Source organism: Nicotiana sylvestris, chromosome 11 (assembly GCF_000393655.2).
Source record: "Nicotiana sylvestris chromosome 11, ASM39365v2, whole genome shotgun sequence".
Taxonomy (NCBI): Eukaryota; Viridiplantae; Streptophyta; class Magnoliopsida; order Solanales; family Solanaceae; genus Nicotiana; species Nicotiana sylvestris.
The window spans coordinates 55869051-55941139 of NC_091067.1; positions in this window are offsets into that span (position 1 = coordinate 55869051).

The window sequence follows — 72089 nt, forward strand, 5'->3', positions numbered from 1 at the left end:
ATTTTTGTTTTGACCAGCCCCCTTCTTTACTACTATTTAAAGGGGTGCCTTGTTCCTTCATTGTAACAAATATTGAAGATTAATATTGATATTAGTAGTCTTTGGATTGGTAGAGACCTTGTAAGGTTCTTTTTGGGGTTTGCCCTTTTTGTTCTACCTTTAATTGTAAGCTTCCATGTTTGAGTTTTCTCCCTATTGTTCTTCTTCAATTGTCTAATGACCCGACCAGTCGTTTTGAGCTTTAGCATTTTGTTTGGTGATATAAGGTCTTGAGAAGCTTCATATTATGTATTAGACTTTCTTGTATGGCCAGTTTTGGTTTTTGGGTGATTCAGGATTTATTTGGAAGGATGATTCTTGTTTTAGAAGCTTAAGTGGTAAAAGTTGACCGAAGTTTGGCTTTTGTATAGGCAACTCCAGAATGGATTTTGATGATTCCAATAGCTTCGTATGGTAATTTGGACTTAGGCATATGCACGGATTCAGATTTGGAGGTTCGTAGGTTGATTTTATGATGTTTGGTGAAAGTTGGAACATTGAAGGTTTAGAAGTTTGAAAGGTTTGACCGAGAGTTAACTTTGTTGGTAATAGATTCGATTGTGATTCTGGGAGTTGGTATCGCTCCATTGTGTCATTTCATACTTGCATGAAAAAGTTGAGGTCATTCCGAGTTGAATTGATATATTTCGACGTGAGTTTTGGATGTTGAAAGTTCAATAGTTCGTTAGTCTTGAATTGAGGTGCGATTCATGGTTTTGATGTTTTTTGGTATGATTGGATGCCTAGAGTAGGTTCACGTTATGTTTTGGGACTGGTTGGTGTGACTGGACGGGGTCTCAGGGGCCTTCGGTGTGTTTCGGATGAGTCTCAGATCATTTCCATGTTTTTGGGCAAGCCCGGTTCTGGTGTTTCGCATCTGTGCAAGTGTGAGCGCAGGTGCGGATCTGCATCTGCGATATTTTGGAAGCTTCTGTGACATTTTGGCATGTTCAGGTGTTCTGCTTCTACGGGTGAAGGACTGCAGGTGCGGGTGCGCATCTGCGGAAAAGGATCGAAGGTGCGAGATTGGGGATCCAGGTAGTCATTCACTTCTGCAGACATGTTCGAGCTTCTACATGGTCGCAGATGCGATTGCCTTTGTGCAAGTGTGGTTCCTGGTCTGGTAAGTCGAGTCGTAGATGCCGAATTTTTACTAGAAAATGCGGGAGCACAGATGCACTATTTTTTCCCCAAATGCAGAAATCCCTGAGCAGAATTCATATATATATCGATGGTTTGATTATTTTATCACATTTTAAGTTGTAGAGCTCGGTTTTGGGTGATTTGGAATTGGGGTAAGTATTTTTTACTCGGATTTGGTTATATTTCATGATTTCATCCTTGTTTTTATCATTTAATTAGTGATTTAAATTGGAGAAATTGGAGGATTTTGTGAAAACGTTTCTAAAACATAATGGGTGTTCGGATTTTGTGAGTTTTATTAGGTTTCGAGGTGCGGTCCTGGGGTTGAGTTTTTAGTTTTATTAAATATTGAAGCTTTATTATCTGTAATTGTTTCCCATGGATTTTATTTATGATATGAAGTTATTTTGGCTAAATTCGAGCCAGTCAGAGGTTTTCTCATATGATAAATGCTTCTTAGTGTATTGATTTATCTTCTTTAAGGTAAGTATCTTGCCTAACTTTGTGTGGGGGAACTACCCCTTAGGATTTGGGTTGGTTGTATTACTTGAATTATGTGGAAGACGTGTACGCGAGGTGACGAGTGTGTCTTATATGTGGTATTTGACCGGTTAGACTCCTAGGATTCTTTCATGCATTAATAGAAGTTGTCATATAATGTTATATCCTCCATGTTAAGTTTACTTGTACATGCTTTATTTGAAGTTGTTAGCACATGTTTTATATTATATTTGTCAAGCTTACTCTTATATGCTAAGTTGAAGTTGTTATCTCTCTTTTTTTAGCAAATATACCGCTAGGTAGGCTGCCTAGTGACTAATATATAAATAAAATCCCAAAATAGGTACAAAGCTTACAAGATGTCCAAACCAAAATAGAAGTTGCATCAGGCTACTAGCTACTAAAAAGATAGAAAAGCTATAGTCTAATGAACTAGCTATTACAACATTGTCTGCTGAATGCTTCCTTCTCCTGTCAGTGTATGTGAATTCAATTGCCAGTGGCAAATACCAAGAAGCACCTATCAAGCTCTCACCAGGTGCAAGGGTATGTAGTTCATAGGTTAGAATGAATTCCAAGCATCTCCACCACATAATTGAAGCCAACATAGTCTTCCAATCATTAGTGTTGCTACAATATGATCTCCATAGGTAGTGTACTGACTCTATCCAAGTATAAATCATATGGTCGATCATCAATATTATCATGTAAAAGAGCCTGGCTACACCTGTCTTGAAGTTGGCTTTAGGCAGGCTTTGAAAGGCAAAAGCCAGGCTGATGCTGGCTTTACGCAGGCTTTGCAATGCAAAAGCCAAGCTGGGGCTGGCTTTAGGCAAGCTTTGCAAGGCAAAAGCCAGGCTGGGGCTGGCTTTAGGCTGGCTTTGCAAGTCAAAAGCTAGGCCAGGACTGGCTTTAAGTTGGTGACACCAGGGTATCATCAGGCTTTGGAGCTGGGTGATTTTATGATCTTGTTAGCTCAGATCCTTCTCTTCCCAAACCTTTAATGTAGAATCATTCTAAACATTGCTAAACCATCCTCATATTGAGCATGAAGACATGCTAATACCACTGAGAAATGATTCAACAATCTCCAGAAATTCCACATAATAGATTCAACCTTTTCCTTAACATTTGACCATATCAGAAGTATAATTAATTACACTATCCAATACCTGTTTATCACATTAGTCCTATACACTATCAAAGCACCCCAGAATGAGCATATGACCATGCTAATACCACTGGAAAGTACCTTAATAACATACTAAATGAGACATAAATGAAACACGCAGGTATGTATAGATTCCAATCCTGTGAAGCCATCAGTCTGGGGCTCTTCTCTTTGCTTTTCTAACCCTAAGGTTAGGAGTTTGAGACTTGTCTAAATTAATCAACCTCCTCCCTGCACTAGGAAGTTTAAAGAATGAGTGAAATTTAAATGTACCTGCAAAAGAAAACACAATGTTAGCTATAAAATCCGTCACTGAGTTGCCTTCTCTAAACACATGTTGAAAGATCGCATTGAAGTTGCCCTTCATCTCTATAATTTTCTTCACATCATTTGCAATTACCTAAGGAGGATCCCATTCCCCTTCTATCACTTTCTTCATCACTAGTGAATCAATCTCCAATATGAGAGGGTGAAGATCATGCTCCACGCAGTATTCCAATCCTTGAAGAATAGCCTTAGCTTCAGCCACCACATTAGTTGTCACCCCCAGGTCTACTGCCCTTGCATATACCACATCACCTTCATCATTCCTCACACAAAAACCTAATGATCTAAGACCAGGATTTCCTTTTGAGGCTCCATCAGTATTGCATTTGTACCAACCATGAAAAGAAAGCTACCATGTTACTCTTGCAGTGATCAATATAGGTTTATATCCTTCAAAATATTGAATTATGTCTGGCCATAACAATGGAATATTAGGCATCCGAGCATACCTCACCCTTGCCAGTTGATGTAATGTCCTATTGATCTCATGAATCACCCTATTTGTGGATACTGAACCCCCATGTTTACCTGCATTTCTTCTCTTCCAAAGTTCCCAAGTGATGATAGCTAGTACTGCTTGAAATAATGGCTTTAGCTTTGGACAACATTGAGCATATCACCAATGCCTTATAACCTGCTTCAATTGAATCAATGGCACTGTAATTCCAGCAGCCCCCATGAACAAGTTCCATACTTTAGAGGTAGTAGGATTTGTGATAAATATATGCTCAATAGATTCCTCTTGGGGCTGCTAACAACACCAACACCTAGACATCACCATTTGCCCTTGCCTCCTCCACATGTCATCAGTGGCTATTTTCCACCTCTATAATATCCACAAGAAGAAGGATATCTTGAATGGTAAGACTCTAATCCACATTAACTTGAATTCCTGATTAGGATCAGCCCTATGCCTTAATATTTGCAAGCACTGCTAACACTGAACTTTCCTGAAGGAGTTGTCATCTAGTATGGCCTATCCCAGTATCCCTCACCACCTTCATAATGCAAATTTATCCTTATATGTTTTGCAATTTCCTCATTGAAGGTTTGATCTAGCAGCTGATCATCCCATGTTTCACCTTACCGTAATTCTGCCACATCCTGAAGATCTTTATTCATTGGAAAGTCTTCAGGTAATACATGATAAAGTGCACCCAATCCAGTCCAGTTTTCATGCCAAATATTAGTTGTTCCACTCTTCAATTCTCATAGGATCTCATGTTCTACTTCTTCCCTAGCATTCAGCATTTGTCTCCAAACATGAGACTCCCTTCTAAATTGCACCACCGTTGGTATCTCCTTCTTGCAATACTTATTCCACATGAAATTAGACCACAAAGATTTTGTGGTCCTAAACCTCCACCATAGTTTAGCAAACAATGCCCTCGACACATCATGTAAGGACCTAAAACCTAGGCCCCCTTCCTCTTTAGGAAGACAAAGATTTTGCCATGAGGCCCAATGTCTGCTTCTCCCTTATTCTATGTGCTCCAAAATTACCTAGCAAAACTCTTATGAAGATGCTCCAGGACATTTTTGGTGGATGAAGGACTGATAACATGTGGACTCTGGCATACTTTGCAATACACTAGTAATGAGTGTTGCCTTTCCTCCAAATGACAACAAGTTTCCTTTTCATGAATGAAATTTAGCCTTTACTTTCTTGATAAGATCCTTATAATATTCCTTCCTCCTTCTAGTGTAGAAAATAGGACACTCTAGATATGTGCAGGGGAATTTACCTCTTGCAAATCCTGTAATATCTCCAACCGCATGATACAATCCATTAGGAATCTTTGAATACATATAGTATTATTACACCCAATATTTTCGTACATGAAAACACACCATAAATAAATTAATGAGAACCCAGAAGTGAGATGTCATGTCCCGCAGTACTACATTACGACGATGTTGCACCCTGTAGTGTTGTACGTTGAATTTGTCATAAGGTAACTGAAATCAGTCCAAGGAAAATATTATTTGGAGATTATAAGTATTATGCTATTTCAAACAAGTAATAAATAAATTCGTAAAGTTAATAGGGGAAGCAAGTCAAAGAAAATAAATTTTCGTCCAAGTTTGGCATGTTGGGATAAATTACGGCTCAAGCTAAAATACTCGGTATTTATGGACTAGTACCATACAACGTACCACATCACTTTAATAGTAAGGTGTATAAGGTATGTGAAAAGTGAGTAATATTTTACGTGGGTATATTTTTCAATTTTACGGGTAATTGATTAATTAACGGGTAATGGGACATTACCTAATTAATTGGGGATATATTTGGATAAGATTAACCCCCCCCCCATAACGTGTAAGCCGCACAAGGATCAATTAAGTGACTCATAATGTCACATTCCAAGGTGGCATACTAAGAAGAAGCTTGGGGCTTAGTCATTAGTTAAGGGTAGTAACATGACATTCCATAAGCAATGTGAATTGCATCAGAAAGTCCATCCAAGTATTTGAAGCATTGCTTCAACAAATTCATCCAATCTTGAATAGCAGTACATGAATCTCTTAGAGAAATAATTCATACGAGGCTACGTAGTATTATAGCAACGGGATTTTGCAATTTTTAAAGAGTACGGTGCAATCTTTCGCAAGAATATCATATGAATTTTCCCTACTTCGATCCACCATTACATTTTTGTTGAAATTGACGTATCTTAGAGGGGTTGTCAAGAGAATCGGCTCAGGAATGTTAAGGCAATCCCTTCTTTATTTTGGCATGATCCATACGATACGAACGAAACGTGCAAATGCACAAATTCCATAAATGACTCTATTCATAGAAGTATTAGAGATATCTATATTCTTGAGTTTCCATGTGTCATAATATTTTATCATCTGTTCATGGGTCTCAGAAAAATATAAAAGTTGAAAAGAGTTTACTTTTTGATATTATTCAAAGGCAAAATGGTCTTATGACATTCCGAAAGATTTTATTAACGTACTTTTCATGTGTTGCATTCATATACATTGACCCATGACCAGATGGCGTTATATATACGTATATATGTATGTATATATATGTATATGGGATATAAAAAAGGTTATGGTGTTATATACGCACCACCACCTGATCAGTTGGTATACATTGATGATTTTTCCCACAATGGCCAAGATGATATGATGGGATGCCCTTAGAGGCTGATGATGTTATGAAACATGTACCTATGCACGACATGACATTCATATGCATGATATTATAATTATTTCGTGATTTACAAAGTTATTCAGACATACATGTTGAGTCATGTACTCTATATTTCTTCCATGTCTCTTATGTATTTATTTATGTGCCTTACATATTTGGTACATTATTCGTGTTGACGTCCCTTTTGCCTGGGGACGCTGCATTTCCTGCCTGTAGGTCCTGATAGGCAGGTCGAGAGCCCTCTAAGTAGGCTATCAGCTCAGCGAAAGATGTTGGTGTGCTCCATTTGCTTCGGAGTTGCTCGTTTGGTTGGTATGATTTAGACATGTATTGTTTGGTATGGCGGGACTCTATCCCGACCTTTATGACATTTATGTACTTTTAGAGGCTTGTAGACATATGTTGTGTACGTGAAAGATTGTACGGCCTTGTCGGCCTATGTTTTGAGTTTATAAATAATCATGTTGGCCTATTAGGCCTGTATGTCATGTATATATGATGATATAGTAAGAAAGATACGTTACGTTAGTACTCGGTTAAGTAAGGTACCGAGTACCCATCGCGGCCCATCATTTTGGATTGTGACAAGTATGAACTCATATCTTTATTGATCATCTGGCCTGATATTTTCTCATAGTTCACCAACACTGCCATAATCTTGCTCAAGGATGAAGGATGAGCAGAAGCAAAGATTATAGTATCATCAGCATATGCCAAGTGGTTTAAAGGACCACGTAGGCGTTCCAAATCCCACAAATGACCTGTCTTCAAATAGCTTATTAAAGACCTGGAAAGTACCTCAGCTAATAGAATGAACAATGCTGGTGATAGAGGATCCCCTTGCTTCACACCCCTTGTGGACTTAAAGAACCCTGAGGACTTCCCATTCACCAATACCGAGTACCAGTTATTTGACACCAAGTTCCACACCATGTTGATGAAGTGCTCAGAAAATCCCATCTTCCTTAGTACATACAATAAATACTTCCATGCCACCCTATCATAGGCCTTAGCCATATCAAGCTTGATCACCAAATTAGCTGACTTTCCCCTTAACCGTATGTAGTGACAATTTTCTGAGTCAATAAGATGTTTTAAAATATGCTTCTTCCCTTCACAAATCCGGATTGATTAGGAGATATTAGAGAAGGAAAAAAAAATTCAATCTATCATGTAACATCCTAGACAAGACCTTGTTAATGAAGTTGCTCATGCTAATAGGTCTTAAGTCAGAAAAGGTCTCAACTCTAGGTTTCTTAGGAAGCAACACTAGGTTGGTGTGAGTGATCGATTTAGTCAGTGCAACTCCTCCATAGAAGTGTAGCACCATGTTGTTTATATCAGTACCAATAACATCCTAGCATGTTCGATAAAACAGGCCAGTGAATCCATCTGGACCACTAGCACTTTCCCCACTAAGATCATAAAATGATGTCCTTACCTTTTCAATTTTTGGCAATCTGCTAAGTTCCAAATTCTGTTCCATAGTGACCATCGAAGGTACATTATTGAGCAAGGAAAAGTCAGATGTCATGTTATCTCTTTTGTTGTTGAAGTATTCTTATTTGAAGTTGCTATAACATGATATCCCTTTGTTGTTTGAGTTATTCTCATTCATTTAGACACAGTTGTTATTTCATGCCATCTCTTTCATTGTTAACTTATGCTAAACACTAGAATTTGAAGTTGCCATTTCATGCAAATATTTTCATTATTGAGTTTATTCTTAAGCGATTAATTGAAGTTGAAGTATTTGAGAGCCATTAACCTGTTTAGTTGAAGTTGTTATTTAATGGAGTATCTTTCATTGTTGAGTTATTTTCCCATTTCACTTTTTTTGCTATTGATATTCTTGTACACATCGTGGTTGAGTCGTGAGCTATGTGTTGCGGTGATATCGGTATTGTTGTTTTGGAAGGTTGTGGCCTATGGGCACTTTTACGAATTGATATGTCGTGTTGTTGTGATGTTAGCATATGAGGATTTGTTGTGTGGATTGATTGTTGCTATCCGGAGCGTAAGGGTGGAATCTTACTATTGTTGATTATGCGGAGTGATACGAGTGGCTACTCTATTATTGCTGGGCGGAGTGATATGGGTGGCTATTGTGTTAAATGATTGGGCAGAGTGATACAGATGGCTATTATGATATTGTAAATATGGAGAGATAAGGGTGACTATGTCATGGATGATATGTGATGGCCTGGGAGTATAATGTTGATGATATTCGTGTGATGGCATGATTTTCCTTATGTGTGTCATGCACCTTACGTGACTTGTTCTGTTGTTTTCAATGAGCTACTCGATGTCTTTGATATTACTTTTTGACATGGACTGTAATAGTATACTCACACATGCATACTCCGCAGCATGCCAATTATACCAGTTGAGGAGTATGAAACTTGACATCCATTGATCCTGCACATGTATCTTGTATATCTGCTTTAATTATGATATTGAGCCTGTGACCATGCTGGGCGGATTGTGATATTGAGCCTATGACCATGCTGGGCGAATTGTGATGTTGAGCCTATGACCACGCTAGGCGGATTGTGATAGTGAGCCTATGACCATGCCAGGCGTATTGAGGTATTGGCACGTGAGTTTTCCGTGCATCATGTGGATTTTCCGTGCAGTTATGATTGGTAATGGGGGCACGAGGTGCCATGTGTATATGATTAATGATTTGGGACTTGTGGCTTACGGTTTTGAGGAGTGGTACCTCGGGGTGGTTTTGTTGTAAGCCTTGTGTTTGAACGGCTTGATTATTTGGTTGTCGTTTGTTTACCTTTTTGTATTTCACTAGTACTTTAATGGATGTTATGATTACTTTACTGTTTTTATCACATGTTTGTTCCTTATTACTGCCACACCTCCTTTTACCATCTGAGGGGGAGTATAAGGGAGTTTTTCCAATTAAAGTGACATTATTCGAAATGGGATTATTTTATTTATTTTAGTAGTCTCCACTTGGAATAGTTTATTTGGTGTCTCAAGTCACCGATTTATTTTAAAATCCCAAATCGAGGAAATTTGACTTTATTTTAAAGTCTGCGAACCAGAAATTTTAGATAAGGAATTCTATTAACCCGGGAGAAGGTGTTAGGCATTCCTGGATTTCGTGGTTCGAGCACGGTCGCTTAAACTATTAAAATTGGCCTAATTATCTGATTAATTACATGTTTTAAACCATTTGTGCATTTTTAGCTTTATGACCGCTTTTAATTGTTTTTTTAGGAAGATTCAATGCTAATTAAAACATGTTTTGAACCAAGCTACATGAAATGCACCCGCGGTTCGTGATACATTTTATTTAATATTGTTGAATATTGAAATTGGGTTACATGAAATGTACACCCGAATTTTAATAATTAAATATCACAACTATGTCACGGGAACCATACCCGTAGCTATGATGAATTATTGAAAGAACGCGCCTAAAGCAACTATGAAGGTTCAAGGCATTTCCCTACGTTAATTAAGATAATGATATGAGGGCCATAGACTGTGATTTGGATGTCACATCTCAACTTATTTTTAAGAGATTGCACTCAACTTAAAGCAAACTACAGATGTTAACATTTACTTCCTAATATTAATTTGAGATTATTGTGAGGCCATGAGTTATGGAAAAAGGAATTTGTGGAAGGAGGAGAGTTGGTAGATGAATTCACGCGAGTAACTAAATCAAATGAAATGTAATTTTCATCTATGGTGAAAGCAGCACATAATCATGAGTAAAGAATGTAACAGAACAGGAAGTCCAGATTCAGCTCTTATTAACATATCATCAAACACCTAGGATGCCTAGCCCACTTCAAATAAGTTGTTGGTAACAAAAACAAAATTCACCGAAATGATATAATGCATGTAAAAATAAGGAACAAATACTAACATGCTTGTAAAAAAAAATCTAACAATTATTAAAAAAAATAGGGAACTAACTTTCATATACACACAGTACAAATAAAGAAATTGCAATAACAAAGAAAAGATTACACAAAATAACTCCGAAAACAGAGAACTCACACCAACAAAATAGACAAACTCTAAGAAAGCGAAGACTAAAATCACATGAACTGTACTACACTAACAAGCCAAACACAATTACATCAGCACTTTTGTTCAAAACAAAAAAAATGAGCAAAAGAAGAGAGGGAAAAGAATTAATACACTGGTAAAAGAGGGAGGAACAGAAAAATTAAAAGAAACCAAACGATTAAAACAATAAAGGTAAACAAAAAGGAAACAATTTATGGAAATGAAAATCAAGTATGAGAGTGAAATTTCATTAAACCAACGGAATATCTTAGGCAAGCGTTTGCGTAACTAATTACAGGGACGATCAGCTAAAATAAAACAAATCCAGATCGGGAACTGGGCGATGGAGCTCAGTCAGTGAAGGAGGAAACAACAGCAGCTCAGTCAGCGAAATCCCAGCCAAAAATCAACTCAAAAATAAAAAAAATTCCCATACCAACCACCAAAAAAAATCGACAGTAGCTTCCCACTTCATAGATTCCTTTCTATACTATTTTTACTTCTTTTCTTTTGAAAGTTTTTGCTATTACAGATCTCAGATCCAATTTTGGATTGCTGAACTTTTGCTTTCTACTATTTCTGCATTTTTTAGTTTTCCATGTGTGTTTATGAGGAAGAAGAGGCCAGCAAACAGCGTTGCTTCTCAGATAGGGGGGATTTTGATTTTTCGGTTATGGTTTTTGGAGAACAATGAAGAAGAAGCCTTGGAATGGGAAGTGTTATACCCAATTTTTTCCTAAATTTTTTATATGCAAAACACCTTTCAAAATAGCATATATATGCATATATAAGTATATTTCAAGTTTATATTATTTTTTTCTTAATTTTTCAAAGATTTTCAAATTAATTTACTGCCTTATTTTATAAAAACTCAATAATTATCCCCAAATTATCATTTTGGTGGATTCTCATGTTTATATTAAAATATAGCTAAGACATTTTTTCACACATTTTTACAAATTTATTTGGCATTTATTTTAAGGATAAAATTGCATAATTGCAATATTAGCCATTTTTATGTTTAAATACGTCTCATGTTTATAAAACGAGATTCTGTATTTTTAAATTGATAATTATACGTTATAAGTCTTTTAGTGCTTTTAATTTGTTTTTAGGAATTTGTTTATTATTTTTTTTAATAAATTAAATGGGGAAAAAGGAGCTATTTAACTTATAGCCACATTTGGCCTTTTAATTTGGCCTAAATAAACCCACCCAACCCAAATTAAACCAACCCAAGACCCAAGCCCAATCCTAAATCTACCCGACCAAATCCGGACTAAATCCTGGCCGTTGATCATTTTTGATCAACGGTCCAGATCCGCCTTTACCAAATTAAACCAAGCAACCCCCCAAGACCCCTCTCATTCCTCACTCAACCGGCTCTCTCTCTATCTCTCTATCTCTGGTTCTCTCTAGAACCTTCCCCCTTCCCCTCCTCTCCGATGAGTTCTATCCATCTTCTCCGGCCACCTCCTGGCCTGAATCCATGGTGGTTTCACCACCCACCAGCCTTCTATGGCTCCTCACGCTTGGTTACTGAAGTTTCATGACTTGAACACGAAGAGCTGGGTCCAGACCCTTGTTGATTCAAGTTTCACGACCATTTTCGGCTTTGCTCCGGCAAACCATGTCTGTTTCGAGCCTGACCTCGACTCCTCCTACTTAGATCCAAGCCTTTCTCACCATTTGGGTTTCTCTGAAACCCTAGCTTTTTAGGTTTTTCTGATCTCTGTAGATCTGTTCCAGATCCATATTTTCCATAAGCTTTTAAACGATTTTCTGATATTTCTTTCAAAAGTTATGCTTTCAAAGCCTTTATTTTCCGATCTAGGAGTTTTAGTTGTTCTCTGATTTTTCTTTTTCTTTTGTGTGCTTCTTCTACTATATTTCTTCTACTGTATTCTTTATGTTTCTTCTACTACGTTTCTTCTACTGTGTTATCATTATATTGCTGCTACTATGTTCTTATTAGTTTCCTCTACTGTGTTTTTAAGTTTCTGCTACCATTTTCTTAATCAGTCTCTTCTACTATATTTCTCATTAGCTTCTTCTACTATGTTTCTTTTAATGTGTCTCCCATGTTGTGCTTTTACTATGCTTCTCATGAGTTTCTACGACTGGAAGAGCATGCTAAGGGTCTCAGTTCCTTTCTGAGACCTCTGAACCTATTTCGATTAGTATCTTTTCCTTGATTGCTTGTCCTCTCACCTCTGAACTCGATTGATGGTAAAAACCCTAGAATTTGAGGGTTCATCTGAGTTTTGATACCATTGGCTACGTGATTTGCTTGTGCCTCATCTCTGAACTTGCCTGATTTCAAAAACCCTATTCTCTTGGACCCATTTGAGTTCTTGGAGTTGTTTCATCTACTGCTTCATTAAGTTTCAAAATCATTGTTTCAATTTTGTTTCTTCATATGATTCTGACTTTTACTAAACTCTACAAGACCTTCTACTTGACCCCTTTTTGCATGCCTGATACTTGTGTGCTCTTTATATGTGCTGAACTTCCCTCTAAAAGGGCTTTCAATTTTTGATTAATTTCAGACATCATTTTGTATAAGTTTGATTGATTTCTTTCCTTGTTTGCTGACTGCCCTATTACTCGACTTAAGTTAAAAACACTTTTCTCAGCTTTTCTGACTTGGTTCATTCATGGACCAGTGATTACAAAATCTATGATCCTTGATTTACTGGCTACTAATTGATTTCTCTTATCTTATTTATGCAACCGTGTATTTCAAAGCTCTGCCCCTAAAATAAACTTCCATGTATTTACCACTAATTGCCTACTTTGCACAAGATGTTTATTTGATTTCTTTTCTTAAATAGTTTTTTACCTTTTGAGTCCGAATTCCTTAATTAAAGGAAGTCTTGTGTTGATTGATTCTTAATTGACATCCAGTTCCTTAATTGTTTTCTTACCTTATTTATGCCTGTTTTTCACACTATGAATACACGACTCTTTCATTAGCACCCATCACTCATAGTCTTTCTGAACTTACATGCAATAGTATTTTCTCTTATTGTCTGCACTGTGGCCTGTTTACAATACCTACTGCTTTCTCTATTTGTTTCTTTGAAACTGGTATGTCCTGATTTAAGCTTTAGCACCACAACAAAGTATTTATTTACTACTTTTGTATCTATGTCTACTCACTGTTTCTGTATAGTTCAATACTTACTTTAGTATGCTGATTTCTTTCTGCCTATTCTATTCTGAATCCCAAACCTCTGCCCCTTATGTGTTTGAGCTATGGTTTAAGGCATGACAATATGCAAATTATTGTCCATGAATTAAATTTGATCCCTTGGGATCCTAGCCTCTAAATAGTGTGTTCTAACAGGCTTATGGGTATGCTGGCATTCTCCATTGCTGGGCATACCCACAGCCTGCCCTTGCCTCTTTCAATTTCGCTATTCCCCCTGAACCCCTTATGTGTACTTATCTATAGATATTTCCCTCTCATTTCCCCACTTTTAGAATTCTGTTTTTGTACTTGCACACTCTCTTAGTCTTTAAGTTCTGCCTTTCTCTTGTGAGCCTTGCCTTGGGACTCTTTAAGTTCCCTCTAAACTTGGACACCTGAGGGATGGCCCGTCCGCACTGCACTTGTCCTAATCTGACAATACATTTAGGTGTGAGCATTGCCCGGAGTCCCTTTTAAGGCTCTTAAGGACCTTTGACACACTTGAATAGGAGAAAGGCTTTGGATCTTGATCTTATGGAGTTGGTTTACCTTATATTTCAGACATGAAGTCTGAATCAGGCTCTCCTTTGGTTGTACTTTTATTTACATTTTTCTAATGTATTTTACTTTATTCTAGGCTGTAATAATTTGTAATAAACTCTTGGGGATGACTAGTGAAAAGGGCGGGTAACTATGTATGCAAAGGGTAGATACCATGCCTATAGGTCATTCTAAATTCTGCAACTCTCGTATAGAAATCATGCCTATAAGTCATTCTGAAATCTGCATGCATATAGAAATCATGCTTATAGGAATCATGTCCATAAGTATGGAAATCTGAATTCTGCATATGCATATAGAAAATATGCCTATAGGTCCTTCTGAATCTTGTATATCCATTTTCATCTAGAAATCATGTTCATAGGTTTTAAACAATCAACTGCATATAGATATCATGTTCATGTCTTAAAACAAATTCAGCCAGTTAGATACCATGTTTAGAGGTTAAAACCCGTCTTCAGCACCTAGATATCATGCCTATAAGGTTTCTGAACTTTTACCATGTCTATAAGGCTTCTGACCAACTACGCGTAGAAAGCATGTCTATAGGAATTATTAATCGAATCTGAATCGCTTCATTCACGTCTAGAGCTAAACCAGTGATAACAAGGATCATCATTTGCAGAACTCATGACCTTTGTAAAAACTTGCTTTCTTTAATAATCTGACAACCTTTTTAACCAGTACATATTCAGTTTATTATTATTGCTTTCTGAATTTAGTAGACACCATTCCTATAGGATCCTTGTCCAACACTTAGGCAAGCCTTAGGGCGAAGTTATAAATTGAATCTGTGCTATTAACTACAATTAGCAGGCAGGCCTGATTCGGGTTTCTTATCTAAATTATGTAATAAATCAGTTTGCCTCAACCTTTAAGTTCTTAATCAAACCATAAACAGTATGTGAAAGTCATGCTAATTATGTGCTTTCTTTGTTCAAGGAGGTATATCTGTGTCACGACCCAAACTGGAGGGCCATGACTAGCACCCAACCATACTTGCCGAGCACCAACGTACATTTTATCTAACCTTTTTATTATCTTTTAGGGTTGACGAGATCAATATAAATGGTAGACATGGATCATGGACAACCAATAATAAAATATGATGGCATGAACATACATAGCAGAGGATGACCAGACAATCAAGAAACTACATATAAGGTACGAGCTACCACGCTACCATGAAAGACTATACAACAAAAACCAGCCGACAAGGCATACCAAACTATACATGAGTCGACATTTGTCTATGAGCCTCTAAATGAACATAAATGCTACAACATAGCCGAAATAGGGCCCCGACATACCCATAATGTCTATAAAAATTAAATGCATACCAAGACCACGACAAGTCCGGAGAAGGGATCTCGCCAATCACTGCTGAACTGGACAACCTACTGTGGTGGGGGAGCTGCACTTGCCTATCTATTACGGCCTGCAGCACGACATGCAGCGTCTACAAACAAAAGGACGTCAGTACGAATAAAGTACTGAGTATGTAAGGCAGGGAACCATAAATACGAACAGTAATGTAAGCAGGGATAGAGAATATACAACCTGGAACATCTGAGTACCTCTGAGGGCTACTGACATGAAATGCATGATACATATGTATGTATACATAAACTTTTAAAACATACGCCTCTGTGGGCATCATCATCATCATATCGTACCCAGCCATAATAGGCTCGGTAAAAACGTACCCGGCCATCATAAGGCTCGGTAGAATCGTACCCGGCCACGTGGAGCTCGGTAAAACCCAACTGATCAGTGGTTGCACAATATGTGCCATACCCAACCGACTATAGCACGGCTCAGTAGAATAAACTAGATACATATACATAATGCATGCTCGACTCATGGAATCACATTCTAAACCTTTCGGAGTGACGTAAGGTCGGTATCCTCTGTACACGTTATTAGGACCAACTCTTCATTACGAACCTTATAAGAATCAGGAAGTACCAACAACATTGATAACATAAGAATAAGAGAAGCAACATTAACATCAATCGTTCCATAAGAGGGAAAGCAATGTAAGTACTGCTAGCTTCTAAGAGTAGAGTATCTTTGGAAGCTCGTTCATTACATTATGTACAATCGGAGTCGTGCAAAAGAAGAAAAGGGATAGCCTCACATACCTTGTATATACTGCCCCAATCACAAGCTATGCAATTGTCACAACTCCTTAGTCTACAATAAGAGAAACGATACTATCGTTATCATTTAAGCGTCATAACTATTATGTATCGACCACAACCTATTTTACGTTGAAACGGACAACACCTCCCCTATATATATGACTTCACACCATTCAAAACAATCACCAAACAGCCCAAACAACATCAATAATAAACATATTGAGCCTCCCAAAACAGTCCACGCACAACCTAATTACATCATACATACGACGGCCACCGTAGTCGTGTCAAACGACCCGGAAATGTTACGAATAACTATAAGCCCACAACCCTACATATATATGGTATTTCTTCACACCCTTCCACCTCCAACACTCCGCAAAATAGTAGTAATAACTCGTTTGACTTCAAGACTTATGATACGGATATTATATGATTCAAATACCTTAATACATGACCTCTTGAGTGTATTAAGAACCTCTAGGTTTACCTGAAAATACGAGTTACAACATCCTTGATTCGTTTAACTTCTAATACTTGTTAATCACCCTTATACACCCTTGTATCACTTAAGACCAATAGGATTAACTTCTTATCATCTCAAAGGTAATTCCTTCTTGGATTTATGTTAACTAATATATGGCATGAACTAACGCGTGTGGATATGGGTTGTAACACCCTTCCCCCCTTAGGAACATTCGTCCTCGAATGTAAGGGTTTATAGGGAGTGTAAATCATTGTGGATTCCGGGCAAGTTTCTCCCATAAATAGAGGACAAAACTTGCAAGTAATTAAGCCCAACATATGGCTTCACAAGGCTACACAAAGCATTATGCGTATTTACATTATCTACATATCACCATTTTGTATTAAGGAGGAGTATTCTCAAATTATTGCTTACCTCATAGAGCCGTTTCACCTTCCAATGTATCCTGTCTTCCACCAGCATCCTTGTTATCTTCATTCTGGAATAAGTAAGGGTATTTAGACTTCATCTCCTCTTCTGCTTCCCATGTCATTTCTTCCATATTTTTGTTCCTCCACAATACTTTGACGGAAGCTACATCTTTTGTTCTCAGCTTGCGGACTTGCCGATCTAATATCGCCACTGGCACTTCTTCATATGATAGGTCCTCTGTAACTTGTACATCTTTGATAGGGACGACTCGAGAAGGGTCTCCAATACATTTTCTCAACATAGATACATGGAATACCGGGTGGACAAATTCCAATTCGGATGGCAATTCTAACTCATAAGCAACCTGTCCAATCCGTCGAAGAATTTTATACGGCCCGATATACCTTGGACTCAGCTTACCTTTCTTCCCAAAACGCATAATACCCTTCATTGGTGAGATCCTCAGGAAAACCCAATCACCAACCTCAAACTCTAGATCACGACGTCGGACATCAGAATAAGATTTTTGCCTGCTTTGTGCCGTCCTCAATCGCTCCTGTATCACTTTCACCTTCTCAATAGCTTGGTGAATCAAATCTGGCCCATATAATTCTGTTTCACCGACTTCGAACCATCCAACTGGTGATCTACATCTCCTCCCGTATAGTGCCTCGTATGGGGCCATTTTAATACTGGAATGGTAGCTATTGTTATAGGCGAATTCTATGAGTGGAAGATGATCATCCCAATTCCCCTTAAAATCTAGAACACATGCTCGTAGCATATCTTCCAGTGTCTGAATGGTACGTTCAGCCTGTCCGTCAGTCTGCGGATGAAATGCAGTGCTGAGATTTACTTGTGTGCCTAAACCCTTCTGGAAAGACCTCCAAAAGTTAGCCGTAAATTGAGCTCCTCGGTCTGATATAATAGATACCGGCACACCATGAAGCCTAACAATCTCCTTGATATACAACTTCGTATAATCTTCAGCCGTGTAAGTTGTCTTAAATGGCAGAAAATGGGCACATTTTGTAAGTCGATCAATTATCACCCAGATGGAGTCAAACTTATGATAAGAGCGAGGTAATCCAATAATGAAGTCCATATTAATCACCTCCCATTTCCTGGTCAGAATCTCTATATTCTGAAGCAATCCACCGGGTTTCTGATGTTCTATCTTTACTTGTTGACAATTGGGACACTGGGCTACAAATTCTGCAATAGACTTCTTCATGTTATCCCACTAATACTGCTCCTTGACATCATGATACATCTTTGTCGAGCCGGGATGGATAGAATATCGGGATTGATGAATCTCATTCATAATCTTCTCTCGCAACCCTGCCACATTAGGCACACATAATCGGCCCTGGTATCTCAGTTACCCATCTCTTCCAATCTCAAAAGCCATACTTTTACACTGCTGAATGCTCTCTCTTAATCGTACTAAGATAGGATCTTCATATTGCCGTGCTTTTACCTCGGCTACCAAAGATGATTCTGATGTATTCTGTACAGTAACACCTCCGTCATCAGAGTCTAACAATCTGATTCTCATATTGGCTAGCTGATGAAGCTCTTTAGTCAACCCCCATCTACCTGCCTCAATATGTACTAAGCTTCCCATTGATTTACGGCTGAGAGCGTCTGCCACAACATTGGCTTTACCGGGATGATACAATATCTCGACATCGTAGTCTTTCAGTAATTCAAGCCACCTACGCTGCCTCAAATTCAACTCTTTCTGCTTGAAGATGTATTGTAAACTCTTGTGATCTGTGTAGATGTCAACATGGACGCCGTATAAGTAGTGCCGCCATATCTTCAAAGCATATATTACTGCAGCCAATTCCAAATCATGGGTTGGATAATTCTTTTCATGCTTCTTCAATTGTCTTGATGCATAAGCAATCACCTTCCCACGCTGCATCAATACGCACCCCAAACCTATACCTGAGGCATCACAATATACCACATAACCTTCTGTTCCTTCAGGAAGAGTGAGCACTGGTGCGGATGTCAATCGATTCTTCAGCTCCTGAAAACTACGTTCACAAGTGTCAGACCACTGGAACTTGGTAGCTTTCTGTGTTAACTTAGTCAATGGTGATGATATAGAGGAAAATCCTTCTACAAACCGCCTATAATATCCTGCTAGCCCTAGGAAGCTGCGGACTTCTGATGGTGTTGTAGGTCTCGGCCAATTCTTTACTGCATCGATCTTCTGAGTGTCGACACTAATACCCTCGTCAGATATCACATGGCCAAGGAACGCTACTGAGTTCAGCCAAAATTCACATTTGGAGAGCTTAGCATATAACTTACGATCCTGAAGCGTCTGTAATACTATCCGCAAGTGGCCCGCATGTTCCGCCTCCGAACGAGAATATACTAGAATGTCATCAATGAATACAATCACGAACACATCAAGATAGGGCCTAAATATAGTATTCATGAGATCCATAAAAGCTGTTGGGGCATTTGTTAGCCCGAACGACATCACCAAGAACTCAAAGTGCCCGTATCTTGTCCGGAAGGCCGTCTTTGGAATATCCTTCTCCTTAACCCTCACCTGATGATACCCTGAACGTAAATCAATCTTGGAGAAATACTTGGCACCCTGGAGTTGGTCAAACAGGTCATCAATTCTTGGAAGTGGATACTTGTTCTTTATAGTAAACTTATTCAACTATCGATAGTCGATACACATCCGTAACGACCCGTCTTTCTTCCGCACGAATAGGACTGGTGCACCCCAATGTGAAGTGCTAGGTCTAATGAAGCCCTTATCCAGCAAGTCCTTCAACTGCACCTTCAACTCTCGCAACTCTGCCGGGGCCATTCTGTATGGAGGGATAGAGATCGGTTGAGTGTCAGGCAACACATCAATGCTAAACTCAATCTCCCTTTCAGGAGAAGGCCTAGGAGTTCATCTAGGAAAACATCTGGGAATTCGTTGACCACAGGGATTGATTGTAAAGTAGGTGGTTTCGCATCTGCATCCCTAACGCGAACGAAATGATAAATGTAACCTTTTGAGATCATTTTCCTTGCCTTAAGATAGGAAATAAACCTACCTTTTGATGTAGCAATATTCCCTTTCCATTCAATGATGGGTTCACCAGGAAATTGAAATCTAACCATCTTCGTATGACAGTCAACATTTGCATAGCATGAGGCTAACCAGTCCATTCCCATTATCACATCAAAATCAACCATTTCTAACTCAAATAAATTTGCCGAGGTTTGATGACTACAAATCATCACAGTGCAACCTCTATAGACCCTTCTAGCAATCATAGAATCTCCTATCGGAGTAGATACCACAAGGGGTTTACTTACCAATTCAGGTTCAATGCCAAACTTATTAGCCACAAAGGGTGTAACATATGATAATGTAGATCCCGGATCAATCAGCGCATATACATCATAAGAAAACACAGATAATATACCTATAACAACATCTGGAGATGACTCGAGATCCTGTCGACCTACTAGAGCATAGGTTCGATTTCGACCACCACTCAAACTTGGCACTGCACCTCTACCTCTACCACGACCTGTCGACTGCTGAAAACCCTGTGCTGGAGGACGAATTGATGAGGAAGAAGCAGACACAGATCCAGTCGGCTGAGCCATACCATCACCTCCCTTGTTAGTACAATCCCGTATCATATGTCCAGGCTATCCACAAGAATAACATGCATCAGAACCTCGACGACACAGTCCAAAGTGGGCCTTGCCGCACTGATCACAACGTGGTGTTATGGGTCTCGTCTGACTAGTATCCCTGTGATGTTGCGAGCCTGATGCCTGCAAACTATGACCTGGACCAGAAAGGGTAAATCGATCATATCGAGGCCTCTGAAACTGTAGAGGAGCACTAGCTACAGGTGGCGCCGAACTCATCGAAGACTGGGGCCTGACGCTGCCTCTAAAGTCATTAGAATACCTTGCAAATCTCGCCCTCTTATGCTGGCCCCTATCCTGCTCCCTATCTGCCCTCTACTGGCGCTTACGATCCTCTAGGGTCTGGGCATAAGCCTGAATACGGGAAATATCCATGCCCTCCACCAAGGAGGCTGTCGTGCACTTATTTATCAGATGTGGTCCCAATCTATTCACGAACAAATGCACCCTATCACTCATCTTGGCCACCATATGGGGAGCATACCTTGCTAAAGAATCGAACTGCATACTGTACTCTCGCACACTCATATTACCTTGTCTAAGGTTCAAGAACTTATCAGCTCTAGCTCGTTGTATCTCAACTGGAAAGTAGTGACGAAGAAAGGCCTTAAAAAATTCCTTCCACACAGCTGGAGGAGCGTTCAGACCCCTGGATCTCTCCCAACTATCATACCAGAGAACCGCTAAATCCCGTAGCCGATAAGAAGCCAACTCTACTACCTCTGTATCACTAACATGCATAACCCGCAATATACGATGAACCTGGTCAATAAAAGTCTGCGGGTCCTCCTTGGGGTTTGATCCGGTAAACACTGGAGGGTCTAAATTAATAAAATCACGAACTCTCGTACTAACTGGTTTATCAGCAGCACCTGTATTCTGCCTCTGAGCCTGAGCAGCTACCAAGCTAGTCAATAACTGCAAAGCACTCCGCATATCCTGGTATGTTGTGCCAGACGGAGGAATTGGAGGTGCTGGGTGCCTCCTAATATCCTCTGGAGGAGACGGGTAGATGAGGTATGAGACGGCATCTCACTCTGAGCCTCACTTTGGCCTGTTCTGGCTTGGGGCACCAGACTGGTACCCTCTCCCGCAGTTGTATCAAGCCGTCTACTAATTGTTTGCTTCCTAGTCGAAGGCATCGCTGAAAGAAAACAAGGTGAATATTAGAGACGAACACTTACGACTCAACTCTACGCACGATCTAGATTCAGGAAGAAGGTAACAACCCTAGATGTCATGTAGCCTCCTGATTATAAATGTGGCGCACTACACATCCATAATCAAGACTCTACTAGACACGGCTCACAGACAATCCCTAGGACAGACTTGCTCTGATACCAAGTTTGTCACGACCCAAACTGGAGGGCCATGACTAGCACCCGACCATACTTGCCGAGCACCAACGTACATTTTATCTAACCTTTTTTTAATTATCTTTTAGGGTTGACGAGATCAATATAAATGGTAGACATGGATCATGGACAACCAACAATAAAATATGATGGCATGAACATACATAGCAGGGGATGACCAGACAATCAAGAAACTACATATAAGGTACGAGCTACCACGCTACCATGAAAGACTATACAACAAAAACCAGCCGACAAGGCATACCAAACTATACATGAGTCGACACTTGTCTATGAGCCTCTAAATGAACATAAGTGCTGCAACATAGCCGGAACAGGGCCCCGACATACCCATAATGTCTATAACAAAAATGCATACCAAGACCAAGGCAAGTCCGGAGAAGGGATCTCGCCAATCACTGCTGAACTGGACAACCTACTGTGGTGGGGGAGCTGCACCTGCCTGTCTATTAGGGTCTGCAGCACGACATGCAGCATCCACAAACAAAAAGATGTCAGTACGAATAAAGTACTGAGTATGTAAGGCAGGGAACCATAAATACGAACAGTAATGTAAGCAGAGATAGAGAATATACAACCTGGAACATCTGAGTACCTCTGAGGGCTACTGACATGAAATGCATGATACATATGTATGTATACATAAACTTTTAAAACATACGCCTCTGTGGGCATCATCATCATCATATCGTACCCAGCCATAATAGGCTCGGTAAAAACGTACCCCCGTCACAAGGCTCGGTAGAATCGTACCCGGCCACGTGGAGCTCGGTAAAACCCAACTGATTAGTGGTTGCACAATATGTGCCGTACACGACCGACTATAGCGCGGCTCGGTAGAGTAAATTAGATACATATACATAATGCATGCTCGACTCATGGAATCACATTCTAAACCTTTCGGAGTGACGTAAGGTCGGTATCTTCTGTACACGTTATTAGGACCAACTCTTCATTACGAGCCTTATAAGAATCAGGAAGTACCAACAACATTGATAACATAAGAATAAGAGAAGCAACATTAACATCAATAGTTCCGTAAGAGGGAAAGCAATGTAAGTACTGCTAGCTTCTAAGAGTAGAGTATCTTTGGAAGCTCGTTCATTAGATTATGTACAACCTATTTTACTTTGAAACGGACAACACCTCCCCTATATATATGACTTCACACCATTCAAAAAAATCACCAAACAGCCCAAACAACATCAATAATAAACATATTGAGCCTCCCAAAACAGTCCACGCACAACCTAATTACATCATACATAAGACGGCCACCGTAGTCGTGTCAAACGACCCGGAAATGTTACGAATAACTATAAGCCCACAACCCTACATATATATGGTATTTCTCCACACCCTTCCACCTCCAAAACTTCACAAAATAGTAGTAAAACACGCAGCCCAATAGCAACACAAAACAATCCACAAAATAATTCGCAACAAGTGAATAACTCGAACTCACGGCTTCCGATCACCGTCCCGTGAGTTCTTACATGTATAGAACGAATTACCATGAATTAACAATAGATAAAAATGTATTAAAGATGGCAGTAACTTTCCTTACTTGTTGGATAACTCAGCCCTTCCTTTGGTTCTTCAAACTCTAGGGTTTACCTTCAAATAGAACTTGAAAGAGAGGGAAAATCTATTAGGGTTTGTGTGGGATTTTTGGGGAGGAGTTGCAGGGGTTAACTTTGGTTTTGAGGGTCTGAAATATGGATAAAATAACTGAGTTCATAACACATTAAAATTCCTCTCTTGTACGACTTAGGTCTTTTAATTTTGTCCTATCATTTTGGCAAGTAGGTGATGCACCTACTTGTCATCTACCAATCTGCGCAGGCTTGCAAAAATATGAATATCTCTATACCTAGAGATCATATTGACAAACGGTTTAATGCGTTGGAAACTAGAGTCATATATCTTTAATTTGGTGGGTAGATCACCCCGTAATTCCTTGTAAATTTGGAGAAAAGCTTAGAAACATTTAACCTAATGTTTAAGTAAAATTATGAACCTAAGTTGCGACAACGTTTGTCGATTTTTGTTTCATAACTCGTTTGACTTCAAGACTTATGATACGGATATTATATGATTTAAATACCTTAATACATGACCTCTTGAATGTATTAAGAACCTCTAGGTTTACCTGAAAATGCGAGTTACAACATCCTTGATTCGTTTAACTTCTAATACTTGTTAATCACCCTTATACACCCTTGTATCACTTAAGACCAATAGGATTAACTTCTTATCATCTCAAACGTAATTCCTTCTTGGATTTATGTTAACTAATATATGTCATGAACTAACGAGTGTGGATATGGGTTGTAACAATCTGAGCCTTTTACTTGTTATATGCTTTCCCCCAACTTGCTATACATGTTTTTGTATGTCGCCTTAGAATTTTGCCTTTGAAACTACAAACAATCCTAATATACCTTCCCCTTAGGATTAGTAGTCCTAAATGCCTCCGGGACTGATCAGATTGGGACGGATAATAACATGCAATAAGTAAACATGACCATTCCGCGCTTTAATACCTTAACGGGGTGGAAAAGGGTAGATTGGATATGATGACCACGCAATAACGTCTTGTGTATCCCCTCACTGAGGAGTGATTACCGGATGTTGTGTGGGGTGATCCATATTATTAATAAACCCAGGACCCCCTTTATCCCTTTGTTTCTTTGTTCCTTCTAAAGATTTCAAACTATTTCTTTTAAGAAAAGCAACTTCCTTTTAATTGTTTCCAATTTTGTTTGTAACCATTATGTGAAAATCCCCTCTTATTTGAAGTTTTATTTGCCTGCATGTTATTTGCACCTAAATTCACAATAATAGTTTGGCCGGGAACCACACTAGTGGATCTTGAGGGGTGCCTAACACTTTCCCCTTGGGATAATTTCAAGCCCTTACCCAATCTCTGGTTATTCAAATCAAACCTTCTTGGCGTCCTAATGCACCTTAATCATTAGGTGGTGACTCTTCAATTCAAACCCAAATTCCCAAAAAGGGAACGAGTTGTCCTCCTAAATGTCATAAACCCGATTTCGCGAGAAAAAGGGGGCGCGACAGCATGGCGACTCTGCTGGGGATCTTTTAGGCTTTTACCATTCCAGACTATTATTTGACATTTTCTTTATATGCCTTTATTTGTTTAATACCTTTAAGCATTCAATTCCCTTTTTCAACTACAAAACTAACTTGTCTTTTTATTTCTTTCCTTTATTTCTTTTACTGCTTTCCTTTACTGCTTTCCTTTATTACTATTTTAAATTATGAAGAACTGTTGTATTTATTGCTTTCATAACATGCAAATATGTGACAACCTGCTTTAATTATTTAATAATCATGCTCAACATCATATTCCACTCATGCTAAACAAAATACCATAACAACGCTTATAATAAGTGGTTGCGCTCTTCCGATATTATCACCCTCTAAATCCGTAAAAGGCATATTTGCGGTAAAACCAGTCGATCAACGGTGTAATTGACGGTTCCGTGCCTTTTTCCCTTGAGTTGTCCGCTCAAGGGTACCAGTCTAAAACCCCATAGAAACCTTACTCTGTTTAACTGTGCATGCATCATGGTCAAACCTAGCCGAGTCAGTTATGTTGTCCGCATAATGACTCTTTAAGATAGCCTTGTCCAAAGTCCACTGGGTTTCCCCAAAACCCAAACGGACACTACCACGTTCTGTGCGTTTATTGGGAGAACTAAATGCTTCATGCTAATTGTTGATGTTAAATAGTTGAGTTTGGTGGGGGTAGGGTCTTAACCCTTTTGTTTTGTAGAAAATGAAGAACGAGGTCCCCAATTTTGGTATGGTTAGCATACCTTTACTCTTGCTAGACTGGTGGAGGAGTCTTCCACCAAATGACCAAATCAATGAGTGGAAAGAGAGGACCGCCAAAGCTAGCAAAAAGTTGGAATATCTGGAATACAGTCTGTTGGAATTGGAAGGAAAAGCGAGGAAAAGATTCACCGACTGCCAGAACGCTAAGGGAAATGAAGGAGAACACCTGGCAAAGGCATTTTTACTGGTGAACCTACGCGAACTGGAGTATCTGATCAACGAGAGCAATCAACCTGAGGAAGGTCCTTCTGGGACCAAGTAGATAGGAGTTTTTTTCTTTTTGCTTTATAAAATGTAATAAGGCCAATGGCCAGTAGTGACATTTATTTCCTGTTTATTTAGTATCGATTTGGGATTCGTTTTATTTTCTATCAATAAAATGAGGCATTTAGCATTCTGAGTTCTCCAAATTAATTTGTCGCTAGGCCTACCTCGGGCACAAAGAGGTCCCCAAATTAGGACACGATTTACATTCTCGCACTATGTGTTTAAATATTGCAATGCTTTTTATAAACCTCACTAACTTGTTACCTTTTTGTTTTTTACCTTTTGTTTATTATTCCCCCCTTCCAAAGGTTAGTTCGTGCACTCTGACAATATCATCTTATCTCACGAGATCCAGGAGCCCTCCACCCACTCCCCCTCCTAGTCCTGTTAGAAACAATGACATGGATTGTTGTATTGTTTTCGAGGAGGAGGGGGAGCAAGGCCCTTCCATACATGCTGTAATCAGAGGAGCATGCCTCAATAACTGGACCATCAGAACCACCAGAACCTGGAAAGCCTCGGAGTAGCAAGGCTGAACAAGCATCATGCACTATCTTTTATTTTTACTAGTTGACTTTCCTTCCGCATTTTAAAATTTTGCAATAAGATCTTCAATGTTCAAAACAGTTATGGAATTTATCAAAGCATTTCGATTTTCCCTATAAATCTTACTCTTATTATTTTCTCTCATTACTTTACTTATACAACATTACTATTACTTATCTTGATGAACCAATGACTGTGACATGCAACGAGACAATGCAACAAACGGACATAGATTCAGAGGAAGATGACATACCGGAAGAGATTTTTAAAGAAGTCGAGAATTTTGAGAACAGACCTAAGTCAACCTGGACGAGACTGAGATTGTTAACCTGGGAGATGCAGAGAACATCGAAGAAACACGAATCAACGTTCATTTTTCACCGTCAGAAAAGGAAGAGTACATAGAATTTCTAAGGGAATATGGGGACATATTCGCCTGGTCGTATGATGACATGACTGGTCTGAGTACATCTATTGTGGCACACAAACTGCCAACCGATCCGACATGTCCGCCGGTGAAGCAAAAACTCATAAAGTTCAAGCCTGATATGAGTTTGAAAATCAAGGAAGAAGTCACTAAGCAAGTCAAAGCTAAGATTCTCAGGGTAGTAGAATACCCGACAAAGTTAGCCAACATCGTGCCGGTACCAAAAAAGGATGGGAAGGTCCGAGTCTGTGTCAACTACCAGGATCTCAACTGGACCAGTCCAAAAGACAACTTCCCTTTTCCAAATATACACATCCTAATTGACAATTGCGCCAAACATGAGCTATAGTCATTCATAGATTGCTTCGCTGGTTATCATCAGATCTGGATGGATGAGGAAAATGATAGAGAATCACAGACAGTGGCACGAGAAGTTATCATTTGCTCTACTGGGGTATCACACCATAGTTCGCACATCAACTGAGGTAAGCCCCTATATGCTGGTTTATGGTACAGAGGCTGTCATTCCCGCTGAGGTAGAAATTCCTTCCCTAAGGATCATACAAGAAGCCGAGCTCGACGAAATAGAGTGGATAAGAAGTCATTATGAGCAACTAGCCCTTATAGATGGAAAGATAATGAATGTAGTCTGCCATGATCAACTCTATCAGAACAGAATGTCCAGAGCCTTCAACAAAAGAGTCAAGCCAAGACGGTTCACACCGGGGCAGCTGGTGTTAAAAAAAGTTTTCCGCATCAAGATGAAGCCAAAGGAAAGTTCTTTCTTAACTGACAGGGTCCATACATGGTTCACCGGGTTCTGACAGGAGGAGCCCTCATACTTGCAGAAATGGACGGAGAAGTCTGGCCAAAGTCGATCAATTTAGATGTAGTCAAGCGTTACTATGCGTAATCTTTATGCTTTCCTCATATGATGTAATTTGAACTATGCCTGGCTTGATTCCTTTTTAAGAAGGGATACGTAGGCAGCCCTATGGGTTCAGTCGCAATTCAATAAAATTTTCATCCCCCCCCCCCGTAATTGGAAACTAGGGCAGAATTTTGAGGAGGACCCTCAAAATTCCGAAGCAATTTCAGCTAGTCATCGTAAGCAGCCGTCCAAAGCATCAACCCAGTGAACTGAGGCAGAATTTTGAGGAGGACCCTCAAAATTCCGTAACAAGAAAGGTCGCAATGTCTTGAACCACGTCGCAGTCGTCAGTTCATCTAAAGAAAACTATTCTGGATTATGTATTTATGTTATATTTTTTACTAAATCATGCATGTTTGTTATCAAAATTTCTCTATTTAGCAACGTTATCCCAATGATACATACAGTATCACCAGATCAGAGTCGAGAAGGTCAAGTAAAGCCAACAGGGATACGAACTAACCTCCCCTCTATAAACTCACGATTTTTCTTTGGATGCAGACACTTGGATTGCGAAAGCATCCGACATGCTATACATTCACGAGATAAATGGTGTTTAGGAATACAACTCTCAGAATTGTTCACGTTTACCAGCATTTGCTATTACGCATGCCGGCGATATTCCCTATATCACAACGTCCCTAACAGTCACAATGTCGCAACCTGCTATCAGCTAAGAAACTCTATTACCATTTGCCCTTTTATTTTTATTTTTGCATTGCATAAGGCTACCATTCTACCTTCCGAGACTAAGCACTATCTCCATCTGCATTTCCTGTGTTGCATAAGGCTACCATTCTGCCTTCCGAGACTAAGCACTGTCTCCATTTGCATTTCCTGCATTGCATAAGGCTACCATTCTGTCTTCTGAGACTAAGCACTGTCTCCATCTACATTTCCTGCATTGCATAAGGCTACCATTCTGCCTTCCGAGACTAAGCACTATCTCCATCTGCATTTCCTGTATTGTATAAGGCTACCATTTTGCCTTCCGAGGTTAAGCTCTACCTCCATCTGCACTTGCATGGCTGAAAGATCGCCGCTTTATTTTACACTTACATGGTTGAAAGATCGCCGCTTTGTTTTACACTTGCATGGCTGAAAAATCACCGCTTTTTGCATTGCATGGGCTGAAAGATCTCCGCTTTATTTTACACTTGCACGACTGAAAGATCGCCGCTTTATTTTACACTTGCATGGCTGGAAGATCTCCACTTTATTTTACATTTGCATGGCTGAAAGATCGCCGCTTTATTTTACACTTGCATGGCTGGAAGATCGCCGCTTTATTTTACACTTGCATGGCTGAAAGATTGCCTCTTTCTGTTGCATAGGCTGAAAGATCGCCGCTTTATTTTACACTTGCATGGCTGAAAGATCGCCGCTTTCTGCATTGCATGGGCTGAAAGATCGCCAAGTACTGCATCTCTTGGGCTGAAAGACCGCCAAATTATCCAAAGGCGTCATTATTCAGAGGCACCATTTTCATAGCCCGAGAATGCCATGCCATGGCCTGAGGATCTCCTTTAATCTTTTGCAAATCATTATTCAAAGGCATCATAGTTCAGAGACATCATTCTCATAGCCCGAGAGCATCATTTCATGGCCTGCGAATCCTTTATTATACGCTTCATGGCCCAGGACATCATGGTCTGAGGACGTCATCCTAACCACCCTAAGACAGCATTCATGGTCCGACGAGAACTTCCATCATGTTTAAATTTACGCACAATATATGCTTGTATTGCTTATTTGCAGGTAAACCGGCGAGCAATGGCTATCTCAGCAGGAGCAATCTCGCTCCAGTTCCCGCAGCCCTATTAGACCTTAACCACTCATCCCGACCTGAATATTGCACCCGTTCTTGAAAAGGTCTCTATCGACATACTCCGCCGACGGATCCTGAACTACATATGACCTGATTTCTGTAAGACCAAGGATATGTAGGCAGCTCAGGAGCCAGAGCACGACCAACCTCTTCAAACCATTTCATTCGATAAAAAATTGGCCATCATATCTTTACCCGACAACTCTTTCATCCTTCTCGGGTAAAGAGGGGAAGTTGTTGATACCCAATTTTTCCCTGTATTTTTATATGCAAAACACCTTTCAAAATAGCATGTATAAACATATATAAGTATATCCCAAGGTTACATTGTTTTTTTCATAATTTTTTTCAAAGATTTTCAAATCAATTTACTACCTTATTTTATAATGAAAAACCCAATAATTATCCCCAAATTATCATTTTGGTGGATTCTCATGTTTATATTAAAATATATCTAAGACATTTTTTCACACATTTTTACAAATTATTTGGCATTTTTTTAAGGATAAAATTGCATAATTGCAATATTAGCCATTTTTATGTTTAAATCCGTCTCATGTTTATAAAATGGGATTCTGTATTTTTAAATTGATAATTATATGTTATAAGTCATTTTAGTGCTTTTAATTTGTTTTCAGAAATTTGTTTATTATTTATTTTTATAAATTAAATGGGAAAAAGGGGCTATTTAACTTATAGCCACATTTGGCCTAAATAAACCCTATACCCAACCCAATAAACCAACCCAAGACCCAAGCCCAATCCTAAATCTACCTAACCCAACCCGGACTAAATCCTGGCCGTTTATCATTTTTGATTAATGGTTCAGATCCTCCCTTACCAAATTAAACCAAATGACCCCCCAAGACCCCTCTCATTCCTTACTCAACCGACTCTCTCTCTATCTCTCTATCTCTGGTTCTCTCTAGAACCTTCCCCCTTCCCCTCATCTCCGATGAGTTCCATCCATCTTCTCCGGCCACCTCCTGGCCGGAATCCATAGTGGTTTCACCACCCACCAGCCTTCTATGGCTCATCACGCTTGGTTACTGAAGTTTCATGACTTGACCACGAAGAGCTGGGTTGTCACGACCCGGATTTCCCACCATCGGGTGTCGTGATGGCGCCTACTATCAGAGCTAGGCAAGCCAAATATTTAAAACACATTTCCTGCTTTCTTTCAAATAATATAATAAATGAGACAAAAATCTAAGCGAAAGACTTTAAATCTAAAGCAACTGAGAACCAAAAGTGCGGAAGTTTGAACCAAAATGCTACCCAGAGTCTGGTGTCACTAGCTCATGGACTACTACAGAATACTACAATCAATGTCTGAAGGGAAAATACATCATGTTTGTTTGATACAAGATAAACAAACAAAAAAACATGGAAAGGGACTTCGGCCTGCGAACGCCAGCTAGGCTACCTCGAGAGTCCCTGGACTGAAGATAGCTCCCAGAAGTCCTACTGCTGCGGTCCGTAAGCTGCTCCCTGATCTGTGCACCAAAAATGCACAGAGTGTAGCATCAGCACAACCGACCCCATGTGCTGGTAAGTGCCTGGCCTAACCCCGGCGAAGTAGTGACGAGGCTAGACAGTACCTACCACAATTAACCTGTACAGATATATATACAACAAGTGCAAGAAAACAATAACAAGATAATACAAAGTAAAACTGGGAGGGGACATGCTATCGGGGAGTAACAGATAAAAATGAAATATCGGAAATAAACAGAAGAAACTCCGGGTTCCATGATATATATATATATACATAGTGGACGGCGTGCATATATAGTGAACGGCGTGCCACACGATCCCATAATATCATATATAAGTGGACAGCGTGGACGGCGTGCCACACGATCCCATAATATCATATATAAGTGGACGGTGTGCCACACGATCCCAATTCATATCATATATAAGTGGATGGCATCCCACACGATCCCATAGTATAGTATATAAGTGGGCGACGTGCCACACGATCCCAATTCATATCATATATAAGTGGAAGGCGTGCCACACGATCCCATAATATCATATATAAGTGGACGGCGTGCCACACGATCCCATAGTATAGTATATAAGTGGACGGCGTGCCACACGATCCCAATTCATATCATATATAAGTGGACGACGTGCCACCCGATCCCATAATATCATATATAAGTGGACGGCATGCCACACGATCCCATAGTATAGTATATAAGTGGACGGCGTGCCACACGATCCCAATTTATATCATATATAAGTGGACGGTGTGCCACACGATCCCATAATATAGTTCATAATATCTGACTTCATATAGTAGACCCCTTCAGGGGAGAATAACAACTCAATACCTTTAACCCGGCAAGGGTACAGCTAACAACCCAAAATATCCCGACACGGGAGAATATATATATCAGTCTACACAAACTCAACTCACGCTTCTAGTATAGCTTTACCTCTTGATTCCACCACCAATCCGCTCGAATCTAGTCATAAGTTACTTAATCACATTAATAATTACTAAATGAATCATCCCCAATGCATGAAAATAGATTTTTCAAGGTTTTTCCCAAAAAGGTCAAAAATACCCCCGGACCCACGTGGTCGAAACTCGAGGTTCGGACCAAAACCCGGTTACCCATTCCCCCATGAATCCAAATATATGATTTGTTTTTAAATCGGACCCCAAATTGAGGTCCAACTTCTCAATTTGTAGAAAACCTAGGTTCTACCCAAAACACCCAATTTTCCCCATGAAAATCTTTGATTTGAAGTTGAAATTATGTTAAAAGATGTTAAGGAATAAAGAAATTAAGTTAGAAATCACTTACCAATCGTTTTGGAGAAAAAAAGTTGTTTGGAAAATCGCCTCTTAGGTTTTGGGTTTTTGAAAAGTGAAAAATGACTGAGATTTTTCGAACTTGTATACCTTTCTGAGGACCTGGCGCGGACCGCACAAAAATGTGTTGCGGCCGCGCCGAGTGGGAGAAAAATTGGGGCTTCTCTGAACCCTTCCAGCGCGGACCGCACTATTTTGGTGCGCAGCCGCGCTGGTTGACCTGAAACCCTAGCCCTCAGACTCAGCCACGCGGACCGCACAGGAAGGCATCGCGGCTGCGCGGCTCCAGCGTGGACCGCGCAGAAATGACCGCGGCCGCGCTGGTGTCTGCAACACCTGAACCTACATTTTCTTAAGTCCAAGACCTCCTGGGCCCCATTCAAAAATCACCCGAGCCCTCGGGGCTCCAAACCAAACATGCACACAACCTTAAAAACATCTTACAGACTTACTCGTGCGATCAAATCGCCAAAATAACATCATATACATAGGATCAAGCCTCAAACACATGATTTTTCTTTCTTCAACTTTCATAACTCAAATTCTCCATTTTAAGTCCGAAACACGTCATATGACGTCTGTTTTTAGCCAAACTTTACCGATAGTGCTTAACACATATTTAATACTTGTACTAGGCGTCGGAACCAAAATACGAGCCCGATACCTATATTTTCTAACTCCTTTTCATTTCAAATTTTCATATCAAATTTCAAAAAAACAATTTCTTTCAAAAATTCATTTCTCGGGCTTGGGACCTCAGAATTTGATTCCGGGCACACGCCCAAGTCCCATATTTTTCTACGGACCCTCCGGGACCGTCGAATCACAGGTCCGGGTCCGTTTACCCAAAATGTTGACCGAAGTCAACATTATGCATATTAATACCAAAATTCATCAAATGTTTCACATAATTCACATATTCTAACGTAAAAACTTTCCGGCTACGCGCCCGAACTGTGCACGCCAATCGAGGCAACTAAAAGCGAGGTTTTCAAGGCCTCGAAAGTGCGGAACAAGGAAGAACTACGGTGATGACCCTTCGGGTCGTCACATTCTCCACCTCTAAAACAACCGTTCGTCCTCGAACGGACAAAAGAAAGAAGTACCTGAGTCGGGAAATAAATGAGGATAACGGCTCCGCATATCGGACTCAGACTCCCAGGTCGATGCCTCAGGAGGCTGACCTCTCCACTGAACACGCACCGAAAGAAAACTCTTCGACCTCAACTATCGAACCTGCCGGTCTAGAATAGCCACCGGCTCCTCCTCATATGACAGATCCTTGTCCAATTGGACAGTGCTGAAATATAACACGTGCGATGGATCTCCGCGATACTTCCGGAGCATAGATACATGAAACACGGGATGCACAGCTGACAAGCTAGGTGGCAAGGCAAGTCTATAAGCCACTTCTCCCACATGATCAAGAATCTCAAATGGGCCGATGAACCTAGGGCTGAGCTTGCCCTTCTTCCCAAATCTCATCATTCCCTTCATAGGCGATACACGGAGCAATACCCGCTCACCAACCATGAAAGCAACATCTTTGACCTTGCGGTCTGCATAACTCTTCTGTCTGGACTGAGCTGTATGAAGTCTATCCTGAATAATACTGACCTTGTCCAAGGCTTCCTGAACCAGATCCGTACCCAATAATCGAGCCTCTCCCGACTCAAACCATCCAATTGGAGACCGACATCGCCTACCATACAACGCCTCATACGGAGCCATCTGAATGCTGGACTGGTAGCTGTTGTTGTAGGCAAACTCTGATAAAGGCAAAAACTGGTCCCACGAGCCTCCAAAATCAATGACACAGGCTCGGAACATGTCCTCAAGAATCTGAATAGTCCTCTCGGACTGACCGTCCGTCTGGGGATGAAATGTTGTACTCATCTCAACCTGGGTGCCCAACTCTCACTGAACCGCTCTCCAGAAATGCGAGGTAAACTGCGTACCCCGATCCGAAATGATATATAGCGGCACCCCATGAAGGCGAACAATCTCCCTGATATAAATCTCGGCTAACCTTTCGGACGAATAGGTGGCTGCAACAGGAACAAAATGCGCTGACTTGGTCAGCCTATCAACAATGACCCAAACTGCATCAAACTTTTTCCGAGTCATCGGAAGTCCAGTAACGAAATCCATCGTAATCCTCTCCCACTTCCACTCGGGAAGTGCAATCCTCTGAAATAGACCACCAGGTCTTTGATGCTCGTACTTAACCTGCTGACAATTCAAACACCGAGCCACGTGCGCAACAATGTCTTTCTTCATCTTACGCTACCAATAGTGCTGCCTCAGATCCTGATACATCTTCGCGGCGCCCGGGTGAATAGAATACCGAGAACTGTGGGCCTCCGCTAAGATCAACTCTCGAATCCCATCAACATTGGGCACACAAACTCGCCCCTGCAATCTCAATACACCATCATCATCTAAGGTTACTTTCTTGGCACCTCCACGCTGCATCGTGTCTCTCAAGACACACAAATGGGGATCCTCAAACTGCCGCTCGCGGATACGCTCTAATAGTGAGGAACGAGCAACCGTGAAAGCTAACACTTTGCTAGGCTCAGAAATATCCAACCTCACAAGACGATTGGCCAAGGCCTGAACATCCAAAGCAAGCAATCTCTGGCTGACTGGAATATAAGCAAGACTACCCATGCTGGCGGACTTCCTGCTCAATGCATCGGCCACCACATTGGCCTTACCCGGGTGGTATAAGATAGTAACATCATAATCCTTTAGCAACTCTAACCACCTCCTCTGCCTCAAATTCAACTCTTTCTGCTTGAACAGATACTGGAGACTCTTGTGATCAGTGTAAACCTCACACGTCACGCCATATAAGTAATGCCTCCAGATCTTCAGGGCATGAACAATGGCTGCCAACTCGAGATCATGAACCGGATAATTCTTCTCATGGATCTTCAACTGCCTCGAAGCATAAGCAATGACCTTGCCTTCCTACATCAACACTGCACCAAGCCCAATACGAGACACATCACAATAGACCGTATATGGCCCTGAACCTGTGGGCAAAACCAATACCGGTGCCGTAGTCAGAGCCGTCTTGAGCTTCTGGAAGCTCGCTTCACACTCGTCCGACCACCTGAACTGGGCACCCTTCTAGGTCAATCTGGTCATAGGGGCTGCAATGGATGAAAACCCCTCCACGAACCGACGGTAGTAACCTGCTAACCCCAGGAAACTCTGAATATCCGTAGTTGAAGCTGGTCGAGGCCAGTTCTTGACTGCCTCTATCTTCTTCTGGTCTACCTGAATACATGCTGCTGATACGACATGACCCAGGAATGCAACCGAACTCAACCAAAACTCGGACTTTGAGAACTTAGCATACAACTGACTATCCTTTAGGGTCTGAAGGACCACTCTGAGGTGCTGCTCATGCTCCTCCTGACTGCGGGAGTATATAAGAATATCGTCAATGAAGACTATCACGAACAAGTCCAAATAAGGTCTGAACACTCGGTTCATCAACTCCATGAACGCTGCTGGGGCATTAGTCAATCCAAATGACATGACCAAAAACTCATAGTGCCCATACCGAGTGCGAAATGCTGTCTTAGGGACATCAGACGCCCTAATCCTCAGCTGGTGGTAGCCAGATCTCAAATCTATCTTTGAAAACACCCTCGCACCCTGAAGCTGGTCGAATAAATCGTCGATCCTCGGTAGTGGATACTTATTCTTAATTGTAACCTTGTTCATTTGCCTGTAATTGATGCACATTCTCATCGAACCATCCTTTTTCTTAACAAACAACACTGGCGCACCCCAAGGCGAAGCACTGGGTCTAATGAAACCTTTCTCAAGCAAATCATGCAGTTGTTCCTTTAACTCTTTCAACTCCGGCGGAGCCATACGATATGGCGGGATAGAAATGGGCTGAGTGCCCGGGGCCAAATCAATACAAAAGTCGATATCCCTGTCGGGCGGCATACCCGGCAAGTCTGAATGGAAAACCTCAGGAAACTCCCGAACAACGGGCACAAAATCAATAGAAGGGGCCTCCGCGCTAGAATCGCGAACATGCGCCAAGTAGTCCAAACATCCCTTCTCGACCATACGCCGAGCTTTCACATAGGAGATAACACTGCGGGTACAATGACCAGAAGTCCCCCTCCACTCTAAACGGGGTAAATCCGGTAAGGCTAAGGTTACGGTCTTGGCATGGCAATCCAAGATAGCATGGTACGGGGATAACCAATCCATCCCCAATATAACATCAAAGTCGACCATGTCCAAAAGCAACAAATCAACACGGGTCTCAAGACCCCCAAACACTACGATACAAGAACGATGAACTTGGTCGACCATAATAGAATCACCCACCGGTGTTGACACATAAACAGGAATACTCAACGAGTCACTAGGCATAACCAAATAGGGTGCAAAATAGGACGACACATATGAATACGTAGATCAGGGATCAAATAGCACAGAAGCATCCCTATCACCAACCAGAATGGTACCTGTAATCACAGCATCTGATGATTCAGCCTCTGGCCTGGATGGCAAAGCATAACAATGGGGCTGGGACCCACCTCCCTGAATCATATCCCTGGGACGATCTGCTGCTGGCTGACCCCTACCTCTAGTGGTCTGAGCTCCAGCTCTAAGACCTCTACCTCCACCTCTATGTCCTCTACCCCCGCCTCTAGCCGGCTGGGCAGGCGGTGGGGCAACTGGTGCCTGGATCATCGGGCGAGAACCCTGCTGCTGCGAGCTACTGGAAACTCGAGGGCAATATCTGGCAATGTGACTCACATCGCCGCAAATATAACAAGCCATCGGCTGCTGAGAAAAACAAAGTGGTGGTGTACTGATAGGTGTTGATGGTGAACTGAAGAGCTGCTGGTCAGGATACTGCGGCTGAGAACCACGACCACCTGGTGTACCATGAGAAGCCTGGAGAGCTGACTTAAAGGGCCTCGAAGGATGACTTATACCATAAGAATCCCTACCTCCAGACGAGGTACCACTGAATCTACCAGAATGACGGGGCCTCTTATCAGACCCATGACCACCTCCCTAAGCAAGTGCCATCTTTATCCGGCGGGCACCATCTGCCGCCTCCTGAAATGAAATCTCACTACCGGCACTCATGGCCATCTGAACACGGATTGGCTGGGCCAACCCATCAATAAACCTCCGCACCCTCTCTCTATCGGTGGGGAGTATCAAAATGGCATGACGATCAAGATCAATGAACCGGGTCTCATACTGGGTGACCGTCATAGGACCCTGCTGGAGACGCTCAAACTGCCTGCGAAGAGCATCTCGCTAAGTAACTGGAAGAAACTTCCCCAGAAATAACTCTGAAAACTGATCCCAGGTCAATGATGGTGACCCTGCTTGCCTGGCTAAACAGAAATCCCTCCACCAAGTCTTGGCGGATCCTGCCAGGCAAAAAGTGGTGAAGTCGACCCCATTGGTCTCTACAATGCCCATAGTCCGTAGAACCTCATGACAGCTGAATATGAAATCCTGAGCATCCTCTGAGGGGGTGCCACTATATGTGGTTTTGAAGAGCTTGGTGAAACGATAAAGCCTCCACAAAGCATCCACGGACATAGCCGCACCATCGCTGGACTGAGCCGCAATACGTGGCTGGGCTGCCACAGCTGGCTGAACTGCCACGGCTGGCTGAACTGCTGGAACCTGAGCCTGAGGAGCTACCGGCTCTGGAGTACGAGTATCGGGAGTCTGAACTCCTCCCCCAGCCTGAGATGTGGCTGGAGCTACGGGAAGCAAACCCGCTCTAGAAATGCCCTTCATAAAGCCTACCAGTCGGACCAAAGCGTCCTGAAGCACTGGAGTGGCTATGAAACCCTCTGGGATCTGAGCTGGGCCCACTGGAACAGCTAGGGCCGGAACCTCCTCCTCAAAATCGACCTGAGGCTCCGTCGCTGGAAATGCTGCTCGGGGCAGAGCTCTGCCCCGGCCTCGGCCTCTGGCACGACCTCGCCCTCGCCCTCTGCCCCTAATGTGAAGTCGACCCCATTGATCTCTACAATGCCCATAGTCCGTAGAACCTCATGACAGCTGAATATGAAATCCTAAGCATCCTCTAAGGGGGTGCCACTATATATGGTTTTGAAGAGCTTGGTGAAACGATAAAGCCTCCACAAAGCATCCGCGGACATAGCCGCACCATCGCTGGACTGAGCCGCAATACCTGGCTAGGCTGCCACAGCTGGCTGAACTGCCACGGCTGGCTGAACTGCTGGAACCTGAGCCTGAGGAGCTACCGGCTCTGGAGTACGAGTATCGGGAGTCTGAACTCCTCCCCCAGCCTGAGATGTGGCTGGAGCTACGGGAAGCAAACCCGCTCTAGAAATGCCCTTCATAAAGCCTACCAGTCGGACCAAAGCGTCCTGAAGCACTGGAGTGGCTATGAAACCCTCTGGGATCTGAGCTGGGCCCACTGGAACAGCTGGGGCCGGAACCTCCTCCTCAAAATCGACCTGAGGCTCCGTCGCTGGAAATGCTGCTCGGGGCTGAGCTCTGCCCCGGCCTCGGCCTCTGGCACGGCCTCGGCCTCGCCCTCTGCCCCTAATAGGGGCTGCTGCTGGGGGCTCAGGCTGTTGCGCGGTAGAAGAGGAAGCACGTGTCCTCGCCATCTGCGAAAGAACAGAGTGGAAAGACAATCAGTACTTGAGAAACAGAATCGCACGACAAGAATGAACAAGGTGAAGTTTTCCTAACTCAGTAGCCTCTGCTGGATAAATACAGACCTCTCCGTACCGATCCCTCAGACTCTACTGAGACTTGTCCGTGAGTTGTGAGACCTAAGTAACCTAGTGCTCTGATACCAACTTGTCACGGCCCGAATTTCCCACCATCGGGTGTTGTGATGGCGCCTACTATCGGAGCTAGGCAAGCCAAATATTTAAAACACCTTTCCTGCATTCTTTCAAACAATATAATAAACAAGACAAAAATCTAAGCGGAAGACTTTAAATCTAAAGCAACTGAGAACCAAAAGTGCGGAAGTTTAAACCAAAATGCTACCCAGAGTCTGGTGTCACTAGCTCACGGACTACTACATAATACTACAATCAATGTCTGAAGGGAAAATACATCATGTTTGTCTGATACAAGATAAACAAACAAAAAAACATGGAAAGGGACTTCCGCCTGCGAACGCCAGCTAGGCTACCTCGAGAGTCCCTGGACTGAAGATAGCTCCCAGAAGTCCTACTACTGCGGTCCGTAAGCTGCTCCCTGATCTGTGCACCAAAAATGCACATAGTGTAGCATCAGCACAACCGATCCCATGTGCTGGTAAGTGTCTGGCCTAACCCCGGCGAAGTAGTGACGAGGCTAGACAGTACCTACCACAATTAACCTGTACAGATATATATACAACAAGTTCAAGAAAACAATAACAAGATAATACAAAGTAAAACTGGGAGGGGACATGCTATCGGGGAGTAACAGATAAAAATGAAATATCGGAAATAAACAGAAGAAACTTCGGGTTCCATGATATATATATATATATATATATATATATATATATATACATATATATATATAGTGGACGGCGTGCCACACGATCCCATAATATCATATATAAGTGGACGGCATGCCACACGATCCCATAATATCATATATATAAGTGGACGGCGTGCCACATGATCCCATAATATCATATATATAAGTGGACGGCGTGCCACACGATCCCAATTCATATCATATATAAGTGGACGGCGTGCCACACGATCCCAATTCATATCATATATAAGTGGACGGCGTGCCACACGATCCCAATTCATATCATATATAAGTGGACGGCGTGCCACACGATCCCATAGTATAGTATATAAGTGGACGGCGTGCCACACGATCCCAATTCATATCATATATAAGTGGACGACGTTCTACACGATCCCATAATATCATATATAAGTGGACGGCGTGCCACACGATCCTATAGTATAGTATATAAGTGGACGGCATGCCACACGATCCCAATTCATATCATATATAAGTGGGCGGCGTGCCACACGATCCCATAATATCATATATAAATGGACGGCGTGCCACACGATCCCATAGTATAGTATATAAGTGGACGGCGTGCCACACGATCCCAATTCATATCATATATAAGTGGACGGCGTGCCACACAATCCCATAATATAGTTCATAATATCTGACTTCATATAGTAGACCCCTTCAGGGAGAATAACAACTCAATACCTTTAACCCGGCAAGGGTACAACTAACAGCCCAAAATATCCCGACACGGGAGAATATATATATCAGTCTACAGATCCCGGCAAGGGAGTATTCACAACACATTCTCCTTTTAAATCATTCTTCCTCAACCGTTCACATTATATGAAACTTTCAAATAAACAAGGAGCTTGTGTCACATTATTCGAATTAAAAGCAATCAAGACTCACGGTCATGCTAGACTCCGGTGCATAGATAATCGTCACCATGCCTATACACCGTACTCCACATTAGCAAGTAGCAAATATCATCCTAATCATATTCCCTCAAGCCAAAGTTAGAACAAACACTTACCTCGAATGCTCCAAACTCAACTCACGCTTCTAGTATAGCTTTACCTCTTGATTCCACCACCAATCCGCTCGAATCTAGTCATAAGTTACTTAATCACATTAATAATTACTAAATGAATCATCCCCAATGCATGAAAATAGATTTTTCAAGGTTTTTCCCAAAAAGGTCAAAAATACCCCCGGACCCACGTGGTCGAAACTCGAGGTTCGGACCAAAACCCGGTTACTCATTCCCCCATGAATCCAAATATATGATTTGTTTTTAAATCGGACCCCAAATTGAGGTCCAACTTCTCAATTTGTAGAAAACCTAGGTTCTACCCAAAACACCCAATTTTCCCCATGAAAATCTTTGATTTGAAGTTGAAATTATGTTAAAAGATGTTAAGGAATAAAGAAATTAAGTTAGAAATCACTTACCAATCGTTTTGGAGAAAAAAAGTTTTTTGGAACATCGCCTCTTAGGTTTTGGGTTTTTGAAAAGTGAAAAATGACTGAGATTTTTCGAACTTGTATACCTTTCTGAGGACCTGGCGCGGACCGCACAAAAATGTGTTGCGGCCGCGCCGAGTGGGAGAAAAATTGGGGCTTCTCTGAACCCTTCCAGCGCGGACCACACTATTTTGGTGCGCAGCCGTGTTGGTTGACCTGAAACCCTAGCCCTCAGACTCAGCCACGCGGACCGCACAGGAAGGCATCGCGGCCGCGCGGCTCCAGCGTGGACCGCGCAGAAATGACCGCGGCCGCGCTGGTGTCTGCAACACCTGAACCTACATTTTCTTAAGTCCAAGACCTCCCGGGCCCCATTCAAAACTCACCCGAGCCCTCGGGGCTCCAAACCAAACATGCACACAACCTTAAAAACATCTTACAGACTTACTCGTGCGATCAAATCGCCAAAATAACATCATATACATAGGATCAAGCCTCAAACACATAATTTTTCTTTCTTCAACTTTCATAACTCAAATTCTCCATTTTAAGTCCGAAACACGTCATATGACGTCTGTTTTTAGCCAAACTTTACCGATAGTGCTTAACACATATTTAATACTTGTACTAGGCGTCGGAACCAAAATACGAGCCCGATACCTATATTTTCTAACTCCTTTTCATTTCAAATTTTCATATCAAATTTCAAAAAAACAATTTCTTTCAAAAATTCATTTCTCGGGCTTGGGACCTCAGAATTTGATTCCGGGCACACGCCCAAGTCCCATATTTTTCTACGGACCCTCCGGGACCGTCGAATCACAGGTCCGGGTCCGTTTACCCAAAATATTGACCGAAGTCAACATTATGCATATTAATACTAAAATTCATAAAATGTTTCACATAATTCACATATTCTAACATAAAAACTTTCCGGCTACGCGCCCGAATTGCGCACGCCAATCGAGGCAACTAAAAGCAAGGTTTTCAATGCCTCGAAAGCGCGGAACAAGGAAGAACTACGGTGATGACCCTTCGGGTCGTCACATGGGTTCAGACCCTTGTTGATTCAAGTTTCACGACCATCTCTGGCCTTGCTCCGGCAAGCCATGTCTGTTTCGAGCCTTCCTCGACTCCTCCTGCTTAGATCCAAGCCTTTCTCACCGTTTGGGTTTCTCTGAAACCCTAACTTTTGAGATTTTTCTGATCTCTGTAGATCTATTCCAGATCCATGTTTTCCCTAAGCTTTTAAATGATTTTCTGATATTTCTTTCAAAAGTTATGCTTTCAAAGCCTTTATTTTCCGATCTAGGGTTTTTAGATGTTTCTCTGATTTTTCTTTTTTCTTTTGTGTGCTTCTTCTATTATGTTTCTTCTACTGTGTTCTTTGTGTTTCTTCTACTACGTTTCTTCTACTGTGTTATCGTTAAGTTTCTGCTACCATATTCTTATCAGTTTCCTCTACTTTGTTTTTAAGTTTCTACTACCGTGTTCTTAATCAGTTTCTTCTACTATGTTTTTCATTAGCTTCTTCTATTATGTTTCTTTTACTGTGTCTCACATGTTGTTCTTTTACTATGCTTCTCATGAGTTTTTACCACTGAAATAGTATGCTAAGGGTCTCAGTTCCTTTCTGAGACCTCTGAACCTGTTTCGATTAGTATCTTTTCCTAGATTGCTTGTCCTCTCACCTCTGCACTCGATTGATGGTAAAAACCCTAGAATTTTGGGGGTTCATCTGAGTTTTGAGACCATTGGCTACGTGATTTGCTTATGCTTCATCTCTGAACTTGCCTGATTTCAAAAACCCTAATCTTTTGGACCCATTTGAGTTCTTGGAGTTGTTTCATCTACTGCTTCATTAAGTTTCAAAATCAATGTTTCAATTTTGTTTCTTCATATGATTTTGACTTTTGCTAAACTCTATAAGACCTTCTACTTGCCCTTTTCGCATGCCTGATACTTGTGTGCTCTTTGTATGTGCTGAACTTCCCTTTAAAAGGGCTTTCAATTTTTGATTAATTTCAGACTTCCTTTTGTATAAGTTTGATTGATTTCTTTCCTTGTTTGCTGACTGCCCTGTTACTGGACTTAAGTTAAAAAAACTTTTCTCAGCTTTTCTGACTTGGTTCATTCATGGACCAGTGATTACAAAATCTCTGATCCTTGATTTACTCGCTACTAATTGATTTCTCTTACCTTATTTATGCAACCGTGTATTTCAAAGCTCTGCCCCTAAAATAAACTTCTATGTACTTACCCATAATTGTCTACTTTGCACAAGATGTTTATTTTTTCTTTCCTTAAATAGTTTTTTACCTTTTGAGTCTGAATTCCTTAATTAAAGGAAGTCTTGTGTTGATTGATTCTAAATTGACATTCAGTTTGTCAATTGTTTTCTTACCTTATTTCTGCCTATTTTTCACACTATAAATACACAAATCTTTCATTAGCACCAATCACTCATAGTCTTTCTGAACTTACACTTACACACAATAGTATCCTCTCTTATTGTCTGCACTGTGGCCTGTGTACAAGACCTACTGCTTTCTCTATTTGTTTCTTTGAAACTGGTATGCCTGATTTAAGCTTTAGCACCACAACACAGTGTTTATTACTGCTTTCGTATCTATATCTACTCACTGTTTCTATATAGTTCAGCACTTACTTTAGTATGCTGATTTCTTTCTGCATGTTCTATTCTGAATCCCAAACCCTGCCCCTTATGTGTTTGAGCTATGGTTTAAGGCATGGCAATATGCAAATTATTGTCCATGAATTAAATTTGATCCCTTGGGATCCTAGCCTCTAAATAGTGTGTTCTAACAAGCTTATGGGTATGCTGGCATTCTCCACTGTTGGTCATACCCACAGCCTGCCCTTGCCTCTTTCAATTTCCCTATTTCCCCTGAACCCCTTATGTGTACTTATCTGTAGCTATTTCCCTCTCCTTTCCCCCCTTTTAGAATTCTATTTCTGTACTTGCACAATCTTTTAGTCTTTAAGTTCTGCCTCTCTCTTGTGAGCCTTGCCTTGGGACTCTTTGAGCTCCCTCTGAACTTGGACACTTGAGGGCTGGCCCGTCCGCACTGCACTTGTCCTAATCTGACAATACATTTGGGTATGAGCATTGCTCGGAGTCCTTTTTGAGGCTCTTATGGAATTTTGACACACTCGAATGGAAGAAAGGCTTTGGATCTTGATCTTATGGAGTTGGTTTACCTCATATTTCAGACATGAAGTCTGAATCAGGCTCTTCTTTGGTTGTACTTTTATTTACATTTTTTCTGATGTATTTTACTTTATTCTGGGCTGTAATAATTTGTAATAAACTCTTGGGGATGGCTAGTGAAAAGGGCGGGTAACTATGTATGCAAAGGGTAGATACCATGCCTATAGGTCATTCTAAATTCTACAACTCTCATATAGAAATCATGCCTATAAGTCATTCTGAAATCTGCATGCATATAGAAATCATGCTTATAGGAATCATGTCCATAAGTATGGAAATCTGAATTCTGCATATGCATATAGAAAATATGCCTATAGGTCCTTCTGAATCTTGTATATCCATTTTCATCTAGAAATCATGTTCATAGGTTTTAAACAATCAACTGCATATAGATATCATGTTCATGTCTTAAAACAAATTCAGCCAGTTAGATACCATGTTTAGAGGTTAAAACCCGTCTTCAGCACCTAGATATCATGCCTATAAGGTTTCTGCACTTTTACCATGTCTATAAGGCTTCTGACCAACTACGCGTAGAAAGCATGTCTATAGGAATTATTAATCGAATCTAAATCGCTTCATTCACGTCTAGAGCTAAACCAGTGATAACAAGGATCATCATTTGCAGAACTCATGACCTTTGTAAAAACTTGCTTTCTTTAATAATCTGACAACCTTTTTAACCAGTACATATTCAGTTTATTATTATTGCTTTCTGAATTTAGTAGACACCATGCCTATAGGATCCTTGTCCAACACTTAGGCAAGCCTTAGGGTGAAGTTATAAACTGAATCTGTGCTATTAACTACAACTAGCAGGCAGGCCTGATTCGGGTTTCTTATCTAAATTATGTAATAAATCAGTCTGCCTCAACCTTTAAGTTCTTAATCAGACCATAAACAGTATGTGAAAGTCATGCTAATTATGTGCTTTCTTTGTTCAAGGAGGTATATCTGAGCCTTTTACTTGTTATGTGCTTTCCTCCAACTTGCTATACATGTTTTTGTATGTCGCCTTAGAATTTTGCCTTTGAAACTACAAACAAGCCTAATATCCCTCCCCCTTAGAATTAGTAGTCCTAAATGCCTCTGGGACTGATAGGATTGGGATGGGTAATAGCATGCAATAAGTAAACGAGATCACTCCACGCTTTAATAACTTAACGGGGTGGGAAAGGGTAGATATGAATATGATGACCACGCGATAACGTCTCATATAGCCCCTCACTGAGGAGTGATTACCGGATGTTATGTGGGGTGATCCATATTATTAATAAACCCAGGACCCCCTTTTTCCCTTTGTTTCTTTATTTCTTAAAAAGATTTCAAACTATTTTTTTTTTTAAGAAAATCATCTTCCTTTTAATTCTTTCCAATTTTGTTTGTAACAATTACGTGAAAATACCCTCTTATTTGAAGTTTTATTTGCCTGCATATTATTTGCACCTAAATTCACAACAATAGTCTGGCTGGGAACCACACTAGTGGATCCTGAGGGGTGCCTAACACCTTCCCCTTTGGATAATTTCAAGCCCTTACCCAATCTTTAGTTACTCAATTCAAACCTTCTTGGTGTCCTAATGTACCTTAATCATTAGGTGACGACTCTTGAATTCAAACCCAAATTCCCAAAAAGAAAACAAGTTGTCCTCCCAAATTTCACAAACCCGATTTCGCGAGAAAGGGGGGCACGACAGGAAGGTGTTGGGCACTAGGGGTCTGTTCTTCGTTCTTTTTCAGATGGGATCGAGAGTCCTCTTTTAGGTCTAGGTCTAGGCATTTTTTATTAAAGGGTAAGGGGTTTGGGTAGGTTAGAGAGGTGGGCTGGGCATTTTTTAAGGGAATTGGGCCATGTAAATTGGCCCATATCCGAAATTAGACCCTAAAATAGCTTAATCCCTCTTTTCTTTCTTTTTTTCTTTTCTTTAATTTTGAAAATCCTAATTAAATTAATTAAGTCCTGAATTAATCTATTTTGTAGAAATTAAAATTCTTTATTTATTTTTAACATTAAAACGACTAATTAACTTAAAACTAAAGAAAAATGCTAATTTTAAAGACTAAAATCTAAATATGTAAAAATTACCATTTTTGTGATTTTTTGCTTAATAAAATTAATTCCTACATGCAAATTAAACCTAAGATGGCATGAAATTAAAACGTGACATTTTTTATAATTTTTCTTATGATTTTTAAAATATTAAAAATGCATGAAATGCAACTAAATAAAAAAATCATAAATATCAATTAAAATTATTTTTGGTCTATTTTTAGGAGTTATTTTCATGTAGGGCAAAAATTAGGTGCTCACACCTACCCTTCTTTGCTCGGAAACATGAAAAGTTTTTGGGCAAAGATAAAGTGAGCAATTACAAGCAATTTTTGCCCGTTTGAGACTATCATGACCCAAAAATTCCTCTGAAAGAGTCGTGATGGTACCTAGTGTCTAAACTAGGTAAGCATAACATAAACTGAAATAACATTGATGCTTACTAACTTTAAATTACATTACTCTGATTAAATTACAACTCCCAAAACTGGTGGTACAAGTCATAAGCCTTTCTAAGAGTAATTATACAAATTAAATACAACACTGTTCCAGAACGAGAAGGAATCAATGAAACGTAAATACAAACAAAGGTGACTCCAAGACCTGCGAAAGCAGCAGCAGGTTACCGCAATCTCCACTGCGACGACCCGCACAACTACTATCGATTAATACGACGGTGCCCAGTAAGTATCAAGACTAACCTCGATGGGGTAGTGAGGAGAAACAGTCAAGACACCTACTGGTCAAATGAAATGAATAGGATATGATAATAAAATATCAAGATATAGTTAACGAGGTAGTAACAATAGCGGAGAGAAATTAAAATACAAACAGTAGGAACAATAAGGGAGAACACATGTAGTAACGAACGATAACCATGTAAATCAGATAATCAAGTAAATCAGATAATTAAGTAAATCAGATAACCAAGTAAATCAACACTGACATAGCAAGAACATAGACAAGTAAGAATGTATCCAAATAAAGAAAGCAATGCCAACTAAATCAATCACATCATGCCTAGTACACAATCCCGACTGTATCAACCCTCGATTCCTCATATCATAATCTCAACTTCCGAACCTTCAGCACACACGGCACCTTGTGCCCCCATATTTCATTTTTCTTTTCTCTTTTAACAAAAATATCCTCATGCTATACAATATATAACGTCCATACAATGCACTCAATATGTCCAAGATGTCCTATTTACCTAATATAAGTAAAATTACAATTTCTAAGCTAATTAGGAAAAGCCAGCGAGAAAAGATGAAGTTATTTCTTTGGAAATCCTTTGAGTAAAGAAAGTACCCCTTTTTAATTTAAAATACAACATCGAAAACATTATTACCTTTAACATGGGAGTTGATAACTTAAAACTTAGTAGAAATTCCTTTTTAAGAAAAATACAACCTCAGACGGTTTAAGGGGATATAATTGAGAAATGAATTGAATTAAGGATGTAACAATTATTGAAGTTTGGAGTATTGGAACATTTAAATAAATATATATAAATACGGTGAGGTATTGAAAATATTGTGGGTTCTAACACAAAGGATCACAACAATAAAGAAATTAAACAATTTAAATATTTGAATTGATAACAACAAATTAACACAGCAGCAGAAAGTGCACATCATCACCCTTCGTGCTTTTACTCTCGTTCTCACCAAAAGAATCAATATTTACTTTTATTCTTTCTTGTTGCGGCATGCAACCCGATCCCAATCATATATTACTGTTGCGGCATGCAACCCGATCCAAAATATATAATCTTGTTGCGGCGTGCAACCCGATCCAAATCATATAATGATGTTGCGGTGTGCAACCCGATTCATATAATATTGTTGCGGCGTGCAACCCGATCCAAATCATATAATGATGTTGCGGCGTGCAACCCGATCCCAATATACAAATCAACACTCATCAGGAAAGAATCCCTTCAAAGGAATAATAAGGAAACAACAATATCCCGGCAAGGGAGTCAACAACAAGAATAAACACGTCCCTACAAAGGAACTAGCAGTAAGAAATAAATATGTCCCGGCAAGGGAATCAGCTATAACCCAAACTTGTACCAACAATTAACCTCACAATGAAACCTCAACTACACAACAAGACATAATAAGTACGTGATAACTACACCGGCAACCACAACAAGTTGACATGTAACCTATTTTCACGAAGTCATAGAGGAACTCACAATCAAGAAGTATCAAAACAATAAGGAAGGCAATCACTTCAATTATGGCAATTAAGGGTCAATGTAACACATAAGAACTAGAGGAAAGCTAACAACGTCATATGGAGCATATAGAGATACTTTCAGCAACTAGGAAACCCAATCATAACAGGATACTTTCCACATAAGGACCTAAGAACCCTAGAGCATATTTCCCACAAATAAGTCCGAGCACACACTCGTCATCTCGCATGCACGGACCACAATTAGCAAAGAGGACTCAATCCTAAGAGGAAGTCCCCCACACAAGGTTAGGCAAGATACTTACCTCAAAGACGATAACTCAGTACTCTATGTAAGCACGTGATTTTTTACCCTCCCCGAGAATTTTTACGCTCTTAGCTTAAAATATCTAATTTAGGACTAATATAGCTATTTTAACTATTTTTTACTTTATTTCGTTGCAAAAAGAAAAATCTCAAAAAAATATATATATATATATAAATTTTAGTTTATGTATCTCTCATAAACTTGAAAAATACAAAAATTGCACTTTATTTTTGTACTTTATATAATTTCGAAAATTACAAAAAAAAATAGTTTTATTAATATTCTATAGTCATTTTTAACTTTGAAAAATACAAAAATATTATCTCATATTTTATCTTAATATTTAAAAACGAAAATTACAAAAAATATAGTTTTATTAATATTTTGTAGCTATTTTAAATCTTGAAAAATATTTAAAAAAGATATAGTTTTGTTTAAATACTAGTCTTATTTTTGGTAGTTATTTTGCTTACATAGGACTAGTTAAGCAACGTGTTCCTATTTCTCGGGTCCGGGCAAAAGAATAATATTCGGGTTCAAACTACCCGGTTTTAGGCCTAATTTTCGGACCTAGCCCGTAATAAACCGTGTCCAGGACACATGGGGAACCCCACCACGCGTGGGGGACATATGCCTCGAACCCCACCACGCGTGGGCTCATTTTTCTGGGCAAAACCCATGCTAAATGGACGGGGAACCAACGAAAAGGACGGAAGGGACTTTTGGAAAAGTTGAAAACGGGACTTTTGAGATTTGGAAAACATATACTACTGTTCCTCTTTCTTCTTCAAAGGAGAAGAAAGAAAGAAACTACAAAGCCTGCGAGAAAAACCCTACTGGATCGATCCCGGACTCCCCCATCATCAAGACAAAACCCGACCAACTCCTCCATGACCCCGTCACCTTCCCCTAGCTAACCCTCTCCGTCAACAACCAAACAGACCTCCGTTCAGCTCCCCGTCATCACCAAACAGCCCCCAAACCATCGTCAACCTCCCAGCTGCCCAAACGACCCCATAACCCAGCTCCATCACATCCGTTGCAACCCAAAAAAACCAGTCGCGACGTCATTCCCTCACGTCCGAACGACCATCGCTTCCATCCTCCATTAAATCCGGCGAGCCTTGCGGCTTCGTCACCTTCCCCAGCGTCGACCAATCACCACCAGCTCCCTCCACCTCCGTCAACGGTTCAAACGACCACAACCACCTCTCCTCCGTCGCACCCAAACGTCACTGCCCAAAACCACCATGGACGACCACTAAACTCCCTCCATCGCTGCACCCCGATGACCTCAGCTGTTCGTCGTCCCAGTCCGTACGTCGACCACCAACGCTGCCCGTCCCAGCTTCACCAGCCTCACGTCCGAAAACCACCAGTCTGCCACCTCCCCCATCGCCTAAAAACCACCTGTGGAACCAACAAAAACCACCACCAAACAGGCCTGTCAACCACTGCCCGCAACCCCACCGTCCAAACGCGACCACCACTGCTTCAGTTGATGTTATCGTTGTTCTTTCACTGTTGTCGTGCAGTCCGTTGAGGTCGTCTTTGTTCGTCGAGGTCCGGCGCGTCGAGTCTGTCCGTTGAAGTCGATGTAGAGGTTTGGTCCCTGGTTCTATTCGTTTCTGTCTGTTCAGGTTAGTAAGCTTCACTGTATTAGATAAATAAATTTTACGTTCAATGTTCGAAGTTTCAATATATCGATTGATATGATAATTTTCTGCCCATGTTTCACCGTATGCATTTTAGTTCATTTCTGGGTTATGTTATTATTGTTTACTTGATGTCGTTTGATTTAGTTGTATTAGTAGTCCTAAGACACAGCTTGACGTTGATTCGCTCGTCCCTTCATTGTCTTAGTTTATTTGGACAAAATTAATATTAGTACCTGTTGTTACTACGCCCGAAACACTCATTCGCCTAACTTCTTTTATTAAATCTTGACAAGTTATGAGATTTTAGTTGTACAGAGGCCGTAAGTTTTAGTATTGTTAAAGGCGTAGAAATGGCATCCTTTAAAAATAAATAAATAATTATAAAAAAAAGAATGAATAAAAAATAATAATAAAAATAAATAAAATGAGACGAGCCTCGCCGGAAAAAATGTACAGATTGCGGGGCCCTCACAAAATATATGTATTAAATACTTAGATTCCGGGACGGGCCGTTTAGCAAATTTCACGGCCCTACCAAAAAATAATAATGCGCTAGTTGCTTTAGGAGCGCCTTTAATAATGTTATCTCCCTAAACTCGGGTGCACATTTATGTGACCCAAATCCAAATCTCAACGAAATCGAAATGTGTCTCTAATCACGGGTACATTGACTGTGACGAGGTCCGAGATGCATTTCCATGACGTTGCAAATTCTTTAAAAAATAAAAATAAAGATGAGATGAGCCTCGCCGAATAAAAATACAAATTGCGGGGCCCTCAGTAAATACTTGTTTAAAATTACTTAGAATTCAGGAGGGTCGTTTAGCGGATTTCACGGCCTCCGCAAAATAATAACGCGATAGTCTCTTTAGGCGCGTGTTTAATAGTTTACTTTCTTAAGCTCGGGTGTGCATTTCATGCGACCCAAATCCGATCCCAAAACATCAAATAAAATGTGTTCCGGATTATGGGTGCATTTCATGTGACGTAGTCCAAAGACGTGTTTTAAATGATGTTCACATTTCTTTTAAAAACAATAATAGTAAAGCGGTTAAAAGATAAATTTGCACATAAGTTCATACTTGTATAAAATCAGATAATCAAGCCGAATATAACAATTGAGCGACCGTGCTAGAACCACGGAACTCGGGAATGCCTAACACCTTCTCCCGGGTTAACAGAATTCCTTATCCGGATTTCTGGTACGCAGACTGTAATATAGAGTCATTCTTTTCCTCGATTCGGGATTAAAATTGGTGACTTGGGACACCCTAAATCTCCCAAGTGGCGACTCTGAAATAATTAAACCAATCCCGTTTCGATTGTCCTTTAATTGAAAAAACTCCCCCTGCGCCCCTCGGGTGCGGAAAAAGGAGGTGTGACACTCTAAAATGGACTTCTTGGGCGAAAAGACCTTCGGACAACTCAAATCCAACTATAACAACTCCAAAACACACATAAATTGAATAAGGAACTATTCTGAGTAATAAAGTTTCAATCTTTACAAAAATATAAAAATTGACCCAAAAGTCGACCCCAGGGCCCACACCTCGAAACCTGTCAAAGTTTACAAAATCCGATCACCCATTCCAAAATGAGTTCGACCATACAAAATTTATCCAATTCCAATACCATTTGGTCCCTCAAATCACGATTTTTTATTTTAGGAATTTTCTTCAAAAACCAACACTTTACTCAACCCAAATCACAAATTAAATGATAAAAATAAAGACAAATTCATGGAATATAACCAATTCTAGGTGAAGAACACTTACCCAATCGTTTTGCTTGAAAACCCCACAAAGAATCGCCCAAAACCGAGCTCTAGAACTCCAAAAATGTTAAAATGGCCTAACCCTCGATTTGGAAAACTTATATTCTGCCTAGATATTTAAAGCATCGTGAATGCTGGGGAAGTATCGTGTTCGGAAGAAGAAAAATGAAGGCTGCACAGATGTACTTTGCGAACGCGACAAGACGCATGCAAATGCGAAGAAGGAAAATATTATGGCCTAGAGATTGCTCTTCGCAAATGCGTGAACTAGTACGCGAACATGAAGAGTGGAATTGCATGGCTGCGCGAATGCGTGAGGGGGGACGCAAACGCGATGAGGGATAAAGAAGAGCTTCACGAACGCGAGGAGTGTTACGCAAACACGAAGAAGAATTTCCAGGTGGTCAGCAACAAAGCTTCGCGAACACGAAAGGCTATTCGCGATCGCGAAAGAGGTTACCAGAAGCAGAAAACAACATTTCAAAAAACAAGGGAAAATGACCCGTAGCCCACCCAGAAGACACCCAAGGCCCACGGGACCCCGTCTAAACACACAAACAAGTCATATAACCTAATACGAACTCGCTCGAGGTCTCAAATCACATCAAACAATGCTGAAACATCGAATCACACCAAGAATCAAACTTAGGGACTTTCAAACCTTCTAATTTCCAAAACTCATGCCAAAACCTATCAATTCACCCCAGAATGAAACCAAATTTTGCAGACAAGTCCAAAATGACATAACGGAGCTGTTCCAACTCTCAGAATCGCATTCCAACTCCAATATCACAAAAGTCAACTATGGGTCAAACTTCTCCATTTTCCAAACTTCAACTTTTCTAACTTTCGTCGAAACACCTCAAATTACCCTACGGACCTCCAAATCCAAATCCGGACGTGCACCTAAGTCCAAAATCACCATACAAAGCTGTTGAGATCACCCACGACCCATTTCGGGGCCGTTTACCTAAAAGTTCAATTACGGTCAAATTCTCACCGTTTAAACTTCCAAAGCTAGTTTTCTTCTTCCAATTTGACTCTGAATTATCCGTTAACTGAATTCAACTATGCACGCAAGTAAATACACATATTATGAAGCTGCTCGAGACCTCAAGCTACCGAATCGGGCGAAATTGCTCAAAACGACCAGTCAGGTCGTTACAGATACTCCATTTGGAAGCATTTTGAAAACGTTTGACCGAACCTTGCTTCAAAGGTTGCCTACATATCTTTGGCTATAAAGGAATCAGGTTGGTGTAGTTCTGGAAGTTTTGGTAGCCGGGGAATACCGAGAAACTGTGATTTCACTGTTGTTGCTGCTATTTCTGCTTGCTGAGCTCCTTATTACACCAAAATGAAAGATGAAAAGTTAGACTAGCTAAGCCTATCAACTATGAGTTACAAGATTCCTATCTATAAACCTTCTAAAACTTGATCTTGAGTCTTGGCTGGATCTTCATGCAGACTCTGATCTAAATCTTGGTGCTCGTTAGCTATGAACGCTGGTCCATTTTCTTCAGCTTTTCGGATCAAGGAGGGACATGCAAAGCCTGTGACTTCAATCATATCTTGAGTAGTCCACATCTTTTCTCCGCTTCTACACTTTGAGTTTACTTCTTTTCTTTTCATCTCTTCTTTTATTGTGGATTGAGACTTCTTCTTTTGGTCATCTCAAACCTTGTGCCTCACGGTGAAAACCTGTTCAGGCACCAAAGCAAACAAACGAACGAAATTTTTCTGCCCCAGTTTTCACTAGAAAATTTCATGAGTTATTGTAATAAAAATCTAAACTATTTCTTTATTGAAAACAATTAAAATCAGGATTGTGTATCCCAGATAAAAAGATTAGGGAGTGGAGACTCTATATCTAAAATGCAATCAAATAGGGATCGGAGGTCCCAAGTTGGGAAGATTAACAGGTGATGCTGGAAAAATGACCAGGTTATACCGAAAAGGTCCTCGGGTTATGCCGGGAAAGTCAACGGGTTATGCCGAAAATGGAAAAGGTCATTGGGTTATGCCGGGGAGGTCCACGGGTTATGCCAGAAAATAAAAAGGTGCTCGAGTTATGCCGGAAAAGAAAAAGGTCCTCGGGTTATGCCAGGGAGGTCCACGGGTTACACCGGGATAAGTCACCGGGTTATGTCGAAAAAGAAAAAGGTCCTCGGGTTATGCTGAGGAGGTCCACGGGTTATGCCGGGAAAGGTCATCGGGTTATGCTGGAAAAGAAAAAGGTCCTCGGGTTATGCTGGGAAGGTCCACGGGTTATGCCGGGTAAGTTATCGGGTTATGCTGGAAAAGAAAAAGGTCCTCGGGTTATGCCGGGGAGGTCCACGGGTAAAGTCGTCGGGTTATGCCGGAAAAGAAAAAGGTCCTCGGGTTATGTCGGGGAAGTCCACGGGTTATGCCGGGGAGGTCCACGGGTTATGCCGGAAAAGTCGTCAGGTTATGCCGAAAAAGCAAAAGGTCATCGGGTTATGCTGGGGAGGTCCACGGTTTATGCCGGGAAAAGAAAAAGGTCCTCAGGGTATGCCGGGGAGGTCTACGGGTTATGCTGAGAAGGTCATCGGGTTATGCCGGAAAAAATAAATGCCATCGAGTTATACCGGGGAGGTCCACGTGTTATGCCGGGAAAGGTCATCGGGTTATGCCGAAAAAAGGTCCTCGAGTTATACCGGGAAGGTCCACGGGTTATGCCGGAAAAGAAAAAGGTCCTCGGATTATGCCGGGGATCAACTAGGGAGTGAAACCCTATGTAAGCACGTGATTTTTGACCCTCCCCGAGAATTTTCACATTTTTAGCGTGAATATGTGAAATTGGGTCTAGTATAGCTATTTTAACTATTTTACCTTATTTTGTTGCAAAAAGAAAAAAATCACAAAATATATATAATAAATTTTAGTTTATGTATTTCTCATAAACTTGAAAAATACAAAAATTGTACTTTATTTTGGTACTTTATATAAAATTCGAAAATTACAAAAAAATATAATTCTATTAATGTTTTGTAGTCGTTTTAATTTTGGAAAAATACAAAAAAAATATTACTTTATATTTTTGTCTTTATTAAAAACGAAAATTACAAAAAAATAGTTTTATTAATATTCTATAGTCATTTTAACTTTGGAAAATACAAAAAATATTGCTTCATATTTTATCTTAATGTTTAAAAAAAACGAAAATTACAAAGATAGTTTTATTAATTTTTTGTAGCTATTTTAAATCTTGAAAAAATATTTAAAAAAAAAGATATAGTTTTGTTTAAATACTAGTCTTATTTTTGGTAGTTATTTTGCTTACATAGGACTAGTTAAGCAACGTGTTCCTATTTCTCGGGTCCGGGCAAAAGAATAATATTCGGGTTCAAACTACCCGGTTTTAGGCCTAATTTCGGACCTAACCCATAATAAACCGTGTCCAGGACACATGGGGAACCCCACCACGCGTGGGGGACATAAACCTTGAACCCCACCACGCGTGGGGCTCATTTTTCTTGGCAAAACATTACAAAACACGGACAAACACATTTGACAAGAGGACTTTGAAAATTGTTTTGGGCAGGGCACTATTCATCTTCTTCTTCAAAAAGAAGAAGAAGAAAAAAACCTAACGAACGCTCACCCTCCAGAAAACCACCAAACGACCCTTCAACCCAGCTCCTCGACCCTACGCCCAAACACCACGTCCAAACCCTTCCCCGGCACCCCCACTGTCGACAACCACCCAACCAGCTGCCTCAAGACCACCGTCGAACCACCAGCTTCCCTTCTTCCTGATGAGAACCCTAAACCAAAAAACCCTACTGAGCTCGACCACCCACCACCTTCTCACACAACCACCAAACGTCACCTTCCCGGTCGAAACCCCTCCGCCATCGTCGACCACCACCCCTACTGTCGCACCCAAACACCACGTCCAAACAACCAGCTCCCCGACTCCCTCGTCGTCACTGTCCAACCATCGTGACCCACCTCCAACCAGCAATCACCCATCACCAAACGACCACTCCCTCACGTCCAAAACCAGCCGCGACACCCACTCCTTCGCGCCCGTCGACCACCGTTCGCCATCGTCTTCCTCATCGTCGCAACCTCAGCTCACGACCACCCTTCCATAACTGCCCAAGACACCACGACCAGCAGCTCCCCCCTCCTTGTCGTCAGGCAACCACCCTCCTCCTCCTAGCCCCATACACATCTCGTCCACCACCCAAATCGTCGCAACACTCGAAAACCACCCGTCCGTCGAACATCACTGAACACCACGTCCAAAACCACCAACAAACCACCCCCATCGACTCCCTCACGTCGAAACACCATCACCCTACTGTCCAAACGACCCCTTTTCGTTGCATTCTCTCGAACCAACCTGCTGCGTCGAGAAAAATCCAACAGCAGCAACAGTTTCTTGGTCCGAGCTCCCTGCTTCCATCGAGGTCGTCGTAGTTCGTCGAGGTCCGTCTTGAGTCCGTCGGGGTCGTGTTTGTCGTTCCGAGGTTGCCGAGGTTCAAAGGTTTGTTCTTCATCCTTGTTTCATTTTGTTCGTTTCGCATGTTATGATTCAAGGCAAAATGAGAGTATTTGATATTGATGAATGTCGACAATGCAATTTTGCTGTTTTGTTAAAAAATGTTTATTTTTATGGATAGTTACTGCATGTTTAAAGTGAATGTGAGAATGTATGAACGGTTTGCGAGTCATCTTGGTTGAATCGCTTTTTCATTTTACCATGGATATTATTATTTATTAGAATCGTTGTTTTCATTTAACCTCAGATGACGTCATGGGTAAAAAAATCTTAATTATTTTTAGGCTTGCCTTTAATAAAATGAGACGAGCCTCGAAAAAATGCACAAGCTGCGGGGCCCTCACAGATATATGTATCATAATGAACACTTAGATTCTGGGACGGGCCGTTTAGCAAATTTCACGGCCTTACCCAAAATAATAATGCGCTAGTTGCTTTAGGCGCGCCTTTAATAATGTTATCTCCCTAAACTCGGGTGCACATTTATGTGACCCAAATCCAAATCTCAACGGAGTCGAAATATGTCTCTAGTCACGGGCACATTGATTGTGACGCGGCCCGAGATGCATGTCCATGACGTTGCAAATTCCTTTTTAATAAAAAAATAAGAATGAGATGAGCCTCGCCGAATAAAAACACAAATTGCGGGGCCCTCAGTAAATACTTGTTTAAAATTACTTAGAATTCAGGAGGGTCGTTTAGCGAATTCCACGGCCTCCGCAAAATAATAACGCGATAGTCTCTTTAGGCGCGTGTTTAATAATTTACTTTCTTAAAGCTCGGGTGTGCATTTCATGCGACCCAAATCCAAATCTCAAAACATCAAATAAAATGCGTTCCGGATTGTGGGTGCATTTCATGTGACGCAATCCAAAGACGTGTTTTAAGCGATGTTCACATTCTTTTGAAATAACAATAATAAAGCGGTAAAAAGTTAAAATTGGCACATTGGTTCATAATTGTATTTAAAATCAGATAAATAAGCCGAATATAACAGTTGAGCGACCGTGCTAGAACCACGGAACTCGGGAATGCCTAACACCTTCTCCCGGGTTAACAGAATTCCTTATCCGGATTTTTGGTACGCAGACTGTAATATAGAGTCATTCTTTTCCTCGATTCGGGATTAAAATTGGTGACTTGGGACACCCTAAATCTCCCAAGTGGCGACTCTGAAATAAATAAACCAATCCCGTTTCGATTGTCCTTTAATTGGAAAAAACTCCCTTGCACCCTCTCGGGTGCGGAAAAAGGAGGTGTGACAGCTCTGGCGACTCTGCTAGGGATTGAACCCAGAACCACTGGTTCAGGGTTAAGAATTCGAGCTTAGATAAATTGTTATATTTGGCTTTATCTGATTTTTACATATTTTGAGCCTAATGTGCTAAATGCTGCTTTTACCGCTTTGATATTACTTGAACTGTACATATAAATTGTGCTGAAACCTTTCTCTCCTTACCTCCGGGGAGAAGCTCGCTGGACGAGACTCCCTATTCTGTTAGTGTCAATACCTGAAATAAGAAAGAGGTCGGACAAGTTACAAAGCCGGACGATCTCGCGGGTCCCCGGTACGTAGCCCCCTCCTCGGCTCGAGTTGTCCGCTCGGGTACACAGTCTAGAACGTATACCCAGGTTATAAACCCAGTATGACAAAACCGCTGCTGGAAATTAAACCCAGAACCACTGGTTCAGGGCTCAAGGATCCGAGCTTAGAATAATTGTTATATTTGGCTTTATTATCTGATTATTACATGTTTTGAGCCTAATGTGCTAAATGCTGCTTTTACCGCTTTGATATTATTTGAACTGTATATAAACTGTGCCGAAACCTTTCTCTTCTTACCTCCGGGGATGTGCTTACTGGTTGAGACTCCCTATTCTGTTAGTGTCATACCCTAAATAAAAGAGGCTCGGAAAGTTTCTAAGCCGGCTGGCCTTTTGGTTCCCGGAAAGGAGCTCCTTCCTCAGCTCGAGTTGTCCGCTCGGGTACACTGTCTAGAACACCGACCCAGGTTTTTGAACCTAGTATAACAAAGCCACATGTCGGATCCCTAGTAGGAACGTTTATTTGCATCATGTGCATTTGACTTAGGGGACTCAACATAGGGGTTGGGTCCGTCTAGGACAAGCAACCTGAAAATAATAGACCATCTTTCGGCATCCTATGTGCTACATGTTGTATTTAGTCAAGGGCGAATGGGTCATTTGGTCATTTCCAGCATGATGTTATTTTAATCAAAGCATGGGGAACATTTGTGGAATCCAAGAAGCCTTGGAATTCCCTATGTCCCCCACGCTTGCTTTTTGGGAAAGCACATGGGGAACATTTGTGGAATCCAAGAAGTCTTGGAATTCCCATATGTCCCCCACGCTTCATATGTTGGGAAAAGCGCATGGGGAGCATTTGCGGAATCCAAGAAGTCTTGGAAATCATTATGTCTCTCATGCCACATTTTTGAAAGAAATAATAAATATAAAAAATAAAAATACAAATAAAACAAAGCATGAAAATTCAAAAGATTTTGTATGTTTTCATTATTTTTCACAGATTAAAAAAAATCGTGAAAAAGAGGAGAAAAAATAACAGTGTAGAGATATAACTACTTATTGTTAGAAAAAAACAAATGTCCAAGTAGTGTCGAAATTCTGCCGAAATTTTGAGGATATAAAATAAAAAAATATATGTCTTATTAGTTTGTTTTATTAAAGCAAAGGAAAAGTAGAAAAAATAATCATTGTTTTGTCTTATTTTTTTTCTTTTTTTTTTTAAAAAAAACATTAATAGAAAAGAAAATAGTTTGTCTTGCCATAAAAACGAAAAAAAGTCTTGTTTTTAAAATATGTGTTATTTAATTAAAATAATCCAAAAATATTTTCTCCATTACTGGCTTCGTTAGGAAGTTTTTCTAATTGTTTTCAAAAAATAATATAATATAAAAAAATAAAAAAAATAAAAACAAATCCGAAAATATTTTGATTCTTTTTTCAAAATTGAAAAGAAGATTCAAAATTCAAAAAAAAACATTTTGAGAAGCATTTCTTTTATTAAAAGCAAAATTCCGAAAAATATTTTATTCTTCTTCTTTAGAATAAAGAAAAAAAAGAGCAAATGAAAATTCAAAAAATATATCTTAGAAGTGTTTCTTTTAAAAAGAAAATCAATCAAAAAAAATGCTTCCTTTCTTCTTTTAAAGTAGTTCTTTTGCCCGAACTACGCGGGTTTGATTCTCACCGGATGTGAAGATACGTAGGCAACCCTCATCGGGTCCAACCCCATCTTTTGCTAAAAAGCCAAAAACAATTAATTAATAATAATAATAAAAAACAAATAATATGTCAAATATTGATTTTTGTCGTAAATAAGTCGGGTGATGTTGTTTTGCCATAAATAGCCGAATGTTCCCGAAAGGGACGCCGGAAGGCTGACTTTGCGTAAACAGCCACCTTCGGGTCATTTTTTAAGATTTGGTCCAGTTGACCCACACAGCCTTAAAAATCTTCGTCCCCGAGACGTTGAAAGGCCGTGCTTGCAATATTGAGTTTTCTAATTTGAAAAACGACAAAAGAGTCATAAATAAGTCAGGTGATGTTGTGTTGTCATAAATAGCCGAATGTTCCCGAAAGGGACGCCGGAAGGCTGACTTTGCATAAATAGCCACCCTCGGGTCATGTTTAGAATTTTTTGGTCTAGTTGACCCACACAGCCATTTAAACCTTCGTCCCCGAGACGCTGAATGGCCGTGTTTTGCAACACCAAGTTTTATTGTGATTTGAAAAAAAAGAGTCGACGGTCAGGTGAATACCGTTCAAATTTTGTCATAATAAGCCGAGCCAGCTTCGGCCGCGTCTTAAACCGTTCTTGCCGAAATAGCCTTAGAGTATCTTTCAGTTGTCGAAAGGTTATTTTCGTAAAAGAATGGACAAGTTTGTAAAGTGTCGAAATAATCCTCCCCGGCCTCAAAATTCATGTGAAATTTGGAAGGAGCCACATTTGCAAAAAATAACCATTTGGTTGCATTTGTCGAACAGAGAAAGGGAGCTAGCCTTTTGTTTTTGAGTTTGTAAAGCTTTTGATTAAAATATGTGGTTTGGTTGATTTTTGAGTTTGCAGGTCATCTTCAAACCTTTGAAACCCAGTTTGTTTTAATATGAAAAGTGAAAAGAAAAAATGTTCATTATTGTTTATCTTTTATTGGTCCGAACTACGCAAGGTCTGATTCATGCGGGGACATGATACGTAGGCAATCTCCATAAGATTCGACCACCACTAAAAAAAAATAATAATAATAATAACAAAAAAAAAGAATAAATAAATAAAGGAAAGTGTGGGAAATTTTCAGAGGGGCACAATTGTCTGACTGCTTAGGCGCATTGTATCTCTGATATATGATTGTCTGTCCAATGCCCTAACACTAACGTGATGGCTTCCCTTTGATGTGTCCATATATAGAAAGTGGTTGGTTGTGGTAACTCCTCCCTGCAAAGCAAAATCAAAGGACAATGGCTCAGAACCGCAGAACCGAGTGGGTCGGTACTGATGACCGACAACAATTGATCGAACGGAACAGCGGGTTGGTAGAAGAAGTGAGAATGCTGAGACAGCATGTGGCAGACATGTATCAGGCATGGATAACGGGAAAAGCACCACCCCCTCCACCGCCAAGTCTCTTGAGCTCGGTCATTTCCCAAGCACCCAACACCATAATGGAAGATCCCCCATACTCTCCATCCCAACCCACTTATGGCAGCTTTCCCAGCTACCCGAGTAGCTCCATCACTCCTCAATGCTTCTCCGCTCCCCAACACCACTTCTTTCCCCGCCATACTTCACTTTCCAGGCACCCGGCTCCACAAAATGCCTACCCACCTACACAAGCCTACCAAAAGCCACCTGGATCAGGTTTCCGGCCCTGTCAACATGCAAGAATGAAGAGGTTGCTGAAACGAGGAAAGGCTCTCACCCCCATCGGGGTATCTTATGCCAGTCTGTTTGAAAGGCTAAGGCATGCTGGTTCGATTGAGCCACTCCCCGCATGTACTATAAATCCGCTTGCAAGGAGCTTTGATCCGGCAGCACGATGCGCCTACCACTCCAATGTCGTAGGGCACAACATTGAGAGCTGTCATAGCTGGAGAAAGGAAGTAGAGAAAATGATCCGAGAAGGGCGGGTTGCGATTAATAACAGTGACATGGAGCACTCAAACCTCCTCGAGAACTTGCCTACGGAGGTTGATGAGGTTGAAGCTGGTAATATTGATGCAAAGCTCAATGGCTAAAATGTCAATTTTGATAAAGTGGGAGGACGTTTTGTTCCTTGGTCAGCAAGAGAGAAGCTTGTGGTGGCTCATTTTGTTGTCATTTCTATTGTTCGGATTATTAGGGTTATGAGTCGGATGTTGTCTTATCCAGTTTGTTTTTAGGATTTTGTTCTGGATTGTTTTTTTTGTTTTGTTATTTAAACCATTTTGCCGGTAGTCTAATACAAAGTCCGGTCTTTTATTATTTCCAGTCATCTTTTGTTTAGTCCTTTTTACCATTTTTGTTCAATGCCGATTCTAGGGACATGACATGCGCACCCAGTTTGGGCCTAATCTTAAAAGTTAATCATAAAACCCTGGAAAGGCGATTCAGACCATTTAAAGGAAATAAGGACGGTTGAGATTATTCAGAGCTCGAGTCATATGGAACTGGGGCAAGTAAAATATGAAGAAAAACCGTTAAAAGCAAGATTCGCCAAATTGGCATGAGGGGCGTTCATGATAATGAGAGTATCGCCCAACGGTGCTTTAGAAAGGACCAATGAAAAAGCAAATGTTGAATATAATTGTCAAGTCCAGCACCCTCAAAAGAGAGTACAAATTTAAATTGTGTTGTTTGCACTTGGCATGTTTTGAAGACTGGAATGACGAAGGCATTTTGTTCTGCTACCCAAACACTTTATCCTTCGTTACCCCTTTTGAGCCTTATTTATTTTCTTTCATACCCCTCGTTCGGAATTAGTAGCAACGAATAAAATATACGAGCATGGCAGGTAAGAGAAAAGAAAGAAAAGAAAACAACAAAATGGAAAAAGAAGAATAAAAGAAAAAAAGAGAGAAAGAAAAAAACGACAAAAAGAAAGGAGAAATGAAAAGAGAAAAGAAAAGAAAATTGATAAAAAGAAAAAAGAAAAAAAGAAAGTCAAATGGAGAAGAGGAATTGGGAACTACGTTTGACCTGATTCCTCAAAGAGGATACGTAGGCGCTTCACGGCTCGGTCATAGTTTTGAAAAATGAAAAAAAAAATCAATTAAGATATCCCCAAGCAAGAAACTGGGGCAAAGGTTGCGTTTGTTGTAAATAAATCTAATTCCGAAGGTTGTAACTAATAACCCAAAATTAATGCATTTTTGAGCCTTTTATACCCTTTCTTTCTAGCCCTATCCAAAACCCACACTACGGTCCAAAGAAAGACCTTCCGATCAGTCTTCAAAAGATGCCGAGTCAGGCAAATGAAGAGTCTTACCAGCGAACATAACATTCTGTTCCACAGCAGAAAGGACTCTAATCTCCAGCAGAAAGAGTCATACCAGAAACACTCCAAAATCCCCAGCTGGAGAGAGATATAAAACGAGAGAGTCTTATCGGTGAAAACCTTCACAGGCACCATAAGGCGATGAAAGTTGAGAGAAAAGCCAAAAATGAGAGAGACTTGATAGTGAAAACCCTTTGGGCACTGCAAGTCGAATAAGATTAAGAATCAGATGGGGAATCACCAATTGAGGATCTTGAAAGATGATTGACGGTAAAGGATAGGCCCCATATGCATGTCATGGCCATTAGAGTCGGTATCTGCATTTGATAGGGTTTTTATTTATAGTTTCTTTTGTAAAAGAGTCATCGTTTCCTTTGTCTTTTATTTTGTTTCTGTTATCTTTCTCCTTTCATAAAAAATTTCCCCAATAGAGTCTGTCCGGTCAGAACAAGTATGAAATGACTTCAAAATATGCCATCAGCTTTCCAAGATGAGATCTGACTAGTATATCCAAATGGTATAGTCAGCGAGGAACAAGCGCGAGGCCAGTGTCAAAAAAGATATCCCCAGCAAAGGGAATTGACAAAAGGATTGACGAGCGTCAAGAGAGATATCCTTGCCAAACCCAAGGTTATAAACCTCAAAGGCCAAGGCCCATGAACAGAGCAAGGAGAGCAGTGAGCATAATTTGGCGAAATCCATACTAGACTAAAAGGTCGGGGAAATGCCAGTTTCCGAGCTATGCCACAAAAGAAGATGGATATCCCCAGCAGGAAGGGATTATCCCCAGCACATAATATCATCCCCAACAAGTTGTGGAACACAGAGCAAGGAGGGAGAAAGGGAAAACCATCCCAGCAGGAGTATCACAACCAACCACCATGTTTTAAACTAACAATTTTGTTTGATTTGAAACAGGTAAAGGAAATGGCATTGATGCAGAAACGCATGCCACAAGGGATATTATCAAACTGGGGCAGAAAATTTTCCTTCCATTTAGAAAATTTTCTGGAAGTCAGGTACCCTCAGCTGATAACATTTTACCCCCCAACAGGTAAGTAAATCAAGGGAGGTAGTCTTTGAAGGAAGAAGCTATGCAAAAACAAAACAAAAAAAGGAATAAAAAAAAATAGTAATAAAAAATGGGGAAGGTAGAAAAGGAAAATTCATCCCAATCCCCAGCAAGTATTCGAGGTAAGACATTTTCAAGTCTTAAAGATATTTTGGGTTCATCCGCCCTCGAATAGGATCTTTTGGGTTCATCCGCCCTCAAATAGGATCTGTCGAGTTCATCCGCCCTCAAATAGGATATGTTGGGTTCATCCGCCCTCAAATAGGGTATGTCGGGTTAATCCGCCCTCAAATAGGATCTGTCGGGTTAATCCGCCCTCAAATAGGATCTGTCGGGTTCATCCGCCCTCAAATAGGATCTGTCGGGTTCATCCGCCCTCAAATAGGATACTGTCGGGTTCATCCGCCCTCAAATAGGATATGTCGGGTTCATCCGCCCTCAAATAGGATATGTCGGGTTCATCCGCCCTCAAATAGGATATGTTGGGTTCATCCGCCCTCAAATAGGATATGTTGGGTTCATCCGCCCTCAAATAGGATATGTCGGGTTCATCCGCCCTCAAATAGGATATGTTGGGTTCATCCGCCCTCAAATAGGATATGTCGGGTTCATCCGCCCTCAAATAGGATATGTCGGGTTCATCCGCCCTCAAATAGGATATGTCGGGTTCATCCGCCCTCAAATAGGATATGTCGGGTTCATCCGCCCTCAAATAGGATATGTCGGGTTCATGTTGGGTTCATCCGCCCTCAAATAGGATATGTCGGGTTCATCCGCCCTCAAATAGGATCTGTCGGGTTCATCCGCCCTCAAATAGGATATGTTGGGTTCATCCGCCCTCAAATAGGATATGTTGGGTTCATCCGCCCTCAAATAGGATATGTTGGGTTCATCCGCCCTCAAATAGGATATGTTGGGTTCATCCGCCCTCAAATAGGATATGTTGGGTTCATCCGCCCTCAAATAGGATATGTCTGGGTTCATCCGCCCTCAAATAGGATATGTTGGGTTCATCCGCCCTCAAATAGGATATGTTGGGTTCATCCGCCCTCAAATAGGATCTGTTGGGTTCATCCGCCCTCAAATAGGATCTGTTGGGTTCATCCGCCCTCAAATAGGATCTGTCGGGTTCATCCGCCACAAATAGGATATGTCGGGTTCATCCGCCCTCAAATAGGATATGTTGGGTTCATCCGCCCTCAAGTAGGATATGTCGGGTTCATCCGCCCTCAAGTAGGATATGTCGGGTTCATCCGCCCTCAAGTAGGATATGTCGGGTTCATCCGCCCTCAAATAGGATATGTCGGGTTCATCCGCACTCAAATAGGATCTGTCGGGTTCATCCGCGCTCAAATAGGATATGTCGGGTTCATCCGCCCTCAAATAGGATATGCCGGGTTCACCCGCCCTCAAATAGGATATGTCGTGTTCATCCGCCCTCAAATAGGATATGTTGGGTTCATCCGCCCTCAAATAGGATATGTTGGGTTCATCCGCCCTCAAATAGGATATGTTGGGTTCATCCGCCCTCAAATAGGATATGTTGGTTTCAGTCTTTACTTTTAAGTGTTGAAATTGGGAGCCCGCCCAGATAACAGAGGCATAAATTCAGTCTTTTTATTTTCAAGTGTCGAAGTTGGGAGCCCGCCCAGATAATAGAGGCATACATTCAGTCTTTTATTTTAAGTGTTGAAATTGGGAGCCCGCCCAGATAATAGAGGCATACATTCCACGTCTTTACCCATAGGAGATGCATTTCCTAAGTTCAGCTTCACCAATAGGAGACGCACTTCCTAAGAATAGTTTCACCCAGTAGGAGACGCACTTCCTAAGAATAGTTATCCTCGATAGGAGACGCACTTCCTAGGTTTATTGTACCCATGGGAGACGCACTTCCTAAGTTTATTGTACCAACAGGAGACGCACTTCCTCAAAGTTAAGTTTTACCGATAGGAGATGCATTTCCTCCTAAGTTGTTTTTGAAGAAAAAAAAACAACAAGACCTAGTCTGATGAACCTTCTCCTAGGATCAAAATCTTAGTCTGACGAATTTTTCTCCTAAGATAGAGACCTAGTCTGACGAACCTTCTCCTAGGATCAAAATCTTAGTCTGATGAATCTTTCTCCTAAGATAACAAAAAGAAAAGACCTAGTCTGATGAACCTTCTCCTAGGATCAAAATCTTAGTCTGACGAATTTTTCTCCTAAGATAGAGACCTAGTCTGACGAACCTTCTCCTAGGATCAAAATCTTAGTCTGATGAATCTTTCTCCTAAGATACCAAAAAGAAAAGACCTAGTCTGATGAACCTTCTCCTAGGATCAAAATCTTAGTCTGACGAATTTTTCTCCTAAGATAGAGACCTAGTCTGACGAACCTTCTCCTAGGATCAAAATCTTAGTCTGACGAATTTTTCTCCTAAGATAGAGACCTAGTTTGACGAACCTTCTCCTAGGATCAAAATCTTAGTCTGATGAATCTTTCTCCTAAGATAACCAAAAAACAAAAAAACAAGACCTAGTCTGATGAACCTTCTCCTAGGATCAAAATCTTAGTCTGACGAATTTTTCTCCTAAGATAGAGACCTAGTCTGACGAACCTTCTCCTAGGATCAAAATCTTAGTCTGATGAATCTTTCTCCTAAGATAACCAAAAACAAAAAATGACCAAACAAGACCTAGTCTGATGAACCTTCTCCTAGGATCAAAATCTTAGTCTGACGAATTTTTCTCCTAAGATAGAGACCTAGTCTGACGAACCTTCTCCTAGGATCAAAATCTTAGTCCGATGAATCTTTCTCCTAAGATGCTAATAAAAAGAAAAAAAAAACATTTTGAAAAAGAGTCATTTTCCTAAATCCAGGCGCCCACCTGTATAACGAGAGGAATACATTTCAGTCTTTTTCATTACAAGTGTTGAAGTTGGGAGCCCGCCCATAGAACAGAGGAATACATTTCAGTCCTTACATTTCAAGCATTGAAGTTAGGCGCCCACCTGTATAACAAGGGAATACATCCTAATCTAGTGTTTAGTTCACTCTCAGCACTGCATCAGTAGTATCAGTGGGCTACGATTTTGCTAACGACTCACAAACCTTCCCAGTGCAAACTGGGTTAGGAAATTTTGTTTGTTTTGTTTGTTTTGATTGTCAGGGACCCGCCTGTAGAACGGAGTTTGTGGTATGTCAAAGATCGAAGAAGTCAGGAGTCCGCCTGTCAAAGATCAAGCAGTGACCCACTGGAAAGCAGAAGGATTACAACAGAAATCCCCAGCATTCAATCCAAGTTAGAAGCTCGCCTCAAGAACGTGAATCAATAGTCTGGGATGATCAACAGAAGCTGGTCACAAAAACAAAAACAAAAAGAAAAAAGAAAGAAGAAAAAAAAAGAAAGAAAAGAGCCCAAAATACAGAAGTGGAGAACAAATGTGGTCTGCTAAAGAACTAGCACCTACAACTAGCAAGTGTCAAGGTTCAAATCCAAAGTCTGTATGAAGCATCATTCAAGACTCAAGATCAAGTTTCAGAAGATTTAGAGATAGAAATCCTTGTAACTAGTAGCTGATAGGCTTAGTTAGTCTTTTTCAGTTTTCATTTTTGTTGTAATGACAGGACCGCGGACCGGAACCTCAACGGAACGGCACCTCGATCGGCTCTCCACCTCGGTACACTTCACTATCTCTCTCATTCCCGAACTACACGTGGCCTGATTCCTGTATAACCAAGGATATGTAGGCAGCTCAGATACCAGGGCTCGGTCACATTCCCTCCCTTTCCTTAAGTGTAGTCCGTCCAAGTAATGGTCGGGTCAAAAACACGTCTAGTCGTTCTTTGTCGGAAAACTCTTCGTGTTTCCAGTCAAAGAGGGGCAGCTGTAAGCACGTGATTTTTGACCCTCCCCGAGAATTTTCACATTTTTAGCGTGAATATGTGAAATTGGGTCTAGTATAGCTATTTTAACTATTTTACCTTATTTTGTTGCAAAAAGAAAAAAAATCACAAAATATATATATAAATTTTAGTTTATGTATTTCTCATAAACTTGAAAAATACAAAAATTGTACTTTATTTTGGTACTTTATATAAAATTCGAAAATTACAAAAAAATATAATTCTATTAATGTTTTGTAGTCATTTTAATTTTGGAAAAATACAAAAAAATATTACTTTATATTTTTGTCTTTATTAAAAACGAAAATTACAAAAAAATAGTTTTATTCATATTCTATAGTCATTTTAACTTTGGAAAATACAAAAAATATTGCTTCATATTTTATCTTAATATTTAAAAAACGAAAATTACAAAAATAGTTTTATTAATATTTTGTAGCTATTTTAAATCTTGAAAAAATATTTAAAAAGATATAGTTTTGTTTGAATACTAGTCTTATTTTTGGTAGTTATTTTGCTTACATAGGACTAGTTAAGCAACGTGTTCCTATTTCTCGGGTCCGGGCAAAAGAATAATATTCGGGTTCAAACTACCCGGTTTTAGGCCTAATTTCGGACCTAACCCATAATAAACCGTGTCCAGGACACATGGGGAACCCCACCACGCGTGGGGGACATAAACCTTGAACCCCACCACGCGTGGGGCTCATTTTTCTTGGCAAAACATTACAAAACACGGACAAACACATTTGACAAGAGGACTTTGAAAATTGTTTTGGGCAGGGCACTATTCATCTTCTTCTTCAAAAAGAAGAAGAAGAAAAAAACCTAACGAACGCTCACCCTCCAGAAAACCACCAAACGACCCTTCAACCCAGCTCCTCGACCCTACGCCCAAACACCACGTCCAAACCCTTCCCCGGCACCCCCACTGTCGACAACCACCCAACCAGCTGCCTCAAGACCACCGTCGAACCACCAGCTTCCCTTCTTCCTGACGAGAACCCTAAACCAAAAAACCCTACTGAGCTCGACCACCCACCACCTTCTTACACAACCACCAAACGTCACCTTCCCGGTCGAAACCCCTCCGCCATCGTCGACCACCACCCCTACTGTCGCACCCAAACACCACGTCCAAACAACCAGCTCCCCGACTCCCTCGTCGTCACTGTCCAACCATCGTGACCCACCTCCAACCAGCAATCACCCATCACCAAACGACCACTCCCTCACGTCCAAAACCAGCCGCGACACCCACTCCTTCGCGCCCGTCGACCACCGTTCGCCATCGTCTTCCTCATCGTCGCAACCTCAGCTCACGACCACCCTTCCATAACTGCCCAAGACACCACGACCAGCAGCTCCCCCCTCCTTGTCGTCAGGCAACCACCCTCCTCCTCCTAGCCCCATACACATCTCGTCCACCACCCAAATCGTCGCAACACTCGAAAACCACCCGTCCGTCGAACATAACTGAACACCACGTCCAAAACCACCAACAAACCACCCCCATCGACTCCCTCACGTCGAAACACCATCACCCTACTGTCCAAACGACCCATTTTCGTTGCATTCTCTCGAACCAACTTGCTGCGTCGAGAAAAATCCAACAGCAGCAACAGTTTCTTGGTCCGAGCTCCCTGCTTCCATCGAGGTCGTCATAGTTCGTCGAGGTCCGTCTTGAGTTCCGTCGGGGTCGTGTTTGTCATTCCGAGGTTGCCGAGGTTCAAAGGTTTGTTCTTCATCCTTGTTTCATTTTGTTCGTTTCGCATGTTATGATTCAAGGCAAAATGAGAGTATTTGATATTGATGAATGTCGACAATGCAATTTTGCTGTTTTGTTAAAAAATGTTTATTTTTATGGATAGTTACTGCATGTTTAAAGTGAATGTGAGAATGTATGAACGGTTTGCGAGTCATCTTGGTTGAATCGCTTTTTCATTTTACCATGGATATTATTATTTATTAGAATCGTTGTTTTCATTTAACCTCAGATGACGTCATGGGTAAAAAAATCTTAATTATTTTTAGGCTTGCCTTTAATAAAATGAGACGAGCCTCGAAAAAATGCACAAGCTGCGGGGCCCTCACAGATATATGTATCATAATGAACACTTAGATTCTGGGACGGGCCGTTTAGCAAATTTCACGGCCTTACCCAAAATAATAATGCGCTAGTTGCTTTAGGCGCGCCTTTAATAATGTTATCTCCCTAAACTCGGGTGCACATTTATGTGACCCAAATCCAAATCTCAACGGAGTCGAAATATGTCTCTAGTCACGGGCACATTGATTGTGACGCGGCCCGAGATGCATGTCCATGACGTTGCAAATTCCTTTTTAATAAAAAAATAAGAATGAGATGAGCCTCGCCGAATAAAAACACAAATTGCGGGGCCCTCAGTAAATACTTGTTTAAAATTACTTAGAATTCAGGAGGGTCGTTTAGCGAATTCCACGGCCTCCGCAAAATAATAACGCGATAGTCTCTTTAGGCGCGTGTTTAATAATTTACTTTCTTAAAGCTCGGGTGTGCATTTCATGCGACCCAAATCCAAATCTCAAAACATCAAATAAAATGCGTTCCGGATTGTGGGTGCATTTCATGTGACGCAATCCAAAGACGTGTTTTAAGCGATGTTCACATTCTTTTGAAATAACAATAATAAAGCGGTAAAAAGTTAAAATTGGCACATTGGTTCATAATTGTATTTAAAATCAGATAAATAAGCCGAATATAACAGTTGAGCGACCGTGCTAGAACCACGGAACTCGGGAATGCCTAACACCTTCTCCCGGGTTAACAGAATTCCTTATCCGGATTTCTGGTACGCAGACTGTAATATAGAGTCATTCTTTTCCTCGATTCGGGATTAAAATTGGTGACTTGGGACACCCTAAATC